Source organism: Aethalodelphis obliquidens, unplaced genomic scaffold (genome assembly GCF_003676395.1).
Source record: "Aethalodelphis obliquidens isolate GAN/ISIS:26980383/991018 unplaced genomic scaffold, ASM367639v1 scaffold2, whole genome shotgun sequence".
Taxonomy (NCBI): Eukaryota; Metazoa; Chordata; class Mammalia; order Artiodactyla; family Delphinidae; genus Aethalodelphis; species Aethalodelphis obliquidens.
In genome coordinates, this window is record NW_020837946.1 from 34505175 (window position 1) to 34577263 (window position 72089).

At 42.8% G+C, this 72089-nt stretch overlaps 2 long non-coding RNA genes across 3 annotated transcripts; one reads left to right on the plus strand and one right to left on the minus strand.

Annotated features, from left to right (window-relative positions):
• Positions 1 to 15997: 15997 nt before the first annotated feature.
• LOC113629820 (uncharacterized) lies at positions 15998 to 25646 on the minus strand. 2 transcript variants are annotated; one of them, XR_003436704.1, is made up of 3 exons: positions 25301 to 25642; positions 17411 to 17614; positions 15998 to 16492 (listed from the first exon to the last, which is right to left on the minus strand). It is a non-coding gene; the product is annotated as an uncharacterized LOC113629820 (long non-coding RNA). The 2 variants fall into 2 exon arrangements; XR_003436702.1 differs by having other exon boundaries at positions 15998 to 17614; positions 25301 to 25646.
• A 26463-nt stretch (positions 25647 to 52109) lies between these two features.
• Positions 52110 to 55817, plus strand: LOC113629824 (uncharacterized). The gene is made up of 3 exons (XR_003436707.1): positions 52110 to 52254; positions 52369 to 52441; positions 53412 to 55817. It is a non-coding gene; the product is annotated as an uncharacterized LOC113629824 (long non-coding RNA).
• The last annotated feature ends 16272 nt before the right edge of the window (positions 55818 to 72089 follow it).

The following is a 72089-nucleotide window of genomic DNA, read 5'->3' on the forward strand; positions in this document are numbered from 1 at the left end:
ACATGGCTTGCCCACAGCCCTAAGCCAGTTCTTCAACTTTGCTTTTAATAAAATGGGTATAGTAATTTGGTCTTCATCTGTTTAACTCCTCTATCTGTCGCTCAGTTGTCCTGAAACCAGGCAGCCTCTTCAAACCCCAGCACATCAGCTAATCATTTCAGTCTCACATTCCCAGCTTAGTTCACTAGGTCAAACCCATTATCTTCACAAACTTCTATATGGCTAATGTTATTCTTGACACCTTTTTGATTCAACTAAATTTACCCAAATAAAAGCTTCACTGTGGTCACATGGACTCCTGTGGTTTGGGTGTCACTCTAGCATGCGGAGCACCCAGATAGGTATGAGCCTTTTGGGATCCGACTCAGTAAAGGAGTCTCTGTATTTGGTTGTGGGCACCATAACTTTGACTCTAACAGCCAGGTTGAGAGCCTCCCAAAATAGACTTCTGTTTTCCGTTCTAGTCCCTCAGACTTGCTTCCACACTGCAACTGGAAGGATCCGTTGAAAACACAAATCTGAGTATGTCAATGTCAACTGCGTGCGCCTAAACCCCTCAGTGACCTGCACTGTATTTGGAAGAAAGCAAAGATGCTAACATGGTCCTGCCTGGCAGGCTCTCCAACCCACTGACATGCTCCCTGCACAGGCCTTCTCCCAGTCGCTGGCTCACACCCCTCATTTCCCACCGCAGAGCCTTCAAGCATGCTCTTCCCTGGCACCATCTGCTGCAGTTCTTGCCTAGGCAACATCCCCTTATCCTCAGGGCGTAGCATTGCTGTTGCTCTCTCAGAAAGCTGCCGGACTCCCAAGTCTCAAAGTCCCTTATATTATCTTCACTGACCATTTCATATTTCTTCTGAGCACTTAACAAAGCTTGCAATGACATTTGTGTGATTACTCGGTTAATGTCAAGTCTCTCCTAGGATCATAAACTCCATGCGGGCAGGGTCTGTCTTGTTCACCATGTGTTTCCAATGTCTAGCACAAAGCCTGGTTCACCTATGACTTTATAAAGACAAAATGGATGCTCTTTTAAAAAGAATGACTAGGGGCTTCCCTGGTGGCGCAGTGGTTGAGAGTCCGCCTGCCGATGCAGGGGACGCGGGTTCGTGCCCCGGTCCGGGAAGATCCCACATGCCGCGGAGCGGCTGGGCCCGTGAGCCATAGCCGCTGAGCCTGCGCGTCCGGAGCCTGTGCTCCGCAACGGGAGAGGCCACAAGAGTGAGAGGCCCACGTACCGGAAAAAAAAAAAAAAAAAAAAGAATGACTAAATTCATACTGTAATGAGCTTTATCCTGAAGATTTTAGAGTGGGTCTATCCTGTTCTTTCGTACTAAAGAACTGATAATGAGCCTATCCACTGTGGCTCAGACGATGGTCTATGTTCTTTCTGGACCCTCTTCTGGGTGATCTATGCTGTTCTTGTCCTGCTAGGAGTCCCACTACTTATTTCAGGGCTTTCAGTGCTCATCACAGACAGTTGCTAACTTTTACATAGGCACTTGCTCAAAGAAAAGTCTTTAAGTACAAAATCCCTTTCAGTGATTTCTACTGAAGTCTTGGCCTCTCTCCAATTTGCTTCACAACTTTCTAGACGGCTATTTAATTTTTTAATGAAAAGGACTGCATGATGCTGTGGCTTTGTTTAACTTGAGCGTCCTGTGTCTGTGTTCTCTTTGGTAGCTTCATTCTCTCTGCAGGACCGGCAATGCCGCCATGACTCTGCACTGGCGAAGGCACCTGCATTCTGGAATGACAATAAGAGTTCATTTTTACTGAGTGCTCACTATGGGCCAGGCACTGTTCTAAGTATTAGCTTATTTAATCCTCAGATCAATCTAATGAGGCAAGGACTGTTATAGTACCCGTTTACAGGTCCAAAACACCAAGGCATGAGAGTTTAAGAAACTTGCCCAAGGTCATACTCCAGAAGTAGTAAAGCCAGGACTCAAACCCAGGCAGCCTCGCTCCAGCATCCTGGCTGGTCACCACTAAGCACTTCTCTTTACAGAACGGTTTCCTTCAGCCCTTGCCTGGTACAGTTTTCAGTTTCTTTTTCCTACCAAGATGCTTTTCAAGAACCACTGAATCTACTGCAGAAAACAGCCAGGCTGGCTTAAACATGTTTGGCCTAAATTCTCTTTGCTCCAGAGCACAAGGATAAACGCCACCACTCTCGTCTCGTGGTCATGGGTCCTCAAGACGCCCGGCGGCGCTCTTTCTTTACAAGGATGCCCTGGAGGGAGAACTGAGGATGGCTGCTGCTGGCCTGGTCATTGCTGTCCCCTGGTCCCCGCGAGCGGGTCGTGGCGGGGCTGGCTGGCTTGTCTGGATCCTGGTCCTCCCCGCGCCGCGGCGTCAACGGCCCAACGGCCGCGATGCCCAGGGGCCTCGCGGGGCGGACCTTCGCGCGGCCCGTGCTCCGCGCGTGCGCGTCCGGACCTCCGCCCAGCCCCGCCCCGGCCTGGTGACCCCCGACCCGGTGGAGTCTCCCCGCCCGAGAAGCTCGGCCGCGCCCCGGACCTGGTGGGCGCACGACCACGCTCTCCATTGAGTCTTATCTGAGAAAGCAAAGCGTCCGTGTCCCGCGGGAAGTGTCGGTTGAGCAGGTAGCATTCATTCCTCGCTCGTCACCAGGCGCTTCGCATCTCGGCGGGACTCTCGCCAGGCCTTTGCGGTCTCGGATTTATGGCAAGACGGGTGTTTGGGCACCGGGAGAGGCTGGTCAGAGTGGCCAGTGGCTCCAGACCGGGTCTGGGTGAGCTGCACATCGCCGAACGCTTCCCAGGCCGCAAACGGTTTGAGCCTGTGCGCGTTTTCCCCCGAAGTCGCCCAACGTTCCGCGGCTTATTTCCTGTGACCGCCTCTCCCGCCTGGCTGGCCTCATCCATGCCACTGCCAAGTGACATTTGCCCATCAGCCCGCAGACCGGAGTCCATGGCTCCTCACCTGAGTTTTGATACCCTCAGCCCCCCTGGAGTTAGGGGCACATTAATCGAGGCTTGCTGGGGTTCATCCACTGCAGGGGTGTGATCTTGTGCTTTTCAGGCTAGCAGAGGAGAGGGTTTTTGTTTTAAGTAGGTGTGTAATGGGGGACTTTTCAGGGCCTTTCAGATCTTGCTGTCTAGTGGTCGCCCCCTTCCCCGTGGCAGGCGTTGGCTCTGCCTGAAGGTGTGTTCCCGCTCTGGCTGTGTGCCCAGACTCCAGCGCTCACCACTTCTTTCCAGGTGTTCAGTACTTCCTGGCTCTAATGACTAATTTGCACTGACTCATGAATCTGTCTGCGGCCCAGACCTCTTGCCAATCCTGAATTAACTGCCTGTTGGATAAACCCCTTGGCTGACAACCAGGCTATAAATCTAAAATCAAATTCTCCACCTTGCCTCTGAAAGCAGCTCCTCCTCCTGTGTTGTCTACTTCTGTTAAAGGCACTTCCTCCACTTACCTGAGTATAACCTCGGACTTACCTTGGACTCCTTCTCCCCTGCCCACCCTATCCTATCACCCCATCCTATCAGGTGGCAGAGGCTGATAATATCTATCGCTAGTACTTATTTAGCTGTTAATATGTGTCAGACTCTGTTAAAGACTTTTACAGCTCAGCTCATTTAATGCAGGGTCTCTACTAGGTAGGTACCGTTTTTTTCTCTAGTTGACAGGTGCAGAAGCTGAGGCACCGACAGGTCAAAAACTTGCCTAAGGTTAAAAAACAAAATAGACATTTCTCCAAAGAAGATATACAGATTGCCAGCAAACACATGAGAGAATGCTCAACATCACTAATCATTAGAGAAATGCACATCAAAACTACAGTGAGGTATCACCTCACACCAGTCAGAATGACCATCATCAAAAATCTACAAACAATAAATGCTGGAGAGGGTGTGGAGAAAAGGGAACCCTCTTGCACTGTTGGTGGGAATGTAAATGGATACAGCCACTATGGAGAACAGTATGGAGGTTCCTTAAAAAACTACAAATAGAACTACCATACGACCCAGCAATCCCACTATTGGCCATCTACCCTGAGAAAACCATAATTCAAAAAGAGTCATGTACCACAATGTTGTTCATTGCAGCTCTATTTACAATAGCCAGGACATGGAAGCAACCTAAATGTCCATCAACAGATGAATGGATAAATAAGATGTGGCAGATATATACAATGGAATATTACTCAGCCACGATAAGAAATGAAATTGAGTTATTTGTAGTGAGGTGGATGGACCTAGAGACTGTCATACAGAGTGAAGTAAGTCAGAAAGAGAAAAATAAATACTGTATGCTAACACATATATATGGAATCCAAAAAATAAAAATAAAAATGGTTCTGAAGAACCTCGGGGCAGGACAGGAATAAAGACGCAGATGTACAGAATGGACTTGAGGACACGGGGAGGGGGAAGGGGAAGCTGGGACAAAGTGAGAGAGTGGCATGGACACTTATACACTACCAAATGTAAAATAGATAGCTAGTGGGAAGCAGCCGCGTAGCACAGGGAGATAAGCTCGGTGCTTTGTGACCACCTAGAGGGGTGGGATAGGGAGGGTGGGAGGGAGAAGCAAGAGGGAGGAAACATGGGGATATATGTATATGTATAGCTGATTCACTTTGTTATAAAGCAGAAACGAACACACCATTGTAAAGCAATTATACTCCAACAAAGATGTTAAAAAAAAAAAAAACCACACAGCTAGTTTAAGTGGCAGAGCTGGGATTTGAACCTAGTCATCTGATTTTTTTTGGCTGCATTGGGTCTTTGCTGCTGCACGCAGGCTTCTCCTTGCAGTGGCTTCTCTTGTTGCGGAGCACAGTCTCTATGCACACGGGCTTCAGTAGTTGTGGCACGCGGGCTCAGTAGTTGTGGCTCATAGACTCTAGAGCGCAGGCTCAGGAGTTGTGGCCCACAGGCTTAGTTGCATGTGGGATCTTCCTGGACCAGGGCTCGAACTCGTGTCCCCTGCATTGGCAGGCAGATTCTTAACCACTGCGCCATCAGGGAAGTCCCAGTCACCTGATTTTATAAATTTATTTATTTATTTTTGGCTGTGTTGGGTCTTTGTTTCTGTGTGAGGGCTTTCTCTAGTTGTGGCGAGCGGGGGCCACTCTTCATCGCAGTGCGCGGGCCTCTCACTGTCGCGGCCTCTCTTGTTGCGGAGCACAGGCTCCAGACGCGCAGGCTCAGTAGTTGCAGTCACCTGATTTTAAAGCCACTATGTCGCAAACCTTTTCCAATAAGTTAGCGTTTTATGAATATCGCAGCTCAGCGATGGAGGCAGAAGAAATAAGACATGCCACCCACTCTAAGGCTTGCAGTCCAGCTGGGGATGAAGAGAGAACTGGAGGATCAGACAGCTCTCAGTGTGCAGTCCCCAGCACGGGGAGGTTGGTATGGCCAGTGCTGTTTCCATGGCTGCTTCTCCACTAGGCTGACTGCCTCGGGGCAGACATATCGTTACTGTGGTTCTCCCTGGGTGCCACACAATGCCTCACACAGAATGTGCTTGTGGAACTGACCCAAACTGCTAAATGGTGTTCAGACGACAGATGCTATAGCAGGGAAACTGGGGGCCAGTCAGTCTGGCTGGGGTCATTGGGAGGAGAGGAGACTTGAGGGATAGAATAAGGTTAGAGGTTGTTATAGACTGAATGTTTATGTCCAACCCCCTCCCCTGCCGATTTCTGTGTTGAGATCCTAACCCTCAAGCTGATGGTGTTTGGAGGTGGGGCCTTTGGGAGGTGATTAGGTCATGAGGGTGAAGCCCACATGGATGAATTAGTGCTCATATAAAAGAGACCCCTGAGAGCTTCTTTACCCTTCTACCATGTGAGGTTACAGCAAGAAGACAACCGTCTATGAATTAGGAAGCAGGATCTCACCAGATACCAAATCTGCTGGCATCTTGATCTTGGACTTCCCAGCCTCCAGAACTGTGAGAATAAATGTTTGCTGTTTAAGTCTATGGTAATTTGTTATCACAGCCTGAATTGACTGAGACAGAGGTCCTTTCCCTTTGATGTTTTTCCTTCCCCTCCCCTCCCTTTCCCTCTCCTTCCCTCCCGATCCCCTTCCTGTCCTTTGTTCTCCCCTCCTCTCTTTCTTTCTTGGTATGCACTTTTAATTCTAGATCTTGTAAAAGTTTATTTCTTAAGCAAAGAATTTATCCTCCTTCCCCAGCCCCCTACATCCACTAAATCTCTTCTAACTACCAGTGCCTGTAAGTCTTGTCTTTTTTTCCTCAGGTTAAGGTGCAGTAGGGATTGTCCAGAGCAGTGCTGTCCAATACAAATGTAATGTGACCCACAGATGGAAGCCACATATATATAATTAAAAACTTTCTAATAACCACATTAAGAAAAGTAAAACAGGTGAAATTCATTTTAATAATGTTTTCCTTAACCCAATATAGCCAAAATATTATCATTTCAACATCTAATCATAAAATTATTAATGAAGTATTTTCCATTCTTCTTTTTGGGTAAGATGTTTTCAAAATCCAGTGTGTATTTTGCACTCCTAGCACATCTGTCTGGACTAGCCTCATTTCAAAGCTCAATAGCCACTTGTGGTTTACGTCTATGGTATTGGGCAATGCAGGTCATGCTGCTCTAAGGAAATGATCATGTGCAGCACACCTGGGGTAAGCAGAGGAGGCTGATTGTGGCTGAAGACTGCTGCACAGCTCGAAGGATCAAAGCCTGCCTGTAACCCGTTCAGGGCCCAGATAGGAAGCACCATTTCTCAGTCCTTTAAAATGCATATGCCCTTTTGATAAATACAAAAATCTTATAGCTTCATATTTGAAAATGTAAAATGAGTAAGTTTTATTTTTGAAATGAAAGCATTCTATTTGTTGAACGTGTGAATTTACTTTTAAATTAACATATATCACCAGCCCCCATGCTCATTAGGCATCACTGAAGGAGCTGCAGAGAATTCACAGGAAGGAAGGACCTCACATCAGGTCTGCAAACCAATTTACACAGGCCATCCGAATCAGCTCTGGCATGGCTGGACTGCTGCTTGTTAAAGTTGGGGCCAGGCCCCTCACCCTGTGAGATGCAACCACAGCATCTGTTATGGTGAAGAACATAGAAAACCCCAGAAATATTCCTGACTCGTCTAGGCCCTAGGGGTGGAGGAGAAAAAATTAAAAGGGAGGGTAATAAATAACATACCCTGGAACACCCAGCCCATGAAGGGTAGGCACAGTGACCTAGCTGATTTAGATAAGCACCTTAAGGTCCCCCTTTCTTCCATCTCTGGAGCCTGTAGCTGGCAGTCTGCTGGGGAAGCACAGAGCGGGATCTCTCTTGTTCACTACTGTATCCTCCAGCCTGGCCCAGTGACTGGCCCACACAGGGGTGCAGTGAATGTTTGTAGAATAAATACACCACTGATTAAACATGTGTCAGTCCTGGCTGGCAGCCTCTGGCCTCTTCTAAATTGTTGCTTCCTGGGATTATTCTTTTTAAGATGAGGGTATTTTCAGCTGTCACTTGTGAGCAGTTCCAGGGCAGCCCCGAATTCTGTTGCAGAGCTTGGTTTCTGTTTGTGCAGGGAACTGTTTGGGCCCCGACGGAGCTCTGTTCTGGAGGAGAGTAGGCCCAGGCAGTAACTCAGAAGCTGTCCTCACACTCCAGGTGTGAGGGCTGGAGTGCACATGTCCGAGGGGACTGCGTGGGTGAGGGTGGCCAAGCTGGCCAAAGGTTCAGGTATTACCTACAGCACAAACTCTCAAAGGATGAGGAGTGTTTAGAAACATCTTGCTTTTTGGATGACACGCCTAGTCAGGCCCATGTCAGAAATTTGTTCTCTGTATGTATTCTGAATTAAGAAAATAATAGGTTTTTAAAAGCTTTTTCCAAAGTATAAACTTGGAGTACTATAATAATGAATCAATGCTTTTACAGAGTAAGTATGCCCCTTCTCGGAGAGTCCAGTGTATCCTCTTGGGGGGCAGTGCCTACCGTTGAGGGTCTCTGGGTTAGGTGTCCCCTGGCGTCTGTTCTAATTCTGATGGGGTATGTTTCTGGGTCCTTTCCAATTTCCAGTTGCCACTGACACCCCACCCTGTCCTCCCTTCCTTCTGCTAGGGGGTGTTCCTCTTTGGTATCTTTCTCTTATCCTTTAGTCTTCTGTCTACCCCCACTAAGGCCCTCCTGCTGCCTCAATCCCACCCCACTTCCCACACACAAGCCTGAACCCTGCTCCCTCACCACCAAGCTCCTTGTGTTGTTTTTTTTTTTTTAATTTTTTAAAAAAATTTTATTTTTTGGCCATGCCTCGAGACATGTAGGATCTTAGTTCCCCGACCAGGGATCGAACCCATGCCCCCTGCAGTGGAAGCACAGAGTCTTAACCACTGGACCACCAGGGAAGCGCTGCTCCTTGTGTTTTTACGTGTCTTTTTCTCAAGTTGAAATGTAAGCATCCCAGAACATGGGCCCTGTCCAAATGTGTCCGGGATACTCATTCATCCTGTCCTCTCTTGCAGGCCTTGTCTCTCATTCTGCTGGCTGCACAGGTTGACTCCTGCACAGGGGCTTTCAGGCAGTGGAAGCCCAGTTTGCTCCCCAGGCCCTGACCTGTGAGGGGCACATTGGAGGAAGGGAGCCTTTTCTAAGGTACCTGAAGATGCTCTATGGGCTAGAGCAACCTGCAGCGGTGACCAGAACCTACGTGACCCTGCTGTGATAGAGCTTAGATCCGGGTGGGGAGATCCAGTGGGGAAATAAGTAGACTCAGAAGTAAGCTTAGAACTGGGGCAGGGCAACAGATGAAAAATAAAAGGTGCTTAGAGACAGAACCGCTGTGGGCACCTAGATAAGGTGACAGGCAGAGCTGGCTTCCTGAAGAAGTGATACTTACAGTGACACCTAGGAGGCAAGAAGGTGCCAGTCGGGTGAGGGAGGGAGGGGAAATCCCAGGCAGAGAGGCAGTGTGATGGTTAAATTTATGTGTCAGTTTGGCTAGGCTATGGTGCCCAACTGTTTGGTCAAACACTAGATGTTGCTGTGAAGGTATTTTGTAGATACGATTAACATCTACAGTCAGTCGACTTGTAAAGGAGATTGCTTTGACGCTGGGTGAGCCTCAAAATCAGCTGAAGGCCTTAAGAGCAAAAAACTGAGGTTTCCTGAAAAAGGAATTCTTCTGTCTCAAAACTGTAACATAGAAATCCTGCCTAAGTTTTTCTAGCCTGCTGGCCTGCCCTACAGATTTTAGACTTTTCACAGCCCTCACAATTGCATGAGCCAGTCCCTTAAAATAAATCTTTTTGTGCACATATTTGTATGTATGTATATATGTATACTTTTGTAGGTATATATGTGTATCTATACATGTATGTGCGTATGCACGTTTACGTATATATGTATGTGGATGCATGCATGGAAGAATATATATATGCGCCATCATCACCCTGATTGATGCCGGCGGCATGTGCGAAGGCTTTGAGGAAGGGAAAAGCTGGGTGTGTTCAAGGAGCTGAAGAAGGCCACGTGGTCCTAGTGCAGTGATTGTGGCACAAGGATCCTTGGGAAGGGTTGGCAGGGCAGACCATGCAAGGCTTTGGCAATCACATTCAGAACTGTATAGTTTATTATCAGAACAAGGGAAGCCATCGAAGAGTTTTTACTGTGAATTGCATAACTTTTTCTCTACTCATGTATTCTTTAGCTAATCTGTTGCCTGACAGATCAGTTATACCTTAACTCACATTAATATGCCTAAGATATCCCTCAAGCAGTGAGTGACTAATGCTGGGAATTAGCAGGCAGGTGGGAGAGTTATTTTGGCCCAAGAAAACTTCAAGGGCCTTCATATGACATCAACATGTGGCTCACTGCTCCACCTATACTGGTTCATTCGGGTCCTGCAGCAGTGACCATGGAGCAGCTCTGTCCTCACCAGCAGTCTGGTCTTCCCTGCAGCTGGAGGTACACAGGTCTCCCCTACCTCCCTCTGGGTAAGCCAGAGTGCTCCAGGGAGGTGGGAGGGATCCTATGGTTGTGATTCTTACGCCTGTCTCCTCTGTGATGCCACCAGTGCCTTTCCACATATATTCCACTCTTGAATCCTGTCCACCACCCTGGGGAACGAGATCCCTGCACTCTGAGTGCCCTGCCCAGGGTCAGGTGGCTAGATGTGGTGGAGTCGGGGCTCAGCTGGAGTTCCTCAGGGTCCAGGCTCAGGGCTGTTGCCCCTCATGCCTCAGTTGTCTTTATTCGAAAATAGGCAGATGCCAGCCCCCTGGGCAGAGTGTCCAGGGCTGGGAGGGTTCATAGGGTGAAGAGATATGGGATGAAACAGGACCCTGGAGGGTGGCATTCATCATAGCCTGGAGTCTGCTGCTTAACCCACCGGATACCTAACTGTATCAGAGCTCTAGAGTCGCTTGGCCCCTAGGAGACTGCTCAGACTCCCCAGAGATTGCTTAGAATGCAGACTCATTACATTAGTTTATAAGAGAAACCATACTGTACAGACAGTGTTGGCCCAGTGCACTCTTCCTGCAGGCAAATGTACAGGGGAAGCCAAACTGTGATCAGAACACTTTTTGGTGGGCTTAACGTTGGGCAGAAATATTTGAATGATACTTCACTCTAGCCATAGAGAAACTTGATGAACAATACACCATCTCAGTCAAAACAGGGACCATATGGGTCACGTTTGTGGCCGAACCCCCATATAGCAGGCGCTTGATGTAAATATTTATTGAATGAATAAATATGATTAAACACCTGTCTAGGATGAATCGCTTATTAGTGTTAACAGTAACATAAGTAACGCTAGCAGCTCACACTTATTGTCAGTTGACCATGTGCAGGCACCTGCCAGGCACTTTGCATGGGTTGCATCCCTTAACCCTCACAACAATTCTATGGGTCAGACACTGCCATTGTCCCCATTTTAGATGAGGAAACTGGGACTCGGAACCGTTAGGTAACTAACTGCCCAAGGCCCCACAGCTAGTAAGTGGGGGAGCTGGGATTGGACTCAATTCAGTCACACTTCTGATGTGTACTACTGTGATTTAACCTCCCTCTCCCCTCAACAAGGCTGCGGCTACAGTTTTTCCTCTTTGAGACCAATTTGCTATAGTTGATGATGACTCGCCTCTTCTATAGACACACTCTTCTTTGACATGGGAATACTGTTTCGTCTGCAGGGTGGTCATGTTTGTTGATACGCCTGATTTTTCCCTCATCTCCAGGTTACATGGTGATTTCTCCAGTCTCATTTTCTGCCACTGTGCATTGAATGATATTACAGATACCCACTGTCTCTATTGTACAGAGCTTTCTTATTTCCTTAGAGGGCTTTCCCCTTTCTCCTGGTTGGCATATAGCAACTATATAATTTAGTTGTTTATACCTCTGAGTGCTGGACTAGGGGAGAAGCCCAACACCTAAGACAGGTAATGAAGCCCAGTCCATCTGCACCTATGAACGAAAAGTCCCAAGGGGTCAAGAACTCTCAGGGAGAAGATACAAATGCTCCCCAGGGCAAAGAGGCAAGGGCTTCATGACAGGTTGATCATCCCAGGTCTCCAGTGAGGTTCCCTACTCTCTGACATATGGCCCAGATGGGTATGCTATTGGGTGAGGAAGACAGGGAAACTGGGAGACAATGGTGTATGTAGTGTTGGGTTATATGTCGTTGTTGAACAAGCACACTAAAAACAGCAACAACAACAGCAAAAAACACAAAGAGAATTGTGATGCATCATTATGGCCTCTTCCATGTGTGGTTCTGAAACTGCACAAGGTGACACTCTCCCAATCTACCAGATACATTTATCCCAGGATTTCAAAAGTTCACCACCATTGGAAAGGAGATTCTTCTACCACTTATACCCTTATTTTTAGGGCCTGGAATAGGTTCCTAGTTGTCCTTCTTGTAAGCCCTCTGGAGGAGGTAAAATCTGAGAATCATGGGTCACCTTCCCAGTCCTGAAGAGTGTCTGTGTCAGTCCAAACTTGCCACATGTATGGATTTCCAAAGGATTTTGTCTAGTGTAGAACTCCTGATACTCATTTCACATAGAACAATGCATTTTCTGAAACAGATCATTTTGATGCTATGAAAATGTATTCTGGCAAAATATATCATGACCTTTTAATTTTTAAAAAAAAATTATTTATTTTATTTGTTTATTTTTGGCTGCGTTGGGTCTTCGTTGCTGCGCGTGGGCTTTCTCTAGTTGCAGCGAGTGGGGGCTACTCTCTGTTGTGGTGCATGGGTTTCTCATTGCAGTGGCTTCTCTTGTTGCGGAGCACTGGCTCTAGGTGCACGGGCTTCAGTAGTTGTGGCATGCGGGCTCAGTAGTTGTGGCTCACGGGCTTAGTTGCTCCGCGGCATGTGGGATCTTCCCGGACCAGGGCTTGAACCCATGTCCTCTGCATTGGCAGGCGGATTCCCAACCACTGCACTACCAGGGAAGCCCTTAATTTTTATTTTAATCAAATTTGTTTAAAAGAAGAAAAAATTTAAGTGACAACACAAGCCCTGAATTTTTGAGTAGTCCATCTTTTTAGGAAGCTACTAAAATGAAAAGATTACTTACTCTGAAACTTGCTCTGTAATGGAGTTAAGTTCATGATACTTGTTAGGGCTTAGTAGAAGGATATGTTGTTTATGAGATAAACTGTACTGGGATTACCCTTGACCTGGATATAGTATGTGGACACTTCAGAGCAGTTTTTCTCAAACTTTTTTTGACCATAATTCACTGTAATATATAAATTTTACATTTTTACCAGTACACTCAATGTGTGCTACGTGCACACATTCACACATACAGAGATTTAAGAAATAAATCCCGTCCCTCATGTATAAAACATTTTGATATTGCCTATATTAGTGTATTAGATTCTGCTTAATTTAAAAATTGTGGTTGTAACCTAGTACATTAACTTTATGATCTTCTATCAGGCAGTGAACTGCAGGTTGAAAAACTATTCAGGAGCCTACCTGAGAAATTTTACCCAAGGGACAGGAGAAGGGCCAAGGAAAGAACAATCTCTGTCTTTCTTTAGGAAGTACAGTGTAGTAAACTTTACACTTTCTGTGGGGAAATACAGGCGCTGATGGAGGGGGCCTGGGAGCCAGCCATAGATTTGATGCTATTAAAGAGAAACAGCAATTTAACCCACCAAATGTTTGTTAGGTGTATCTTATGTGTAGCCATTGTTCTGGGACTGAGGATACAGGTGAGAGAAATAGGCCTTGGCCTCAAGATGCTATAGATACTGACTAGTGGATAAGGCTGTCTAGGAAATGCCCATAGAATGAAACCAAAGAGGTCCAGGATGGAGTCCTGAGGAACATCAACATTGGTGGGAATGTGCAAAAACAGACAAACAAAAAGCAAACAGGGAAGGAAGAGCCTGAGAAGGAGCGGGAACATCACGAGGGTGCAGCATCATAGGAACCAAGGGAGGAGCGTATTTTAAGAAGGAAGGAGTGGGCGAAGCTAACCATGACGAATCTGCTAAGAGGTCAAGAAGGGCTAAAGTAGCACGGAGGTCTTTGGGGACTTTGGGAACAGCAGTTTGAGTAGCGTGGTGAGAGAGGAGGCCAGATTATACGGTTGAGAAGTGGGTAAGCTATAAGCTGTATAAACCAGGTTTGGTGAAATGCTATCAGAGGTGATGGCCTTTGAAGTGACAAGCTCAGAGAAACATCACCTTGGTTTTATTAACATTTTCCATTCCAACACCCCAACTCTATGTGTGGGCTGATGTATTGCCACATCACAAATAACAATCAGTTCTGTAGATTGAAAGGGTATTAAGCCCAACCTCTTTGAGCTACTATATCCAGGACCATAACTGAGATCAAGATAAGGATGTTCATCTTGCCATGTCAGTCTTTTAAATTTAGAAAAAGAGGAAAACTCAAATGGAAGACTAGATTCTCCAGGGACTGGAAGCCCCTAAGCTCCACACACATTAAAATGGGAGCCCAGGTTTTAATCCCCTTATGTGACATTTAGGTGATTGCATAAAACCCTCAGCTTTCTTTAATAGGGAAAAGGAACACCAAAAATTCCTGAGAGATGGGAACATAGTCGGCTTTAGACAGGAGTAGTAGAGCAGGGGTCCTGGAGAGTCAGATGAGTGACAATTCAGAGTATCCACCTAAGAAAGGGTTGATTACATTATTACAGAATGGATTAAGTTCCTGCACAATGACATCTTTGAGCTTGGCTGGAGATAGGGGATGTGTCCCTGTACATTGGAGGGGCTGGGGTCGTGTAGGAGGTCCCTTTGGGCATCATATGAGGGTTGGGATAGAATTGGAGGGAGAAGGGAGAAGGATACAGGACCAGCTTTCTGCTTCAGCATCCTGAGCTTGCCTAGCAGGGATGCCCTGGCTTTGTTCTCTTCAGGTGTAGATTTCACTTTCTGGAATGTTGGGGTAACCCTCTCACTGGTAAGGGTGGCCTCAGGAAGGAAGGCCCTTGGTAACAAAGTGTTGTGAGTAGGACTTAACTTGCTTCTTGCTTGAGGGGTAGGGAGCTTCTGGTGGTGATGTAGATATTTCCTCCCTCTCTAACAGTGTGAGCAAGTTTTACAGGATACAACCTCCCTCTTGTTTTAGGGGATAGAAGATGTTCCTTCTCTTTGCTGCTGGTCCAGAGGCTGAATAGGGTGAAAGGAACTCATCGAACATCATCTGCTCGTTCACCTGTTCTCTCAGAGAAGGTGAGCAGCTCCCACTGTTGGTTTGCTGTGTGGACATTCCAAAATCCTGAGACTTGTTTGAGATATAATCCAGACGGGCTGACTGTAAAATAAACCCTTGGAGTCTTATTTTGAGACTTTTACCAGTGCAGGTGAGCTACTGCATCACGTGGTCCAAGAGTGCGATGGGATTGTTCAGGCTCTGAGGTTCTCATGGGGAGCATTATGTAATTAACTGGGGGCAGAGATAAGCCAGCCCAAGAAAGCTGCAGTAAACACAGCTAAAGGTTCAGAAAGAGGGAATGCATGCTCTACCGGCTAACAGAAATCCCCATTCCCCCTTGCCTCCACTTCCCTCCAAAAGGAAGGAGTGTTGCCACCAAAATAGGCCAAGGGCTAAGGCTATTTTATTGGTTACTCCTTTCATTGTGGGGACATTTCAATGAGAAGGGCTTTCCTAGTGACAAGCTCAAATTGAGATGTTCTCTCACCACTGTCTTGTGTGCTTTTCTGTCCATAGGATGGAGGAGTGAGAAGGTTGGGGCTGCTTTCAAAGGGAGGCTGTAGAGGTGAGATGCAGGAGATGCTGGGCAGGGTCTCCTCTCCTGAGAGGAAACAGGTGCACTCTCTCTCCCTCTCTGGTTCCTCTTTGCCCCCATGACTTTTCCTCCTACTAGGCTAAGGAAAGAGAGCTTGGGACATTGCCAACAAGGGAGCTGTCCAAATTCTGGAAGGCCTGGGGTGGGGATTAAACTCTAGATTTTATGGAGAAACTCTTCTTACCTCCAGTTTATGCAAAGGAATTTTCATAAATTGGGCATACTGTCCCTTGCGTTTGCCAATGTAGCTCCCAACTTTCTACATCAGGGCTTTGGGCTGAAGATCCAAAGGAAAAATCAGCTTATTTGTACGTCAGTGTCTGGGACGTTTGAGGGCAGGGGTCAGAGAGTTTAGGGGCGTTTAGGATTCCCTGTCATTGCTATTTATAATTATTTGTCAACTACCCCACCGTGAGACGATTAAAAGCTTCTTTTAGAAGCATAAACAGAAAGGCTCTACAAATGTGTGGTGTGTGTGTGCAAAAGTTAAAACTTTTCTAGAGAAGAATTTTGTCCTTAAGTAAGAGACTACAGAAAAACCAACAATGCTCACTTAAAACCAATGTCCATATTGTTTATTAATTCAAGGACTCAGTAGTTTGTTCAACCGGGAAAACTTTTCAATGTGTGTATACGTGTGTGTGTGTATCATTGTTGGAACTGACTTTTAAATATGTATGAGAAGTTTTTTTGTTTTTGACTTTTTTCTTTCTGGAGATGTACTGATTAATTGAGAACTGAGGAGTTCATTTGTTTCTAGACAATTCAAAACCCTGTTTCAGGGAAGAGAGTGAAGTGTCTGTCTTCTAAAGCTGGACAGTGTGTAGGTCAAGGGTCAGGGAGAATAATGTAGGTCCCCAATTGTTCCCATACCGTCCCTTGCTCTTCACAGTGGTATGCTCTGCTTACATAATCTTTTCTAGTTGCAAAACAGTTCATTTCTCTTAAACTTAGAGTGGGCTGTTGAAATACCTGAGTTTTAGTAATTTTTAGGGGCTCATAAGGGACATTTGACAGCATCTGAGGAGAAAGGATTTCTGCTATGAGATTATAAGTGGAAACATTGAGGAGTCTTTGGCATCTGGGGAGCTAGTCCTTCTTCCTACATCAGTGTGAATCTGGAGACGAATCTGCCTTGGTTAGTGTTTTCCCAGATTAGGCACCATTAGCCTTTGCTATCCCAGTAATTCCTCACCTGTTAGATTGAACCACACGAAATTATCATTTTTATGTCAAAAATAGTCAAACACCAACAAATTAATATGGTTTAATCCAATACTAAACAAGGGCATCTACTGATAAAGTACTACACTCTTGTTTTGAAATGCTTTGCCCTATTCTTCTAGTAGATATATGGATTTATTTAATTTTTATATTTTGTAAAACCAATTTGGAAATTTTGGTACATATTTGTCTGAGACACTCGAGGAAGGATCCATTTGATAGTCTTGGGTCAAAGAGGTTGGGTAAAGCCAGGATCCACCTGGAAACCCTTTGGGTCTTATGGGAGGGCTGTTAGCCATAAGAAGTGAGCAAAGTAGATGCAAACTGCATTGGCAGGCCCTCTCCCTCTGCCTTGGGGGACTCTGGCTCCTCCTATCATCCACTGCTACATGAGGGACAAGGGGGATGAAACTGTGAGGGCCTGTGAAAGGAATCAGGTTTATCTTTTTATTTTATTTAAGCATTGGCTCAAATGCATCCCTCTGGGCTAAGCTTGAGAAGTGCCAAGTCCTCTGGTGTTGGCAGATGGTACAAGGACTACAAAACCTCCCAATACTCTGCAAAGGACCCCAATATGGCTTCTGTGTTTTATCAAAAAACCCCAAGGACTCTGGACACTGAAATGAATGTCTGGGTGCTAGAGACACCTTCTGAGAACTAGTTATAGCCGATAGGAGCTGTAGTCATGCCTTTACACTCTGGCATCATTCAATGTAGTTTTCCCTTCTGTGTTTTCTCTCTTGTGTTTTTCATTTCTATATCTCTCAGGGTTTTATTCTCAGTGAATTTCTCAATATGATTTTTTTCCCCTGAGAGATAGATAGATTGGTTCACTCATTCATAAAAAAAGTTTTTACAGGACAAATTAAAGGAAGGTTTAGATGCTTACGTCGGAGGAATAGATTGCTATTGGATTTCATGTTGGTGCCAGCAGAGACACAGGGAGCTCCTCTGGGATATCAGCACTCTTTTTTTTTTTTTAATCAGGTATTTTGTGCAGCTTTGGACCATGGGTGTCTACGATTCCTTTGGAAGAAACTTTCAGCTCCCCAGAGTATAAAGTCCAAGACCTTGAATAAACACTCCTTCAAATCTAAGGCACAGAAAGAAATGAATCTCACTTTTTTATACTGTGCTAAGAATTTCCAAGTGTCATCTAAAGACGTAGTTCCTTTAGTGACTGACTCCTCTGGAGTCCAGGAGTCTCCAGCTCTCAATATTCTACTTGCAGATGCAAGAAATGACTTTCTGATGTTCTTTTGCAGATTTTAGGGAAGTGCCTGTATTTGCTTATAAAAACAAATAATGCTAATCTTCAATGGTCCAATGAATCATTTGCATAATGGTGATTTTAGAAACAGATCCCCAATTCTCCTGTGGTCCAACCTTTAGAACAAGGTTCATTCATATCAAAGTCATTTGACCAATAGGAGGAACTCTCAGATCCTTTTTTAGTAACTAGGATGTCTTTCAAAGTCTGAGGATGGTGGCCAAGGTCTTGGATCTGTTCTCTCTCAGGGGAGAATGTCCCAGCCAATTTCTTTAGCAGTGGGTTCATATCCCAGCATCAGTCCCCCTCTTTCCCTCATTCCAAGGACTAAATTCTGACACAATTTGACTACATTTTTAATCTAGTAGTTATTTAAATAGAAGTGAGCCCTACAAAAATTTGGTTCAAGAAGAATTAATGATTGGAACTGTGAATTTTACGCTGAAATAAACTTTCAAACATTTTCTTTGTTCATATTTGTGATATGCTAAAACATTTGGGTTATATTAAAATGTTAAAGAGCACAATTGTTCAGCTCTTCACTGTGGAGTTAAGACCCCCAAGCTTTCACCCTTGGCCCATCTATTCTCTCTCCCTCTCCCTGCCATGATCTTGGATTCTGGTGTGGTTTCAACTACCACTTCTCTGTGGATCACTTCCAAATCTACATCTTCATCGCAGGCCCTGAACTTTGGACTTGGATCTCCAACCTTCCCCTTGACACTTCCACCTGGGTCTCTCATAGATACCTGGGAGTCAACAGAACTAAGCTGAGCTCATACTTTTGTCTTTTAAGTGTTCATCTCATTCTTAACTTGAAATTTCAGTCCCTGAGACCACCATGATTGGATCTCCATTATGGAAATTTGTGATCTATTCTTTCTTTTTCTTCCCATCTACTGCCTACCCCATCAACACCAGCCAATTTACCTCACATTTCTGAACATCTGTCTCCTCTTCCTCACTCTTCTACTGACCTAATTTATGCTTCTTCCATCTCTTGCCTGTCTGTGATGAGTTCCTGACTGATCTCCTTAGTGGTTACCTAGACAGTCAATCATCAGTCAGTGGTTCCTACTGTCAGTGGGTATCACACACTCCTGGAAAATTTGTTGAAAACACAGATACCTGGACCCTACTTGATTCAGTAGGTCTGTAGTATTGCCTACAACTATGCAGTCTATAAATGTTTGTTGAGTGAATAAGTAAATTCAAGGATTCTCCTTCTACACTTGTATGAGAAAATAAAAGAAGATAAGGAAATAATTTTAGTTAATAGGACAGTTTAGTGATGCCCAGGAAACAGAAGAAAGAGCGTTGCTTCTCTCAACCTGTATTCAAAGCAAGTAAAATATGTGATCAGTGTGTGGAACATTCATGTACCAACTCACTGGTGCCATAGAATAGGGTGTGTACGTATCTGTCCTATGTCAATTTTCATTTGTTTCAAAATAATTTTTTATTTTCCTTTCAATTTCTTCTTTGACCCAATGGTTGTTTAGAAGTGTGTTGCTTAGTTTTCACATATTTGTAGATCTTCTCACTTTCCTCTTGTTGATGTCTGGTTTCATACCACTATGGTCAGACAAGATAGTTGATACAATTTCTATCTTCTTAAATTTACCGAGATTTATATTGTAGCTATCATATGATCTGTCCTGGAGAATATACCATGTGCACTTGAGAAAAATGTGTATTAGGCTGTTGGAGGAATGCCCTATATTTCTATTAAGTTCTCTTGGTCTAAAGTGTGGTCCAATTCCAACATTTTTGTTGATTTTCTGTCTGGATGATCAGCAATAGTGCTGAGGGTGGAATATTGAAATCCCCTCCAATTATTTTATGTTGTCTATTTCTGCCCTAAGACATGTTATTAATTGCTTAATATATTGGGTTGGCCAAAAAGTTCATTTGGTATTTTCCGTAAGATGGATCCAGTAGCGCTTAGTTGTCTTTAACTTCATTCGAAACAATGTTGTTAAATTGTATTGTGACAGCTGTCATATCAGCATGCATTTTTAAAAAAACTTATCAAAACTGGTGAATTTTTGTGTAGCCATTTTAGTATCGAAGATAGAAGAAAAAAGCAACATTTTTCAGCATATTATGTTTTATTATTTCGAGAAAGGTAAAAATGCAACCGAAATGCAAAAAAAGATTTGTGCAGTGTATGGAGAAGGTGCTGTGACTGATCGAACATGTCAAAAGTGGCTTGCAAAGTTTTGTGCTGGAGGATTTCTTGCTGGACAATGCTCCACAGACAGGTAGACCAGTTGAAGTTGATAGCAATCAAATTGAGACATTAATTAAGAATAATCAATGTTATACCTCGTGGGAGATAGCCGACATACTCAAAATATCCAAATCAAGCATTGAAAATCATTTGCACCAGCTTGGTTATGTTCATCGCTTTGATGTTTGGGTCCCACATAAGTTAAGCAAAAAAAACCTTCTTGACTGTATTTCTGCATGGAATTCTCTACTTAAAAGTAAGAAAAATGTTCCATTTTTAAAACAAATTGTGACGGGTGATGAAAAGTAGGTACTGTACAGTAAGGTGGAATGGAAGAGATTTGGGGCAAGCCAAATGAACCACCACCACCAACACCAAGGGCCGGTTTTCATCCAAAGAAGGTGAGGTTATGTATATGGTGGGATTGGAAGGGAGTCTTCCATTATGAGCTCCTTCTGGAAAACCAAAAGATTAATTCCAACAAGTACTGCTCCCAGTTAGACCAACTGAAAGCAGCACTCGACGAAAAGCATCTGGAATTAATCCACAGAAAATACAAAATCTTCAATCAGGATAATGCAAGACTGCGTGTTTCTTTGATGACCAGGCAAAAACTGTTACGGCGTGGCTGGGAAGTTCCGATTCATCCGCTGTATTCACCAGACATTGCACCTTTGGATTTCCATTTATTTCGACCTTTACAAAATTCTCTTAATGGAAAAACATTTCAGTTCCCTGGAAGACTATAAAAGGCATCTGGAAGAGTTCTTTGCTCACAAAGATAAAAAGTTTGGGGAAGATGGAATTATGAAGTTGCCTGAAAAATGGCAGAAGGTAGTGGAACAAAACGGTGAATACATTGTTCAATAAAGTTCTTGGTGAAAATGAAAAATGTGTCTTTTATTTTTACTTACAAACCGAAGTCACTTTTTGGCCAACCCAATATTTCGGTACTTGGGTGTTGGGAGTGTATGTACTTAAAATTGTTATATCTTCTTAATGTATTGACCCCTTTTTCATTAAATAATGACCTCCTTTGTCTCTTGTTACCCTTTTTGGTTTGAAGTCTGTTTTGTCTGATATAAGTTGGCTATGCCTGCCTTCTTTTTGTTTCCATTTGCTTGAAATACCATCTTCCATCCTTTCATTTTGAGGATGAAATAAATCTCCTGCAGGCAGCATATAGTTAGGTCTTGTTTTCGGGTTTTTTTGTTTGTTTGTTTGTTTGTTTATTTTATTCATCCAGCCACTCTGTGCCTTTTGATTAGTGAGTTCAATCCATTTACATTTAGGGTGATTATTGACATGTAAGGATTTACTACTGCCATTTTATCTTTTGCCTTCTAATTATTTTGTCTCTCCATTGTTTCTTTTTCCTTCTGTTTCTGTTTACATTTTAAGTTGGTGGTTTTCCATGAGGATTTGCTCAGTCTCCCTGGTTTTAATATTTCATGTCACTATTGTAGATTTTTGCTTTGTGGTTATCATGAGGTTTACATAAAACATCTCATAAATAAAATAGTCCTTTTTCTTCTGATAACATTTTACTTTCAGTCTCCTATAAAGGCTTCATCTTTTTACTTTCCCCCTTTTATATTTTTGATGTAACAAATTATCTCTTTTTATGCTGTGATTTTATTACTAAGATGTAGTAGCTATAGTTATTTTTATTGATCTTTTCCTTTAACCTTTGTGCTATAGGTAAGAATATAATATATTATTCTAAAAAAAAGTTATAGTATTCTAATTCTGACTATTTATCACCTTAATCAGAGTTCTGTGTACTTTCCATTTTTTGTTTCAACTTAAATAGCTCCTTTTCAACATTTCTTACAAGGCAGGTCTAGTGGTGGTGAACTCCCTTAGCTTTTGCTTGTCTGGGACAGACTTTATTTCTCTTTCATATCTGAAGGATAACTTTGCCAGAGAGCTTTCGTGGCTGACAATTTTTATCTTTCACTATTTTGAATATTTCATTTCACTCTCTCTGGCCTATAGAATTTCTGCTGAGAAATCTGCTGATAGCTTAATGGGGATACATTTGTAAGTTACTGCTTTTTTCCCCCTGGCTGCCTTTAAAATTCTTTACCGTTGACTTTTGACAACTTTAATATAATGTCTCTTGGGGAAGGTCTTTTTGTGTTTCAAAAATAAGATGTTCTATAGTTATGTACATTTGTATATTCAGTTCCTTCCCCAGTTTGGGAAGCTCTCAGCTATTATTTCTTTAAATATGTTTTTTCCTCCCTTGTCTCTTTCTTCTCCTTCTGGGATGCCCATTATTCTTATGCTGGCTTTTCTAATGTAGTCAGATAGTTCTCGTAAGGTTTCTTCACTCTTTAAAAATCTTAGTTCTCTCTCCTCTCCCACTTGAATCATTTCTATATTTCTATCTTTGAGCTCACTAATTCTTTCTTCCATATGATCTGCTCTATTTCCAATGTATTGTAATGTATTCTTCACCTCATTTATTGAGTTCCAGAAATTCTGTTTGGTTCTTTTTCAGATTTTCAACCTCTTTGGCAAAGTAGTCCTTCTGTTCATTAATCTTATTCCTGAGGTCATTGTATCGTCTTCCTGAATTTTCTTGTAGCTCATTGAATTTATTCATAACTGCTATTTTAATTTCTTTATCAGTTAGATCCCAATATTCCATGTCTTTGCTAGAAAATTGTCATTTTATTTTTGTGATGCTATATTACCATGACTTTTCACAGTGTTTGGTGAAAAATGCTTCTGTCGCTTCATAGAAGTAGCAAATTTCTCATTTAGGCAAGGCTTTATTTTGATTCTAACCGTTCTACAGACTGGTAGTTAAGAGCATTCCTTTTGTTTTCCAGAAGGTGGTGCTATAGCACAAGTTTTTGGTTTCTCTTACCAGAGCTAATAAATTGCTGAGATTGGCCAGTGTATTTAAAAAAAAAAAAGAAAAAAAAAAGAAAAAGGTGTTGGCAGAGCCAGTGAGCCAGTTAGCACTTGGGGCTTTGAGTGTACCGCTGCCTGATAGGGAGGTCCTCCAGTAGAGGAGTCCCAGAGGTCCTTGGGCAGTGCTCTTGCCTCCTGAGGCAGACAGCGGGAGACATTTTCCTTCAGTTCTCTTTGCCTGCTTCCCTTTCCTTTTCCTCTCCCCAGTCACTCTGGCCTCTCCTGAGAGACAGCAACAGAGCAACTGATCCCTACAGCTCAGCACATGGCTGGGCAGGCCCCGCTCCCTTCCCCCCACTGCCTTCACCCTCCACCTCCTCTCGTAGAAAAGTCGTGCTGGCTTGAAGCCTTCTCTGCCGCCACCAGCTCTGTCTCCAATTCCCTCTCTTTGCCAGTTCCTCTAGGGTCCAATCCACCTTCTTTCAGATGCACAGAAGGATGGATCTCACGGGTGTCCTGTTTATGCCTTTCAGGGTGCTTTTTTTTTTTTTTTTGCTTATGGATGTCCGATTAGTTGTAAATCAACGGGGAGAGAAAAAAGGAACGACTCATGACACCGTGCTGCTGTCACTCATTATAAAATTTTTGATATGTAATCTGATAGAATTTTTAAGGTTTATAAGTACCTATACTAGTCCATCTCCCTATAAAATTAAAGTTGCAAATTTTCACCAGTCTTAATATTATAGTCATTAAAAATAATAGTTATGAAGGTGAGGTAATAATGTGGCAAATAGGTATGATAAAAACATATCAAATGGGAAAAAAAAGGCAGGATATGAAATTATGTACATATAAGACCTGAAACCATAAAACTCCCAGACGAAAACATAGGGGAAAAGCTTCCTAACATTGGTCTTAGCAATGATTTTTTTGGAATTGATACCAAAAGCACAGGTAACAAAAGCAAAAGTAAACAAGTGGGACTACATCAAACTAAAAAGTTTCTGCATAACAAAAGAAACAATCAACAAAATGAAAAGGCAACCTACGGAATGGGAGAAAATATTTGCAAATCATATATATGATAAGGGGTTAATACCCAAAATATATAAAGAACTCATACAATTCAATAGCAAAAATCCAAATAACTCAATTGAAAAATGGGCAAAGGACCTAAATAGACATTTTTCCAGAAAAGACATATAAATGGCCAACAGCTATATGAAAAGATGCTCAATATCACTGATCACTGGGGAAATGCAAATCAAAAGCACAATGAGATATCACTTCACACCTGTTAGAGTGGCTACTATCAAAAAGTCAAAAGACAACAAGTATAGGTGAGATGTGGAGAAAAGGGAACGCTTGTGCACTGTTGGTGGGAATGTATTGGTGCAGCCACTGCGGAAAACCAGAAAATTAAAAATGGAGCTACCGTATGGCCCAACAGTTCCACTCCTGGGTATTTATCCAAAGGAATTGAAATCACTATCTTGAAGAAATATCTGCACTCCCATGTTCATTGCAGCATTATTTACAGTAGCCAAGATATGGAAACAACACAAGTATCCATTGACTGATGAGTGGATAAAGAAAATGTGGTCTATACATACACTGAAACACTGCTCAGCCTTAAAAAAGAAAGAAATCGGGACATTTGCAACAACGTAGGTGAACCTGGAGCATATTATGCTAAGTGAGATAAGCCAGACACAGAAAGACAAATATTGCATGATCTCACTTATATGTGGAACCTAAAAAAGCCAAACTCATAACAACTTGTACTCTAAAGAGAGTAGAATGGTGGTTACCAGGGATTAGGGTGTGGGGAATTGGGGAGATGTTGTTAAGGGTATAAACTTGCAATTAATATATAAGTTCTGGAGATATAATGCACAGTATAATGATTATATCAACAATTCTGAATTGTAAACTTCAAAGCTGCCAAGAGAGTAGATCTTAGTGGTTCTCACCACAAAAAAAGAAATACAATAATATAATAGAGGTGTTAGCTAATGCTAATCATATTGCAATATATAAATGTATCAAACCAAAACATTGTATACCTTAAACTTACACAATCAACTATACCTCAGTTAAAAAAAAATTGTTAACATGTCTTACACAAAGTAAACACTCAGTAAATGGTGCTTATTCACTAATCCTGGGGCTAAAGACCACCTATTACACATATTTTCATTTAAAAGTTATGTCTAGTTTCAAGTTTTCTTTGTTTTTTTAAGTCTCAAGTTTTCCAAGTTCAAGGACCATATTTTTCATCATCAGGATATTTTACTAATTCTTTTCATATGAACTTATGTTTGATTCATAGTCACCAACTTTTTCATATCCTCCCATTTAGAAAAATAAGTATGTTTCTTTGAGGAATGGAATTTAAACATATTTACCTTAAAGTCATTTCAGTTCACTCTACTCATCCCTTGGTAACAAATTCTTCCATCCGTTGTATTTCATGGCATTAGTTATAGTTATAAGTTTATAACATATATTATAACATATATAAATGTTAGTATTGTATATATGAACAGTGCAGATTATAATATTTTCTGAGTATGACAACTCCTTTTTACCATTCTTCTTGTAGACAGGTTGTTTTTGACATATACATTGAAAAAGTTGTGCAGTATTTTTCAGAATGCCTGTCAGGAAATGCCCATGTTCACACATTAATCAGAAGAGGAGTTTGAGAAGCCTTGCGAGCTTGGGGAAAAGAAAAAAACAGCCAAATACTGGCAGTGGGCAGGGAACCTCGGCCAGGTTTGGCATTTCCTGGTTTGGCTGCCAGTGAGGTGATGTGTGAGCCTGGCTTTGTATGATTGCATTGAAGAACCGGATCATCAACCTCCCTTCTGATTCTGTGCATGTTGGGGAAACTTCTGGTTCTGATTTGGCTTCCTGTGTAGACCCACCGCCAGGGAGGAGACTGTGATGGTCACAGAGAATCTGAGTAGTCTGTTCCTTTTACAGTTGTTATGATTCTTTTTCCGCAACTATAAAAGAGCAAAAAAAGCAGGGAGGGTTTTCTGGTGATGTTTTGGCTTCACATCTAAGTTTACTTTCAGAGAGAAAGCAAAACAGGTCAGAGGCCAACAGTGAGTGAATTTAAGAAATACACAGAATGTTATGAGATCATTAGAGGACTATAAAAAGCAAAGGTCAGCAAGCAATCTCCTACTCATGGTATCTTGGGACTCCTTGTAGAGGTCTTAAGTTTAGAGAAATATAGCAAGTTAGTGCCTTAAAAAGAGTAACAAAAATGATCACACTGTAGGAAAAGTGATCTTAGAAACAAAGAACAAAAATTCATGACCAGCTTTGGCCAGTGGGAAAATCCCTTCAACACGTTCTGTGTTCTTTTGACCTGTTCTCATCATTCTTCAAGCACTCCCTTGCTTTCTGGCACAATTAGATTTTCAGAGGGCTGACTCCATGCTCTTTCCAGATTTGTCCATGTTTCTATGACTGCAGTATAAGAGTAGGCAGGTCATCTCACTTGGCCTTGACATATCTAGGAACAAGGCTCCTGCCCCGCCCTGAGCCTGCACCCCACTCTGGGTGGATCCCAACCTACTTGCAGATGTGGGTTGTGAGATTATGGCCATCACCAGGAAATCATACCACCCTCCCAATAAGCCCGAAAGATGTGCCCATATATGCTTATCTGGTAAGAGCAGGGTTAATTTTTGTTGCTTCCAGTGGGATCTCCTTGTTGCCTGCTTGGACAAACTCCTTTGTCTGATGTGGTACATTATTCAATTTTATTTGTATGGGGCTGTTTTGGTCATCTATGGTTTGACTCACAGCTACTATAATCAAGCCTCCATTTGACAAGAGACCCTCAGGAGGCAGAATGTAAGGCAATATTTCTGGAGGGCAAGATATACTAGGAAGCAACAAATGTTGCATCCTATTAATTATTGAGACTGAAAGGCATAAGTGCTAAATCCATGCCAGACAGCACTAAAAAACTTTGCAAAAATCCCTCTATCCTAAGCTGTTGACATTATGCACGGGACCATCAACAGCTAGCTTGTAAACCTGTGGTTGTTTTAGGTGTAACGAGACATTACATATAGGAAATTATGGGACTTATCTCAAAAATTTCCACCATCCCAGGATGATAATACATTCCTCACCCTAATGAAAGAAGCATTCCTTTCAATGAAAGTAAAATAAAATAAATAATAATAAACAATATTAAAAATGTGAACAATGAAGCATGACTTTTCAAAGCTTCTTTTCTCTTCTAATAGAAAATAATTTTAGGACAGTATTAAATACCCCTTACCTAAAATATCCAAGTGGTAGAAAGACTAATGCTTTTGAGTAAAGGCTTCGTTAACCTGCAAAAAAGAAATGTTTTCAAAGGAAAAATATAAAACTGGACAAAAGGAGCAAAGCATGGGAAAATGCCCATTTTCTTACAGTCATACTTCTTATTATTGGGAATAGTAATTTGCTGAGTGAACAGCAAGCATGGTGAGGAGACAAAGTCACTGTTTTGGTGACTCTGTTTGAAGAACAGTTGTAAAAGTGATGAAGGTAAAAGTCTGTGGTGGAAGTTTAAATGCAGGGACCCCAAGGAAGATCTTCCTGTCCCCATTCCTGGGCCTAGGGTGGAGCTACAGCTATGGGCTATGGTTAGAATATGCATAGTATATTTTTCAGTTCAAAGGAACAAAGTGAAAAAGAGGTAACTTTGGTAGATCACTTATGTTGCTGCCAGTGTGTCCCATCCATCACTGCTTCCTGAGGGTTTCCCGTGAAACATCAAAGTGACTTTCAAACAGCACTAATTAAGCACTCATGTGGCTTTGCAGAACCTCTGCTCCCTCAATTTTAAAATCTGGGTCATGTTGTCATATGAACATTTTATTCCTGGCAGAAGAGCAAGGACTGCCACCCAGGGGATACCTATCCAGTTTTCCCATGAAAGTTTAAAATGTACATGTGGCAAGTAGCACATATTTGTAAATTAGTCAAAGATGTTTTTCAAAACATGATCAAACTTAACAGCCTCTCACGCAGGAACTTCCTATAAATGTATTGCTTTTTCTCTGTAAATTCCCAGAAGTGAACGGGATGGTGTAAGCTCTACTCTCTTTTGCTAATAACCAGACACACACTAAGTTGCGTTTAAACAAGAACAGCATTTAACAGCTCGGAACTGCTTCCCCGGATGTGAAAACATATCCATATGAACCAGATACTTCTGTTCTGTAAAATCTGTGTTGCTGATCTGTATCTGTCGCCTAAGCTCTTGCTACTTAAAGTGTTGTCCAACAGCATAGGCATTACCTGGGAGCTTGAGAGAAATGCAGCCTCTAAGGCGCCACCCAAGACCTGTTGAATCAGAATCTGCATTTTAACAAGATGCCCAGGTGATCCGTCTGCTCCCGAAGATGGGACAGCACTGGGCAGGGGAGGAGAAGGAAGCCCTGAGGGATGCAGTAGAACATGAGACAAGCGCTTCTACCACACAGCCCACCGGAGCTCTGCAGGCTTCAGCCACACCTGGAGCTCACCTGCCCCTTCCGGGTGTCATTAGGATTCTGGCTACTAATGGGCTCACGGTGTTGCGTGAGGGTCTGGCAGGACTGCTGCAGGTGGAAAGAGCAGAGTGACAGAGAATTAAATGGTCAGGACTTCTAAATGCAGCAGAGGTTCTCATGTGGCACCGACCATTGTATTCTCTGTCCTTCCTCAAATAGCTTGCATGTGGTTTGACTCCACATCTAGGTGACGGCCAGGCCCTGGTGTTCCTTGTAGAAACGGTGGGGCTTAGAGGGTCACCCCGGAGGTAAAGGAGGAGGCTGGAGGGAAGCCAGACAATGTGAGCCCCATTCGCCCAGTTCTACCGAAACAGCTCTGTTGTTATTTGCTTCATCTGTTAAGGTTCCATTTAAGATTTGCTGAATACTTAGCAAGTCTACGGATACCACTGCCCAGAGCAGTGAGCACCAGAACTATTTCCCAGATCAGGTAAGAGCAAGGCCACGTGGTGTGAAGAGACGTGGGTTTTGGAGTCAGACATCCCTGGTCTTGAATAGCTCTGCTTCTCCTCAGCAGACGCACACTCTCCATGCCTCAGGGAGCTCATCTGTGAGCTGGAGATACTAACAGTAGGTGACCACACACCTAGTCTGCCCAGGACAGTCCCTTGGTTACACTTCTTATCTTTACATTAATATTGACGACTTCCTTTGCTCTCCAGGGTATCTTGGTTTGGATGATATGGTCACCCTAATACCTACTTTGAAGGGTTGTTTTAGGTACTAAATAAGGTTAGGTAACTACAGTGCTTGATGTCATCTAAGTGACACTTATTAAAGAAGACATTCTTGTAACCCGAATGGTTACAGAGTTACCAGTATTGAGTAGGTTACTCTTGGCCTTGGTACTCAAGTTCGGCAGACCAAACCAGGGAGATCTCTGCCCACACCCTTTCAAAGTGGAACGTTGCACTTGTTCTTTTTTAGCTACCGTGACCTTTGGCTCTCCGAACCCCTGAGAGGGCTGTCTGGGGTGGTCATCCTTCTCAAGAAGGAGGTATTTTGTGTAGGGGCTTGTTATAACTGTGCTCTGCTTGAACATAGAGAGTGAAATGGCAAGGGTACAGGAGTGGTACCAATTTACATTTCAAGCCTTTCAAAGAGATAACCTCCTGGCTCAAGATCTACTTATCTCCACCTGAGAGTTCCTCTTGAGCCCCCTTCTTCTGTAGTTTCCCATGGCCAGGCTGGGAATGAATGGATCATATTACATTCTATACTTCAAATAATGCTTCAGGAAGAAAGGCAATGTGTCCTGCCTTTGTGAAGTTAGGGTCTTGGGGTGGTGTTCTTAAAATGCATTAAGGAAAAATAGAACTTACGCTGCTAAACAATAATCCTGTGTCCACTATTTCAGGCGGTACAGAGAAACACTATGACATGGTGTTTTACCCTCTTCTGTCCGGTGCTCATGAGGAAGGAAGGCATCATGAGAAATTTTCTGGACTAGAGCAGAGGGCTCCTCTGGAGAAAGGGTTTGAGATTAAGAGGAGGTTTGGTGTCAGTAAACTCATCACCCACACAGCTTTTCCATTGACATCTGCACTAGTGGAGACCAAGGTTGGGCACAGTCATGGTATTTATCTCGCCAAGATGTATACAAGACATCAGTATCTTTAATTCATGGCTGGCTACCTGCACAGGAAAGCAGGTGGACAGAATGTGGTCTGGGACACTAATTTAAACCTATAGAAAAGTCTTTTATCTCTTTTGAAAAGTGATGAGGAGATTCATCATCTATGGTTTAGTGGATACATAACAACCAAATATCTGTAAGAGTTTGAAAACTTTTAAATAGGAAGTGCTTCACTATCCCCCAAACCTGTCAAGTGTCAGAGGTCAAAACAAATCCCACAATGCCACATGGCATGGGCTTAAAAAAGTCTTTATTGAGGAAAGGGGGTTCTTGCAAAGAGAAAGCACAGATTCCCCATCTTTTCATGACCCATGGAGAGGCCCACTGTACATGCAGCATGGGTCCACATTCTAGAGGAAGGGCCCTGACTCTACTATGAGTCCCCCTTTGATAGGATGAGCGTGAGAAAGTGGGCTCATTGATGAGGCAATGAACAGGTTGTCTGGTACCAGGAAGTCTGAATTTGGGGTGCTAATTATGTACAAGAGTTGTCTGGGAATGCTGGTAGCCCAGCATTGGCTTAGGAGCCCTTGAGCAAGTACAGATTCTCTACAGGAGGGAAGGAGCCAGTGGTCCTTGGGGAGCTGAGTTTTGGTGAAACCCCTCTCAGTAGAGAGGGGAGGTGAAGCCCCCTTCCCAAATCCCAGCTGCCTCATTGACAGGTAATCCAGAATGAGCGCCTAGGGACACCTGTGGGCAATTGTGGTCATTGCATTAGAAAGGCCACAGGTGATATAATAGTGTCTGGGAATATTTTATAAAGTCTAACCTTGGCTGATGGCGAAACTGAAACAACCTCACACGTATCATTTTGGTGTTAATACCTTGTCCCGATCCAACTACATCATGAACTACCATTACAGCCCCATCTGTGTAGACATGAATCAAACAGCAGCCTGGAAATAAAATTAGAAATCTGTTCTTCCTGCCATCTGTACACGAATCTTTGACAGTGAGGCAGTCACAAATGAAGTACCAAAAGTCCCTAAAATAAAGACAGTTTCATTCAAGTACGTACAGGATCAATGGGTTCATCCAAAGGTGTGTGCGACCTGTGAATAGCAAAGGTGCCGCTCCATGAAAACTGTGAAGTAAAGAAAAGCCTACATGTGCACTTTATTGTTAGAATTTAGTCCTGAGCTTTCTCTCGGTCCTCTTGCCATTTTCAGCTGCACTAATAGTTACAGTTCGAATGCCTGCTGGGCACTGTTCTCCTATCTCCCTCTTTCCTATTGTGAGGTTGAATTCAATGGGGAATGCTCTCACCCTGCTTCTTCTGCCCTGCGAAGCAATAACAAATTGACCCAAATTGTTAACACCCAGCGGAATTTAGAGCTCCTTGTCCTTTGTTGGCTTACTGGCTCCTTTTGCCCGCAGTTGTCATTTAGGGATCGCCACTCTGTCCTAGTGAGTGTGTGTTCCTGTTCCTCTGAGCCTATTACTGTCAACTGCTTCTGGGGAGTAAAAAGCATGCAGAGAAAAGTAAGGAATAGAATACAGCAAAGTATAAAGAAAAAAAATCATCCATTGTCTCATTGCTCACACCCTGTTATCATAAGAAAAATTCAATAGCGCTAATATAAGTCCTCAGTCCCTTATCTGCAATTATGAATTGCAAAGAGCCCTGAAAACCAACGTGGTGGAGAAACCTGACTTGATCTTATCCAATGATGAGATTCATAGTCTTTTAAAAAATCTCAGTGTGAATAATCATACACTTCACTGAGGAAATACAAGCTTGGATAGGGTATGTTGCCCCAGACTCTGCTGAAGATTTTACATAGTATCTGGTAGACAGATCATATGATCTTTTAAATCAGGAAAATTAGGATCCCAAAATACGTCTGGCCTAAAGGGCTTCATAGAAGGGATTCTGAACACGTACATGTACCCAGTTAGAAAAATCAAACCATACAGGAAGGTACAAGATGAAGAATGAAGTCTCCCCTGCCCCCTTATCAGCCCTGTCTCTTTTCCTAAAGGTAACCACTGTCATCATTTCCTTGAAATTCCTTCTAGAATTTATTTTTATGAATACGCCATAATTTTGTGAGATGATTTTTACAAAAGGTATAATGTTATAAACATCATTCTTGGGTATTTTCCCATAGCAGCATATAAAGCTCTACCTCATTTATTTTACTATCTGCCTAGCAGTCCATCATATAGATGCAGCGTAATTTATTTAAGAAGTCCCAAATAAGGAACACTTTTTTGGGGGGGGGTGCCCTCTTGTATATATATCTCCTGAATCAGTGAGTCCGACCCCAGGTAAAGAAAAGAATGGAAAGAACAGCTCTGCTGGATGGTGCCGCATTCCCAACCTTTTGTGGAGCTGGGACAAACCATTGTTTTCTGGATCTCAGGACAGCACCTCCTCCTCCAAGGTGTTATAGCATATATTTGTTATTTAAATTAGAATACATGTATTGTGAGAATTAAAAAATATGTGTATCACAAAATCATGGGGGGTGGGTCATGAAGATTCCATCTATAAATGGAGTGGGCTGTGGGTTTCTATTTGAGGGCTCATTAGGAGGCAAAGGTAAAAGGTGGGACCTCCCTCAAGGAGATGAGCAGGTAGAGAAAAGACGAGTTCTGAAGCTTCTAGAATAGTCAGAAACATCGGGGGAACACAGGAAAAAGCCCAATAGGCCAGTGATGCCTTCATACCTATTGCCAAGGGATTAGACAGTGAGTCAAAGGGGCCGTGGGAGGGACTCAGTGCGGTTCTGGAACACGAGACAAAGCTGCAGAGGCAGTTGGGCTTGGATGAGGGTCAAGAATGAGGCCCAGGCCCCGGGCAGGAGAGGAGCTGCTGAGAAGTGCCCATGTAAGTGTTTCCCTTGGTATAAGCAGAGGAGGGATGTGCCTGGGACAGGCTCAAACCTCTGCCCTCCCTCCTTCCAGATGCCAAGGGCGTGACACCTACAAGCCTTGGGGTGAGGGCGGTGGGAGGGAAGAGAGGAAACGATGAGTGAGCTCTGTGGAAGTCGTTTGGGGGAAACCTGAGACATCCATCAAAAGGACACGCAGTCACTAGAGTACGGCTGAAGATGGGGTGGCCGAGCGTCAGTGTCGGGGAGCTCTGATGTGCGACCGTCGATGCCAGAAGGCGATCAGGGGAGGGAGGAAGTCCAACGCCCAGGGAGCCCCAGCTTAGAGACTGCAGGGAGGGAGCAGGGTGAGACGGGAGCCCTGGGGATTCTATCCTGGCTGACCAGTCGCCGCCGTGTTTTGTTTGGCTTTTGGCGGCGTCCACAGGTACAGCCCTTCCTCCCTTGGCTGCTTCCCGTCTCCTGACAGCAGCCCACGCTCACACCTCAGCTCTTTCCTTCTTCAGACTAAACGTTCTGAGTTTCTTCCATTATTTTAATGTTGTAGCTCTCAATCACTGTTCTGGTTGACTTACTTGATACTCTCTGGTGGGCTCTATTGAAGAACCCTGAACTACTTATCTATCTGTTGAATGAATGATCCCTCCAAGGGAAGCAGCCGTATATGACCCTCTACCTGCCTGACCCCTGACTCCTTCATGGCGTGCTGTCACACACTGCATTTCAGCACATATTATTGAGCATCTTGTATGTGTATTTTATGTGCTAGATACTAGGAGAATAGAAATGCAGAGGCAGGAAACTTCCCCCCACAAGAAGCCAGTGCTCTGGCAGGCAGACCAGCTTGTGACAAGCCACTTGATTCAGAATGAGATGTTCAAGGTACTGGGAAAGAGAGCACCTGGCATGTGGGAAGTGCTCACCAATTATGGTGCTGAATGAACTGTGCAGGGAATCTAGGCTCACACAGGGAGATTTCCTAGAGAAGGTGATGTCTGAGCAGGGATTTACTTCTAATGCACAGTGGAGTGGGAAATCACCCATGCTTGTAAATTAGTCTTGATAAAGCTCAGAGTAAGAACCAAAGAGCCTCTCCCGCAGGCTGAAATCTCCTGCGGTATAGTGCTTGGGCTTTGTGATGGTTGTTTTAGATTCTTAGTGGTATTTTCTGCTTCTTTAGAGACTCAAGGCTATATTCCACAGTGTTGATGGTGCCAGAAGAATATCCTTCAGTGAACAGGAGCATTTGTGTAACCAGGTTATAAATGCATGGGGATGAATCAGCTTGGCCCAGTGTCACCCCAAATCCTAATCTGTCTGTATTCCCAAGGTCCCCCCAAACAAGGAGACCTGCAAATGCTATGGCTTCTCTTCATACGTTCATCCTGCTTTTAGCCTTTCCCTCATTCCCTGCATTAATGTTCCCTTTTCTTTTATGTGCAGTGACTCAACTGTCACAGAGTGCAGTAGTGGGGCTTGATAAAAAGGTGCAGAAATGACATTGTCAGCGGAGCCTGTGGGTGAACACAGGGTTCTGTAGATATTTGAAACTGCAAGCTAGTCAATCACTGAATTTTTATTGCATGTAATGACTTTCCACACCTTATATTTACCAAGTAGTAGGTGGCATCCTCCATTTATTATTATGTCATGCCTACCTTTAGAATAAAATGGATTGGAATAAAATGGAGAGGAAAATAGAATCTCAACTTTAAATGATTTGAGACTGTGAGTTCATGTTTATGGAGTATTCCAGAAACCATTGTCATCTTCTCGACTATGTGAGTTAGGAGACAAAGAGTAGAATAACACCCAGGAAAGAGTAGGAAGCTATAAATTTCTTGCTTCTTCTTAATAAATGAGGCAGCGGGGAAGCTATCTTTATGTTTAAGAAGTTCCTTTTCTGTTGATCTTTCTTAGGAGTCACAATGGACCACTTTTTGTGGTTTTTGTATATAACTCTCAGTTTTTAAGATTGGTTATCAAAAGCAGTTCATTGGATTTCCTCTGAGTAGTTGGAGATCTTTTTCAGTGCTTTCTTTTTTTTTAAAAATTGAAGTATAGTTGATTTACAGTGTTTCAGGTATACAGCAAGGTGATTCAGGTATACGTGTATATTCTTTTTTGGATTCTTTTCCATTATGGTTTATCACAGGATATTGAATACAGTTCCCTGTGCTATACAGTAGGACCTTGTTGTTTATCTATTTTAAGGATAGTAGCATGTATCTTTTAACCCCAAATCCCTAATTATTCCCTCCCCCCACATTTCCCCTTTGGTAACCGTAAGTTTGTTTTCTGTGTCTGAGTCTATTTCTGTTTTGTAAATTTACAAGTTCCTTTGTATAATATCTTTAGATTCCACATATAAGTGATATCGAATGATATTTGTCTTTCTCTGTCTGACTTACTTCACTTAGTATGATACCCTCCAAGTCCATCCATGTTGCTGGGAATGGCATTATTTCATTCTTTTTTGTGGCTGAATAGTATTTCATTGTATGTGTGTATATATATATATATATATACCACATCCTCTTTATCCGTTCCTCTGTTGATGGACATTTGGGTTCCATGTCTTGGCTGTTGTAAACAGTGCTGTTATGAACATTAGGGTGCATGTATCTTTTCGATTAGAGTTTTCATCTTTTCCGGATATATGTCCAGGATTGGGATTGTTGGATCATTTGGTAGCTCTATTTTTAGTTTTTTAAGGAACCTCCATACTGTTTTCCATAGTGGCTGTACCAATTTACATCCCACCAACAGTGTAGGAGGGTTCCCTTTTCTCCATACCCTCTAGTTTGAGATATTTTTTGATTCCTTTATTATTAACTTTGACAAGATTCTTTATATAATTAATGGCGTTAATGATTCACTGTTCTGCAAAGTTTTGTTTCAAGCCTTAATTTCTCATATTCTCCATCCAAATACCAATCCATGTTCAAACCTTGCCATTTATTTCTTCTCTCATAACATTTCTAGGATTCTGTTCTCCTCTTTCAACAGCCATCCTTTTGTCTGAGCCTTAATTCTCTCACATCCAAACTACTGCAGCTGTTCAAATTCCAGAGTCTTCTCTAACCATTTCTATTTTAAATCCACCCCATAAAAGTGGAAGAAGCCACCTCCCAAGAAAACATCACTTTGCTTGCGACACCCATAACAGAAACCTAGTGGTTTTTCTTCAGTATACTGAACCCCGCCCTTTTCCTTTTTCACTGAGTCACTTAATACCACCTCCTTTATGAAGCTCTTAAGATCACAGTCTGCCTAATTTTGGTTCGACTACTAAAAATTGAACATATGCCTATAATGCCTTTTAAAAATGATCCTGAGTCAGGCGGGCAAGGCAGCACATGTGCCACGAAGATAACCTTGGGTCTGAGGCTGGTGATGGTCCCACTGAGGCAGGTGAGGAGGGGTGATGGTAACTCTGCAGCTGCAGGTGGGAGCAAGTTAAAGAAAGGTGTCTCTCTTTCTCTGTATGGCTGTGTGTCTGCTTAGTACAGGATCTGTGTTTGACTCAGACATCAATCAGGAAATAATTTCTGCTGCCTCACTGGGCAGAATACAGCCCACCAGCACAGAATGCTGGGCCCCACTAGGAACAGACAGGTAGGAAGTAGAGCAGGTGAGCCCCTGGACGAGAGGCCAGGGGAAGAGCAGGAGGCATTCTTTGCAGTGAGTGGTGGTGGGAGCAGCCTGTGTGGAAACATGATGATAAGAAGACTAGGTGTCTAGGAACTGAGAATAATTCGTGTAGTGCAAGAAGGGTCCGGAATCAGACATCCACAGAGCTGTGTGGGGTAAGAAAGATACTAGAAACATAAACATATTGTAAAATTGAAGCAGAGAAAGACCAAGGACAGTCTTTAGCTCTGTCTGAAGACTCACCAATTCTTGGATGAGGGATGAACTGAAAATATCAAAGCACCACTGCATGTAATTTCTATCATCTTATTCTCTATATTTACATCTAAGTTACATAAAATTTTCCATGATTTCTAAAGATGCAGGGCTGCATAATTAATTCTTGATATACTTCTGGGGAAGAAAAGAGCCCCTCCATGGACTGTTATCAATAGATATTTGGATTGGGTGGCATCTCGAGAATCTTGTGCTCAGAGTTTGCAAGACTGATAAGTAGCTCCTCATAAAGCAATGCATGAAGGAAAACAAACAAAAAAGCCTGACTGACAAAATCCCACCCCCAGGGATTTTGATCTAACTGGTCTGAAGGGGAGATAATATCAGCATCCAAAAATCTCTCCAGGTGATAGTAATTGCACCAGGGATTAAGACCACTGCTCAAAAGAATGGTCTTTGCTGGGTCATTTCTGCCTGGGGGTGGCGGGAGTCCCAGGAGCCCCCAGACACCATGGCTGGGGTAAGAGGAATAGAGGCGACGATAAACAACATGAGTCCCAGCTTGTGGCCCGTATCCCAAGGGATAATCATGGCAGGTAGGTTGGCAGGAGATGGTATGTCACACTCTTAGGTGTACAAGGACACTGGGGGAGAACAAATTACTATTTATAATATATTTCTGAAAACTCTTCTGAATCCCCTGAAGAAGTCTTTGTAAAGTCTGAGGTTAAGCCCAAAAAGCTTACTAGTGAAATATCAACAACTGAAGGATTATATACATCCATTAATAGTTATGAGGATGTTTTACATGATAAAAAATTACATAAATGGCAATGGGGAAAATTCTCTAAAATTGAATATATAAACAGAAACAAATGAATTTAGCTGTATGTAAAACTGATGCTATTACCACAAAACATTAATCCAAGTAGATGTTGAACTCGATTTTCAGGGTATACACTTCTCACTAGGATCGATTGTTAGAATAAAAAGAAAGCTTCAACTTTACTTAGCAAGTTTGTGGTTTGTAGTGCTGAGCGTAGTGATTCTGAAACTATTTTGTGTGGCTGTTTACAGGACTGAGCAAATGAATAAATACATGTATATTTTTGGGAACCAGAGTTCTCAGTGTGGGTGAAGGGGGATACAAATATGGAATGGGGGAAAGTGAGGAAGAACCCTGTAGCTTTGGATTGAAATTAGAAGTATTAAAAGAAATATGAACTCATTTCTTTTAAAAATATGTATTTCCTAGCTGAAAATAGGAAAGAGCAAAGACACCCCAGTAGCAATGAACACACCTAACACCAGATCTGGTTTCTCAATACCATTTCCCACTAAAAGTAACCAGGGCTCCTTGGAGAAAGGTCAATTCCAGATTTGGGGCAATCTTGTTGAATTAGAAAGTAAGAATGTGCTCAAAAGCTGATGGATTTATGTCAAAAGGCTACAGGAGGCAGCTTGAAGGGGCTCCTACTGGCAAATGTGGAACAATCTGAGTGTCAAAAATCATATGGTTGGAGAGGATTTTGACACATTAATTTTTTTAAAGTCCGTATTGATACAAAAAATTTAAATTTCTTTACAGAAGAATGTCAAGTAATAAATGTAAAATGTATAATAAAGTTAGAAGAAATCACCAGGCAAGAATCATCAGTGATATTAAAACCAATGGATGGGGCTTCGCTGGTGGCACAGTGGTTAAGAATCCGCCTGGTAATGCAGGGGACGTGGGTTTGAGCCCTGGTCCGGGAAGATCCCACATGCCACGGAGCAGCTAAGCCTGTGTGCCACAACTACTGAGCCCATGCACCACAACTACTGAAGCCTGTGCTCCTAGAGCCCATGCTCCACAACAAGAGAAGCCACCGCAATGAGAAGCCTGTGCACCGCAACGAAGATTAGGCCCCGCTTGCTGCAACTAGAGAAAGCAATGAAGACCCAATGCAGCCAAAAATAAATAAATAAAATAAATTTAAAAATAAATAAATAAAACCAATAGGTGAAAGATTTGGGAGGAACAGAATATTCATTCAGTCTCAAACTATCACTCCACGGATAGCATATTCACTACAAAGGGGAAAAGATACCTTTGCATAGGATAAACCTGGCAGTACCACTTTAACCAAATGACCAAACTTAATATCACTGATCATGGGGCACATTAAGGTCTTGTGCCTCCAGATGTGTGGTGCTCAAAAGACATTCCTGATGTTCCTGCCAAAAATGTTTACCCTGAATCCAATCAGGAGGGGAAAACCATCAAATCCAAACAAAGGGATATTCTGCTGAACGGTCCTCCTGGCTCTTCAAAAATATCGATGCCATGAAAAAAATATCTGAGACAGTTTTAGAATAAAAGAGATAAAAGAGACATGCAGTGTATGATCCTAGATTCAATCCTGGACCAGAAAAAAACAAACCAAAAATTCCCAGGACACTATTGAGTCAATTGGAGAAATTTGAATATGACTCATATATGAGAGAAATAGTATTATGTAACGTTAAATTTCCCAAGAATGATTGTGTTGTGATTATGAAGGAAGATACTGTAGGAATACGTGTGTGTGTGTATTTAACATTTTATTTCCTTCTGATGTTTTGCTATTTAAATTTTTTATTTTGAAGAATTTCAAGTATTCAGAAGAATGAACACTGATAGAGGAGGGTGGGGTAGGGGAGAGAGAGAGAGAGAAGGGCACAAATATGGCAAAATACTAATAATTGGTGAATCTAGGGGAAGAGTATATAGATTTTCATTTTTCCAAATGACTGAAAATGTTCAAAAAAATTTAAATAGTAAAACATAAGAGAAACATGTTAAATAGTTTTCAGAGAACATTTAAGAGGTAGTTGGGAGGATTTTCTGCAGGAAGTGAGGGTGAGAGATTGTGAATGCCACTTAGTTTTCTGCCTTCTGTGCATAAGTAAATGATAAGGTCATTATTTCAGGTCAAAAACAGAATAAGAAATTGGTTTAAGGAGGAGGATGGTTAGTTGAGTTTTGATCTTGTTGATTTTGAGGTGTCCATGGCCCAACCAAATGAAATATCTTAGAGAAGTCAGATCTTCATGGGAAAGGTCAGGGCTAAAGTGGATAATTACCAGCATTGAGAGGGTAGAGAAACGATGAGAGACAGTGAGAGCACCAATGAGACCTTAAAGAAAGTGAAGAGCGATGAGCTACGGGATCCAGGGGAACTCTAACATTTAAAGCAGTTCTTAATCTAGGCATCAAGGAGTCTGGGAGACCCCACAGCATTTGCCAATATCCACTTCTCTTCCTTCCTAAGTGTGTAGCTAGCTACTTTTCTCAGTTTCTCCTGCCTCTAGATGAAATCATGTGACTGAGCTCCAGCCAATGGAATGGGGGCAGGTACCTTCCCCTGCTTTTAGGTGATATCATGTGACCAAGCTCTGGCCAATGGAATGGGGGCAGGATCATATGCATCTTTCACTCTCCCTGACTTCCCATCTGTGCAGTTGGAAGCTGAAGACTCCAAGGTGGCTGAGCCACATAATGTTGGAGGGCGGATCCCTGAATCATGCTTGGAGAAGAGCCACCTAGGAGAACATTCACATTGATTTGCCCAATCAGGAAATCAACCTCGGTTGTGCTAATCCATTAAGCTTTGGGGTTGTTTATTGAAGCTGGTAGGCTTACTTATACAGGAAATAGTTTATCGGGGAGAAAGGTCCTTTTTCTTTGGGAGAAAGGTCTATACCTTTTTACTCTAAGGGGTCTGGATTTCCAGAAGAATAATAGGACTAGGCAGAGATGGAGGAGCCAGAGAGAAATTAAAGAAGGAACAAAGAGGCACAAAGAGAAACTCGAGAGGTTAATGTCAGAGAAGCCAGGAGAGTAGAGTTGCAAGGACCAAACGGTCTGCAGTGTAGAAGGCAGCAGAGATGACCAGAAAGAGCTGAAGAGTGTCTCACATTGGAGGACTAGTAGGCCACTGGTGGCCTTGGCAGAAGCAGTAAGTTGAGGCATAAACAGGAAGGAAGGAAGTACACAGGGTACGAAATTGCTATAAAAACTTGTCTCTGAAGGGAAGGATAAAGAAACAATAGCTAGAGGAGGAAGCAGAATCAAGAGAGGGTTACTTTTAAGGATGGGATGGACTTGAGTTTCTCAGAATGAGGCAGTAAAGAGATGGAAGTTAAAGGTATGGAACACAGAAGGGATAATTGTGGAGAGTGTGTGGAACAAGGGAGCTGGTGTCAACACTGACCCCGGAAAGGAGGGAGGAGCCCTCACCATCTGAGACTGCATGCATGGTGGAGGTGGGGAGGGGAAATGGGGATTGGGGCAGTTCATACTTGATGGCCTCAATTATTGTTATTCCTTTTTTATGAAGTAGGAGGCAGCTATTATCTGGGAAGAAGGGGAGGAGGACTTTTGGAGGAGACTAGAGGAGACTGGTACAAATCGGGGCTGGGCTTTTCCTCTTTCTTGATGTTTAATATTTGCCTAAGCATTAGCTTTTATACCTGGGTTCCACAGCTATAAATCAAGAAAATGACAACACCTCATTTAGAAATGCATCATGACCCCAAAATCGTGACTAGAAATGTACCAGCCTGTGTTAGTGCTGCATCCTGGCTTGACAGGTATATGTCCACTGCTTTATCCTCTGCCTTTGGTGCCACATAATAATGTTCCTGTCCTAAGTGTGTTTCCCCTGCTAAACACAGCAAGCAGATGAGGGTCTTATATTTATTTTTATTAAAAACTTAAAAAAATTTTTTTTTTAAATTTTTTGGCGTTGCCTTGCGGCACGTGAGGTCTTAGTTCCCCAACAGGGATCGAACCCGGGCCCTCGCAGTGAGAGCGCAGAGTCCTAACCACTGGACTGCCAGGAAATTCCCACAGGGTCTTATTTTTAGAGCTACTTAATTTAAACATATTCAAAACACAATACAGCACGTTTTACTAAGTGTTACTATTATTTTCTTCTAGATCATGGGAGTAACGTTTGGTTTCCTATCTTGATTACAAAGAATCATTTTAATTTGGCAAAGTTTTCACAGGCAGCTATTATTATACACAGGAGAATTGAGCGATTATGTGCAATTTAAAATCTCTCACGTTTGGCTCCATTTCCCTATCTGCTTTCATTGGCGTATTCTCAAGAACTAGAAACTAATTATTACTGACTTGAGCAAAAAGTCAGTGATCAGATAAGAATAAATAATGAGATGTTCTCACCCAAGGGTGAATCTACTTCTGCAATGAAACTGCCCAGGGGGCAGGGGTGGCTTTACCCAGCACATAGAGACTAGCACTTCAGCAGTCACACCCAGCCAGTCCTTTGTCTTGCATCTATCTACTAGAAAGATTAAATCCAAACCACAACCAGCACCCACTGAAAGAGGCCTCTTTAGGTGTGGAGAAAAGGGAACCCTCTTACACTGTTGGTGGGAATGTAAACTGATACAGCCACTGTGGAGAACAGTATGGAGGTTCCTCAGAAAACTAAAAATAGAACTACCATATGACCCAGCGATCCCACTCCTGGGCCTATATCCAGACAAAACTGTAATTCAAAAACACACATGCACCCCTATGTTCATGGCAGCACTATTCACAATAGCCCAGACATGGAAGCAACATAAATGTCCATCGACAGATTAATGGATAAAGAAGATGTGGTGCATATATACAATGGAATACTACTCAGCCATAAAAAAACAAAATAATGCCATCTGCAGCAACATGGATGCAACTAGAGATTATCGTACTAAGTGAAGTAGGTCAGAGAAAGACAAATACCATACGATATCACGTATATGTGAAATCTAAAATATGACACAAACGAACCTATCTATGAAATAGAATCAGGCACATAGAAAATAGACTGGTGGTTGCCAAGGGGGAGGGTGGTGGGAGAAGGTTGGACTGGGAGTTTGGGTTTAGCAGATGCAAACTGGTATATACAGAATGGGTAAACAACAAGGTCCTATTGTATAGCACAGGGAACTGTAGTCAATATCCTGTGATAAATCATAATGGAAAAGAATGTATATATATATATATATATATGAGTCACTTTCTGTACAAATTAGCACAACATTGTAGTTCAACTATACTTCAATAAAAAGTTTAAAAAATATATTAAAAAATTTAAAAAGGAGAAAGAGTCCTCTTTAAAACCCACAGGGACCTCAGCTGTGAAGAATAAATGGTTGTATGTGAGGGGGAGAGGGGAGGGAAGGAGTGGAGGATAAAATTTTTTTTTTTTCTAAATTTCACTGAAGTGGGAGGTAAAAACTTCAGAAATCTATAATTAATCGTAGGTAGTAGAATATAAAGTTTGTTTGCCTTCAAGAAGCTGGAGATGGTGCAGAAAAGTACCAGGGCAATTGGAAAGAAGCACTTAATGATCAACCCATCAACATAAATTTTAAACTGACCTGGTACCAAAAAATATTTATATATGGGCAGCTTTTGAATTCATACCCCTGAATATCTAGGATGGGTATCCTGGAATTATTAGGTTCATCCAATTTCAGTTCTCTCTGTGATAGAAGTCTGGGAATTTAATAGTAACTCCAATGAGAAGTGTTGCTAAAGATTCTGTTTTCAGGCCTCTGTTTCTATCTCCTCCCTCCAGCTTCTGCCATGAGTTTGGTGGCTATAATTTTCCTTAATAAATCATAGGACCAATTCCTTCTCTCTCCACCCCTTTACTTCAGATTCTGGTCTTAGAGTATTTGTCTTTTTATTTGGAAATCTCTGAAGAACTAGGTGTGATATATGTTTTAAAAATTGATTTTCAGATATTATTCTCTCCTTTGGTGATGTCATTCACTCACACGGCTTCTCCCAAACCTACATCTCCAGCCTCAGCATTTCTCAAAGCACCAGAATTTCCTTCTAACTGGCTGTGGACAGTACCCTCAAATGGCTTGCTGGCCCCTTGAACCCTCGTCTTCTGCCAATGTCTAATTTCAAGGTTTTCTTTGATTCTTTTTACTCTTCACACCTAGTTAGCGACTCGTACCTGTATTCTCCTCTCTACTCCAAGGTGCCAGCCGTCATCTCTCACTTGGCATACTATAATGACCTTTGACCTTGTTTCCAGTGGACACTTACATCCAAACTGCACTGCCAGGTTCACTGAAGGGAAATTTTGATCCTATCACCTTCCTATTCAAACCCTCAAATGACTTCCATAGTCTATGGAACCAGTACTATTTTTTGGCCAAGGATTCAATGTCCTTCATAAAACCTCCCACTCTTCTCTGAGTCTGATGTTCTGGTTGGTCCATCTCTTTACTAACTTCCATGAGAAGAATTAAGATGAGTCAGTTGCACCCAAGTTCTACAGAAGCAGCATCATCGATTAAAATCGCATAAGTATTTTAAAACTTTCATGATGAAAAGGAACTTAAGAATTGACCTTCAATTACTTGATCAAAGGTTGAAATGCCTCCTCCACATTTCTTTGTTCTCATTTTTTGTCAGGCCTGATGAATGACCTGTGTTGTATTGCATCCCGTGGGTGGTAACAAACAAAAGGTATTACCGATATAGTGTAATTCAAGATTCCTGATTTTGGTCGCCTCCACATTCTCACACTGAAAACCAAACGCAGTGTTAACCGTCACTCCAGGAATTTCCTAGGACAGCACAGATTTCAGACACAATGTCCTAGTGCCTCAAACCATCTTGACCTGGAACAGCTCAGAAAATATGACCATCATATAATGGAATCCCGTCATGTGCATACTTAACTTACCTATGAACTTCAGCCTTCACTGAAACTGGGACTCCTCTAACACCTTTAATCCTCACAACCACAAACATTCTGGAGGCTTAATTTAGATTAGTCTAATCCCTGCAGGCGAGCAGATGGTCTTTAGAATTCTCCCTCCACTCCTAGCCAGGAATTTGATGGGAATGTTAGAGGAGAATGATTTCAATACTCAGACACCTGCATAGAAACTTAACCCTTGTTCCGTATTTTAAGTCACGTTTTTCTCAGACTTTAGTTTGCATAAACATTACCGAATAGGATCATATGTATAAAACCTTGTGTTCTGGACTTTATGGACAATTCAAGGGATTTTTCAAGGTTACTTTTAAAATTTATTTTTCAAAATTAAACAACACAGAATCAAACAGAATCAAAATGTATTTGATGGACACTCTTGCCTGCATCATAAGTAACATGTCAGAAGGGAATGAAAATGTATAGCAGCAAGGTCCCTGTCAGCCAGGGACAACATGCCCTGGGATGATGCGTGGGGTTTCTTGTAGGGTAGAGCATGGGGTTTGAACGCCAGCTCAGCTCTGCCACCTCTAGCTCTATGACCTCAGGCAATTCACTAGAACTCTCTAAGCCTCAGTGTCTTCATCTTAAAATGCCAACCTAAGAGGGTTCTTCGCTGTCTCAAATTCATTCTGAAATAAGGCTTAGTACAAATAAATAATCTAAGGTTCTAAGGTTGTGAGGAGGGTTACATGTGGTCCTGTGTATAAAGGCCTTTGGAAAATAGCACCAGGGAGTAGCAGTTGCCACTACGAAAGCACCGTGAGAATCTGAGACACTCTGGTCATACCACCTGGTCCTATGCAGATGGCCTTTCTACTTCACGGCCATTATCATGGGTCATCCTGAGTTTTTATCAGGTGGACCGCACCAGGCAATGCCAGGGCCTTGGAGGCATCAGTGGGACTGGGGAGGAAACAGAACCACAAAGGAGCCAAGTGTTACATGGGATGTCGTGGCCCTCTTATGTGTGAACAGCATCTCAAGAACCCCAGTGTAATTCACAGGAGCACCACCAGGCAAGTCTATAATGGCAGTGTGTTAAAACCGTGCTAAGGCTATGGAAGTGGAAAATATTGGTTTCATTGGATGCTGAGGATGACAAAAAAGGGCGTCCGCAGGGGAGCATTTTGTTATTCTCACCTTCCACTGAAGGCATATCCTTGAGGTTTCCTAAACCAATGCTCAGCTGGTGGCACTTCTGGGAACTCAGGCTCCTTTGAAGATGGACATTCAGTAAAACAGTAGAGAGGATTGTAGCTCTTTGGGATCTCATGGGCTGAGGAAGTAATTGTCATCCTTTACATTCTCGGGTAGCAATGGCCAGCTCTTCATATACCAGCTCCTTATCTTGGCAGGGATGCACTCTTTACCTGCTCCCAAACCCAGTTTTCTATCTTCTTTAAAAATTTTCTTTGACCAAGCTAAATGCTGGGATTGCTTTGTTGTGAAATACTTTGATGTACTGAGTTGGGTAGATTGTTAATAGGTAATTATGCCTTTATAATACCTGCTAGATATTTCTGGCTTTCTAACTCTGCCCTTGTTTACTTACATGATTTTAGCGTGTGGTGCTGGTTGCACACCCAAGAAGCGTTCTCCTGCTAAGACAGGCGTGTCCTCACAAAATGCAGCCTCTCCTGCGGCATCTTTAATACCTGACTGGTGCACGATGGAGCATCTTCCTGGGTCTTGGAGGGGCTGCTGAGGATCTACACTCTATGTTTACAAAAACAAAGCCAATCACAAAGCAAATCAACCAAGCAGGAGTGTCGATGAGACGGAGACATCCACTAAGAAATGGGTAGATCTTTCCCTAGTCTACGTGAGAAAGAACTTTCCAGACTAGTCTGTTCAACTTAAACTGGAATTTTCTTCTTCCTCGTTGTCTTACCAGTGTGAAGCTAAGAGGGTAGGTGCGATGAAGATGAGTTGGGGTGGGGACTGGACCACGAGAGAAGATGGACTTGGGACAGCTAATATGTGGGAAAGTCTGCTTTTCTGAGAAAGCATACATGTTTCATAAAACAGATCTTAGTGAAAGTCCACTTGAGGTAAACATTTCTAATACTGGCAAGTGGAAGGCCATGGGCTCTGGTCAGCGTCATCTGACAGCTTTGGGAGCCAGCCTATGTGACATCTCCCTCCAGGCAGGCAGTGCTGATCAAACGAGGGTCACATGGGAAACTGGGAGACAGGAGTTCTAGTCCCGGTTCTGCTGTCTTAATTTTGGGAAGGAGTTTTTGTTCATTTGCTTGTTTGCTTTAAGCCCTTTGGGCTTCAGTTTCTAAACCAGCAAAAGTGCAAGATTAGATCCATGCTTCTCAACTAAAAAACATTTGAACTTATAAACCGAGAGCGGAGAATTTTCTGTTGACGTGGGACTCTGAATTTGGAGGTGGACTGAGGATAAAGTTCCATTCAGGCAAATGGGGCAACATGTAAAAGAAGATCTTTAAGGAGTGTCAGTTCTTACCTTCTGTAATTCCATGTAACCAGAGGAATTCCATGTAACACAGGGAATACTCCTATCCCCTGCAGACGTCTTCCAGAGATCCTGGGGATGAACACCGGGCAGATCTCCAAATAACAGGCTCTTTTGTGCCATCTGGTAAACTATGTGGGCCAACAACCAACCCAGCCACAGCAGATCAGTCAGTGCCAGTGCGAGAACCAGCTTTCTGATCTGGGAAACACGTTTGACCACTGCTCTGCCCTCTCTCTCCTGTTCATCCCGGGTCTATAGCAGTGGGTTGGTCTGGGGTCCTGAGGACCATGTGAATGTGACTGTCTCTCATACATGCATACAACAATAAGTCTTTCTGCTTCCAGCCACAGGGGTCAGCCACAAAATCCTTTCCCTCTGTATTTCTCTCACGCTTCCTGCTGCCTTTTGTTGTATTTTTGTCCTTCAGATCTGTCTTTAGTGTTCATTTTTGTGAGATTTTATTAGCATAAAAACATAACAGAGCTATAGGGAGGGTGGGAGGGAGACGCAGGAGGGAGGGGATGGGGGATATATGTATACATATAGCTGATTCACTTTGTTATACAGCAGCAACTAACACAACATTGTAAAGCAATTATACTCCAAAAAAATGTTAAAAAAAGTCAATATAATTTTTAAAAAAACGTATAACTTCACGGATAATTAAAGAAATGCTAATCAAAATAATAAGATACCCTTTTTTCTAAACTGTCAAATATTAGAAATATATATGTTAGAAATATATATACTGTATATATACAATATATATAAAATATATATATACCCAGTGTTGGTAAGGGTGTGATGAAATAAATGTAATCATACTCAGTTGCTGAAAGTATAAGTGGAAATAATCTTCCTAAAGGCTACAAGTATTAAGGACCTAAAAAGTAGACAGAAACTTCACTTCTAGGAACTAATTGGAATTGGACATAAGTGGGAATGAAATGCAAAGATTTATGTACTAGAACATTCACTATAATGTTATTGTTCTCAACAATGAGGGATTGGTTACATAAATTATAGCACATCCATCTGAATAAAAAAACATAGCCATTAAAATTGTTTTTGAAAAATAGTGACATGGAAAAATGTTCATGATACACTATAAAGTGAAAAAAGAAACATGTCTGATTATATATAAAACATAATCATCACTTGGTAAAAATATGTGTTTTATTTATTCACATATTTATATACATCCTAAAAACTCTTAAGACTAGAGGAAATCTATTAAAATCATAATGATGTGTTAAGAAAAACTATCCAAGGCTTGGAAAAAAGAATGACTGTATGTCCTTTCCATGTCATATCAAAACAGTCTAGCAGAGCCGCTCAGTGATTATCTGATTCTCTAGGGGAACACTCCTTTGTTGTCACCTCTTATCTGAAGGGACTGTATTCCAAGACCCCCAGCGGCTGCCTGAAACTGCAAATAGTACTGAACTCTATACATATTGTTCTTTTCCTCTACATACATACCTCTGATAAAGTTCATAAATAAGGCACAGTAAGAGAATATCCAGATTGCCAACATCACTACTCTCGCTCTTTGGGACCATTATGAAGTAAAATAAGGGTTACTTGAACACAGGCACTAGGATACTGTGGGTAACCGAGATGGCTACTAAGTGAATAACGGGAAGGAAACGCTGAACTACGGGGTGATTCATGTCCCTGCCGGGATGGAGTGGGACGCCGAGAGATTTCATCATGCTCCTTAGGATGGCGCACAATTTAAAACTTATGAATGGTTTATTTCTGGAATTTTCCATTTAATATTTTTGGAGTGCGATTGACCAGGGGTAACTGAAACCACAGAAAAGTGAAACTGCAGATAAGCAGGATGACTGTCTTTACTATTGATTTAGAGCCTGGACTCTGTGAAGTTACATGACAACATGTGGATTTTTTCCCTCAGTAGCTAATCAAGTTATATCTGCTCTTAAAGATTACGGTTTTAGGGCTTCCCTGGTGGCGCAGTGGTTGGGAGTCCGCCTGCCAATGCAGGGGACGCGGGTTCGTGCCCCGGTTCGGGAAGATCCCACATGCCGCGGAGTGGCTGGGCCCGTGAGCCATGGCCGCTGAGCCTGCGCGTCCGGAGCCTGTGCTCCGCAACGGGAGAGGCCACAACAGTGACAGGCCCGCGAACCAAAAAAAAAAAAAAAAAAAAAAAGATTACGGTTTTATTCTCTGCAAGATAGGAACCATCTTTTTATCTAAACTAGCAGCCTTCCTTCCTTGTTCTCTCAGTGCATGTACACTCAGTCTCTCAAATTCACTTTCATTTAGTTTTATCATCTAGCTGGTTCCCTCAGTGATGAGTTAAATAAATCTTTCATGTGTGCTTAGTTTAGATTTGTATGAGAATCAAGTTTTTAATATTTTTGAAATACTTTGACTGTGGCTGTATATTGGAGGTAGGTTTATAAGAGATTTCAGTGTTCTTCCTTACATCCTTCCATATTTGTCAAACATCCATGAAAGGACATGTTTCACTTTTATAAAGAAAGCACAAAATGTATGTGTATACGTGTATACGTACATTCTAAGTTGATTTTTCAGTCCATACTTGACCTGGTCCTATACCCAGTGAAGGGCTTACTTCCCCGATGATTTCCAAACGTGGCTTTGCAACTGACAGGGCAGACTCTGACTCCAGGGGACAAGAAAAGGCGTTATTATGCTCCCAGAAAACTAATCTGTGTTGCTGGATAAGTACAGGTAGATTGATAAAATCCATTTCCACTGTCAGCTGAGCTGGACGGGGAACAAACTTCTTTAGTGGGAGCTGAGGACAAGTGCCTGAGTAAGGACACGCCCCCTCCCGCCCCCTTCATCAATGGAAACGAGTCAGAGTCCTGAATGAGGGACAGGAAGCACAGGAAGGTCTGAAATGTGAGACCCAGGGGAAGACAGAGAGGACCACAGGAGGAAAGGGGGCCAAGCATGAGAAAGAGCGGGAGGCAGCAGACTGGAGGGGGAGCCTGCGGAGACCCCAGTGCCCCCTTGTAGACTGGGAAGGGAGCTGGTTCAGGCTAGTCTGTTGCACCCACACTCTGAATTTATCTTTCATCTTCCCCTCCCGACTTCACCTCGTTTCCAACCCCATAGCCATGCAGCTGACATGACTGTGGTCGCTGGTATTTGCTTAGAAATGCACATGAGAATTTCTGGCAGTTTCTTACTTTTGTTGCTCTCCTTTGCCTAATTCATTGACTATTGGAAACAATTCTTAGTGAAAAATCCAGATTCGAGTGCTTTAAATGCTGTCTTCCTGCAGAGACAGCTGCCTCACTCAATAATAACCTAGGAACAGAGGTGCTGTCATCCACTGGGCTCTGTGGTACGTATTCTGGCCTGGAGACACCACCTAGACAGCGACCACCTGATTTCTCATTGTCACTAAGGCCAGGACTGATAACACATCTGTTTTCTTGGTTCTGTCACGTCAGAAACCATATCAGAGAAAAAGCCACATCCCTAAAACTAGAACATAAATTACACCGAGGCAGGCGAGAAGGTCTTTGCTGCCCCCTGTTGGTGGGATCCTACTAACCCCTAACATTTTATTTCAAACATTTAAGCAATATGCTACTTGGTTTCCGTATTTTTACTCTTTGAGAGTTCTGGTCCTGGTTTTGCCACCTATTCGCTGTGAGACCTTGTTGAAATAATTAAATTTATTTGGACCTCAACCCTCCTCACCTATACCACAAGCTTATTAGTCTCTTTCAATGATAGGATTTGTGGTGCTAAGGATCCTAGGTTTTTAGAACTTTTACAGAAGATGGATAAGAAACTAGTGCAATGACCTAAAGCCCTCTAATGATGCAGATCAACATCTAATCTGTTATTACTGTTTGCACCTAGGCATGTGTAAAATATTTGCTGCAAACTCTATTTTTATTATGTTGAATCCAATTCAAGATAAAAATAACTGAAACAGATGAAAGTGGACATCATAAACTTCATAATCTTATACCTTTCTAACGACAGAAATGAAAACAGAAACTAGGACTTGATCTGGTTTAAGGCTTGCATGTGTTTCTCCAGAAAGAAAATGATCGTTTAAAGGAATTTACTGCGTTCCTTCTTGTTGGGGAGTGGGGGAAGAAGCATTAATTTTAGGCACCATATACTACTGAAACAACCTTATACTTTATTAATCCAGTAGTATTCTTATTATAAAAAGGCATTCTAAAGTTAAAATGAAATTGAAAATAGCCACACATAGTATCGTGACTCTCCCATGATATGGAGAGTCATGATATGGGATATATCCAGATGTATCTAGGGACCCTGCCCTGGAGAAAAAGCTTTCCACCTGTGCTAACAGAGCAAGACTCCTCCAGCTTACGGGAAGCACTCTGCCGAGGCTACAAGGGGGCAATTTATTGGGCAGAAGGGTCTGAGTCAGTGAGTAAATGTGACAGTGGCAGACAGATGGTATACTGTGGGAGAGAGCATGTGGGAGAGTTTGAAGAGCTGAAATATCTTGAGAGGGTCAGTGGTAAACACAGGTATGTTACTCACAAGAACAGTGACATCAACAAATAAAATCCAAATGACAGCGATAACATCAATCAATGAAAGACAGCCATAGAGGCATGTGATTATTTTCAATCCAAATCCTGAACTGTAGACGTGCAACTAAATATTACTCCCCTGGAAGCAGTCTCCTTGGGAGAGACCACACGCTTATCTCAAGAGTGCTGTCCTCCTCAAGACATTTGGGGAGCCCTCTGGGAGGGATGTTCTTTCAAAGCCTGTGGCCTCTGTGGCAATAAATGTTTATCCTTTGAAGGGGGTTTGCTTCATGGTAGGAGGTAAAAGACATTCAAAAGCCAGCGTGATGGATAAGGCAGAGGGTCAGATTGGCTAAAACATTTTTTGGTCCAAAGTCAAGTAAAGGGCTTTCCTGGTGGTGCAGTGGTGAAGAGTCTGCCAGACAATGCAGGGGACACAGGTTTGAGCCCTGCTCCAGGAAGATCCCACATGCCGTGGAGCAATTAAGCCCGTGCACCACAACTACTGAAGCCCGCGTGCCTACAGCCTGTGCTCCACAACGAGAGAAGCCACCGCAATGAGAAGCCTGCGCACTGCGGCGAGGAGTGGGCCCCGCTCACTGCAGCTGGAGAGGGCCCGTGCGCAGCGGCGAAGACCCAACGCAGCCAAAGGTAAATAAATAAATTTTAAAAAACGAGAAAAAGTTATTTAAAAAAAAAAAGTAAAAAGAGACCTATTTTTCTCGTGTAGTTTGTAAACCAAAATGTGTTCTGTTTTGTCTTCAGTTTCACCACAGAGGGGCACTTCCCCAGGCCGGTCCTGTGGGAACTTCCGTTTCCAATTAATTTACCTGACAAGGTCAGTATAAATCTAGGTATTTTATAGTCAATAGGCTCTTGACACCATGAAAGATGTCTTGTGATCCTCATGAATCCTCTTCTGGGGATTCCACTATAGTTAAAATTGTTCCCGGTGAAGCACTATTGAACCCTTCCCATGGCTGCAGTACAGATGCAGGCAGCCCAGAGCTGACAAGGAACGAGGGCGTCAGGTGTGAGTGAGGGCAGAGTAACGATGGCCCGTGGGCAACACACAGTCACAACCTTCCTTCTGGGGAAGCTGCCCCCCAGGGAAGGCCATGGATGAGGATTCCATCTTTGAAGAATTCACTTTGAACACTGGACTGCAGATAGACTGAGATTACCATCAGTGGTTAAAGGCCCTCACAGAGAGAGACAGCCGTTCTAACTCAAGCAGCTAGAATGTGAACAGAACAGGATCCCGAGGAAGCCAACAGAAACACAAAGCCCCAGCATTCAAAGAGGGGTGTTTAGACTGGGCTGCAGGCACAACCCAACAATTCTTTCATACAGAGACACTGAGGGCTAACAAGGATAACTCTGTGGTATGTTAGTTATATGTAGATTATAGTTTATAGTTAATAATTTATAGCTATATATGACATATTATAGTTGCTATAATATAGAATTACCCTAAAAGGTTGAATAAATTGTGTCATTCTCATTCACATTGATTACCAGTTCAGTTGCTCTCAACGAATCCATTAGTTGTCTTTTTAAATCTCCTTTGGGGGCTGTTAACATAGGCTTTCTGGATGGGATAGACCCTCAACAGACAATGGCAGACAGGGCCTGGGTGGGGGGACCAGGAAGGCAGCACCCACCTCCCTTAGAACCTGGTCATTCAAGTGGCTTATGCCACGAAGATCTGAAATTAAGTAGTCCGTCTGATTTGGCCTTGTGGAAGCACAGATGGATGTAGCAGGAAACGGCAGCAATACTGAGTGACACAACCTTTCCTCACTAAGGTACCCACACCCGGAGGTGGGCCAAGAGAACACAGAGCCATGATCTGCTGTGAAGCCCAGGTTCTCAAGTGACTCACCGCTGTGTTTTCGCCTCTGGGAGCTGTGTGGCGGCCTCTCCCAGGCTGTCCTGCCCAAAAGCGAGATATCGTCATTCAGATTCTGTAAGCCTGGAAAAGAAGGCGAGTAGGGAAAGAAGGCTCCAGTGGACATATGGTGACAACTTTTTCGTTCGTAAATGTCCCATTTTTCTGATTATTAAAGTAACATATACTCATTTTGGACCATCTTGTAAATACAGAAAGTAAGAAAAAGAGAGTCAAAATAGCTTAGAACCCCTGAAAAAATATGGACGGAAACCATTAGAACCCTTTCTTGCTCCACAAAGTCGGCGCTCCCTCCCGGGTGATGGGTCCATCTCCAGCCTCTCCCCTCGTGGTCCAGCAGCAGCACGTTTTCCATCTCCAGCCCCTGGCATGCGCTGCGCTCATCCTCTTTACCTGGTTATCCCCACTTACCCTTTGATCTCAGCTAGGAGAAGCCTTCTCTAACTCCCCTATAAAATCGGTCCTCCTGTTATCTCTTCCCCTAACACCATGCACCTCTCCTTTGGAGCACTTGTCCAGTTGAAATTTTAGTTTGTGTGATTATTTGTTTGACATCTATCTTCATGCTTAAACTGTAGGTTTTGTGAGGGTGGCGTCCATGCCTTTTTTTTTTAAAGACCATTGTATCCCAGTGCCTAGCACAATGCTTGCTTGCTTCCTCGTCTAACTTGACCAAACCCTCCCCATCTTTAAGGTTAAGCCTGAATTCCACACCCTTTCCCTGTGCCTTCAGTAATTCTCTCTTTCTCTCATTTCCTACTAATTTGTATCCAGTTCTACATGACTGGCACGGAATCGTTCTCTAAATGGGTCACATTCCTAGGTGACGCTTTCAGCAAGTGCTAACCTGACTTCCTGCTTCCCTCTCTTCCTCCACCCATTAACAAATATTCCTGTGCACCTACTGTGTGCCTGGCACTGTTCTAGGGCCGAGAGCAGACAAGTTCTTCTCTAACAGGAAGCCAGCATTTTAGCAGGGGAAGACAGCCATCACCAGATCAATGAATAAATAAGGACAGTAATTTCAGATATGATTGAGTGCTGTGAAGAACCAAAGCCAGGTAGTAGGGTAGGTGTGAGAACAGGGGCTTGTAAACACTTCCTGGTGATTCCAGCAATGGTGGTTATAAAGCGTCACCATGCAGGAGTGAGGTTTAGGGGGAAAAATCTCAACTAACGAATCTCTACCTTGTAAATTACTCTCCTCCACCTTTCCATTCCATCCCATATTATAGTCGTGATTTTTAAAAAGGAAAATATTTTTTTCACTTCATAATTGCTTGTTTATAAGAATTTTCTGGCATCACAGGCACTGCACAAATTCTGTTTCATACAATAATTCACTCAGCAGAGGGAGCTCATGCTTTAATTTTGGGAAGTTGGACAGAAAGCAAGATTCTTTAAAAAGAACCTGAAATAAATGCTGCAACTCTCATTTTAAATAAGGTTTTCTTTGAGTACTTCTTGGAGCTAAGACCATTTGACTAATACATAAATAGATGTGACTGATGAATTCATTTTGGGGAAGAATTTTCTTTAATAAGGTTCTGTTTTACATATCAAATAGGCTAATTTAGAACAGGTATCCCAGCTCAGGAGTCTAAGGATTCATCTAGAAAGAAGACAGCTGTCCACTTGTCCACCTTTCTGTTAAATTGCACTCTGAACTCAGAACATGAACTTATTTGACTCATTCTAACATGACTGTGATTTGACACTGAATGTGTGCATGTTGAGGTCCCTGCCTTTGAAATTATAAAACAGATATTTATTTAGACTTCAAAGAATGTTTACTACAACATGAGCCAAGGTCAAAGGCAGAGTGAAGATTGAGAGAATGAGTTAATCTCTTAAAGAGCCAGAACCATGAAGTTGACTCAGCAGTTCTGAAACCACAGGTGAAATCAGCAGCAGTAACAGCTGGGGTTTTGTGTGTGTAAACTACAATTTTCAGTTTCCCAGAGGACTACCATAATGACAGAAAAGGTGTATTAGGTAGACTTTCTCTTACTGTACATATCTGATTAGTAATTCTGCATTCTAATTCTCATTTCTACAAGATAGAAAGCAACATTTAAAAACACACTGTCTTATTAGCAAAGTCAAACATTTATTAATAGAAAATTGAGGAAAAAAACATTAAGAAGAGCATAAAAAACACAAGATATTTATTTTAGATTAGCACTTGCAACTTTATATCTAGCTTTAAAATTAATGTATGCAGTGTGGGGTTATTTTGCTCTGTTTTTAAAATTGACGTATAGTTGATTTACAATGTTGTATTAATTTCTGCTGTATAGCAAAGGGATTCAGTTGTACATATATATATATATATATATATATATACATTCTTTTTTATATATTCTTTTCCATTATGGTTTATCATAGGATACTGAATATAGTTCTCTGTGCTATACAGTAGGACCTAGTTGTTTATCCATTCCATATATAATAGCTTACGTCTGCTAACCCCAACTCCCCACTCCATCCCTCCCCCAACCCCCTCCCCCTCGGCAACCACAAGTCTGTTCTCTATGTCGGTGAGTCTATTTCTGTTTCATATGTATGCAGTGTTTAAAATGGTTATTTATTTTTGTCTTTTCCTCACTTAAAAATCCCCAAATTCTCCTTCATTAAAATTTAAAAATCGCCTTAACTGGGCTAATCCAAAAACAGTACAATTTTGAAAGCATCCCTTAGATTGTAGAGGAAGATTCCACTGATGAAAAAGAAAATATTGGGAATTCCTTGGCGGTCCAGTGGTTAGGACTCCATGCTTTCACGGCCTAGGGCCTGGGTTCAATCTAAGATCCTGCAAGCCGAGTGGTACAGCCAAATAGTATCACACTTATCGCTCTTTTTCTACGTCTATCTTTCCCACAATACGATGAGTTCCTAGAGAAGAAATCATGTCTTTTTCATTATTTAGCAGCATATAGCCCAGTGCCTGGCACATGGTAAGTGCTTAATAACTATACAATTAGTAAACAAATGAGTGTTTTGGGATTGCATTGGGTCTTTGTTGCTGCGTGTGGGCTTTAGTTGCGGCGAGCGGGGGCCACTCTTCATTGTGGTGCGCGGGCTTCTCACTGCGGTGGCTTCTCTCGTTGCGGAGCATGGGCTCGAGGCGCAGGGTTCAGTAGTTGTGGCTCGCGGGCTCTAGAGCGCAGGCTCAGTAGTTGTGGTGCACGGGCTTAGTTGCTCCGCGGCATGTGGGATGTTCCCAGACCAGGGTTCGAACCCGTGTCCCCTGCGTTGGCAGGCGGCTTCTTAACCACTGCACCACCAGGGAAGTCCCCCAAATGAGTGTTTTAAAATGATTTTATTTTACCTGTACTTTTCACAGAGTAATATTGGTCTATGGGATTGAGTACAAAAAAATAAAAAGAAAGAATTGAGTTCTAAATAGTTAAAAAAAAAAAAGCCTCTCCTTGTTGGATACCTTTGGGACAGGCTGCTTGGAGAAGGGAAAGCTGAAGGAGTGAGGGCCTGGTGACTATTTTGACCTGTGAAAACACCACGGGCTGTTTAACAGGGAATGTGGTCGCTGTTGCCCTCTGCTGCTGGAGGGGAGAAACTCACTAAGCCTGCTTGAACAATGGAGGTAGCTAGGGCAGCTAGAGGAGTTTCTGGGTGAATCAGCAAATATTTGTTGAGCCACAGCTCTGTGTAGAAAACTGAGTCTGAAGAGAAAATGTACAAGAATGGGCATCAACAGAAAATCTACAGACAACAAATGCTGAAGAGGGTGTGGAGAAAAGGGAACCCTCTTGCACTGTTGGTGGGAATGTAAATTGATACAGCCACTATGGAGAACAGTATGGAGGTTCCTTAAAAAACTAAAACTAGAACTACCATACGACCCAGCAATCCCACTACTGGGCATATACCCTGAGAAAACCATAATTCAAAAAGAGTCATGTACCACAATGTTCATTGCAGCTCTATTTACAATAGCCAGGACATGGAAGCAACCTAAGTGTCCATCGACAGATGAACCGATAAAGAAGATGTGACACATATATACAATGGAATATTACTCAGCCATAAAAAGAAATGAAATTGGGTCATTTGTAGAGACATGGATGGATCTAGAGACTGTCATACAGAGTGAAGTAAGTCAGAAGGAGAAAAACAAATATTGTATATTAACGCATATATGTGGAACCTAGAAAAATGGTACAGGTGAACCGGTTTGCAGGGCAGAAATAGAGACACAGATGTAGAGAACACACATATGGACACCAAGGGGGGAAAGCGGTGGGGGTGGGGGTGGGGGTGGGATGAATTGGGAGATTGCGATTGACATGTATTCCCTGATATGTATAAAATAGATAACTAATAAGAACCTGCTATATAAAAAAATAAATAAAATTAAAAATTTTAAAAAGTTTAAAAAAAAAAAGAGAGACAATGTACAATCTTTACCAGGATTTTCTGAATTTTCGAAAGATCAGATGTGGTTGAGCATCACACTGGAAAGTATGATTTCTTCCAGCCTCATGATCCTGTGATTTGGTTAGTGGCGAGTAGCCTTAGCTTTCTTTAGCAGAACCATCTGTAACATAAGGGTCTCGTTATAATAAATGAGAACACACCTTTTGTCTTAGTCACTATAAATAATTCCAGCATCCTTGCAAGAGAGATAATAATTGGATGGAACATTTCCTTAAACTTTGTATCAGGCCCTTACAGGTAGGAGAATTATCATTAGTGGGAAAGAAGCCAGCTAGATTTCATGTTGCAAATAACACTGTGACCTAGAAGCAATTATCATAGGCCTAATAAGCAAAGTGAAATAAAACTGTGACAGATGAGGCTTGTTTTCGACCACATTCTAGAGTTGGACTGAGGTGGAATTGCTCTTTAGAAGCCAGAGATTTTAATTATATAACAAGCTGGCTATTAGTTGGGCAAAAGAGTGAGTTTGAATCGCCAGGTATGTATTTTGATTTGTGAGCAGATGCTGTGACACATCTTCTTCCATTAATTTTGATTTTCAATCAAAGTAGGAACTGTGGTGTCATTGCTGTCACCATCACAAGTGTTCCCCACAAGGGGAGCTTTAGGGTCCTTCATTTTCAGTCCCAGAGGTCATTTATGGTTCCTAGGGTGATCCAGGGGGTCCTCTCCCCATAGAAAGCCAGACATTTCTTTTTGGGCTCTTTTGCCAATCTCAGCAACAGATAAATTCAGACTTAATGCTGGTGTCAATGACAAACACACGGCCTTCATTAGAGCTTATAAACTGAACAAGATTTAATGGAACCCACCATGGATAACAAAACAAAGACAGATACTCATAGAACAGTAGCCTAATCACTTCACAATTAAATTCACTGCTTTGCATATTTATTTCTCCATCTCTTCTAGTTTAAAAAAAAAAAAACTAAGTGGATTTTAATTAAATCTTATCTTATAAACAAACAAGAATCTTATGTGCCAGGGATGAGATCTCTAATGTCAACTTCTCAACCGAAGAAATAATTGCTGGCTAAGTTACAAATGATAACAGAACATCAACAGAGAATTAACTGTGTGTGTGCTGGGAATGTGTGCTATTTATCATCAGGCAGGCTTGCAAAGTGCCAGAACACTGAGTCCATCAGGAAATGGGAGACCCAGGTTCTAAGCCCTGACTGACCACTAGGGAGCCAGGTGAATTTAGGAAAATCTCAGTGAGTCTCTAGGCTTGATTTTATCTGCAAATTAGGGATTTGACTAGAAGCTACTTTGGTTCTCAGAGGCCATACTTCTGTGAGGTAAGGCTGGCTGTGTGTTGAAACATGGTAAAAGAACAGAATGTCAGACTTTTTAAAGCCAGTAAGGACCTTCCTTTCACCGACCATCATTGTTTCCCAAGCAAGATTGAGGGGTTTTACAGCTACAGCGGAAAGTTGGACTTTTCTCAGTTAGCAGAAGTAAAGAGCAGAATTTTGTTAAAGTTTTCCTCCCATTTCGTTTCTCTAAAGCCAACGGCACTGCAAGTGAGAGTTGACAATAAGATGGAAAGAACAAGTAAATATTTATGAGGGTAATTTGCAAAGAGTAGATCATGCTTAATTGGGTGACCTTTTCTTTTCCTTTTTCTTCTTTTTAATGGACTTCTGTGCTTCCTGTTTTGACCTGGTACAGGGACCATATAATAAGTCATCTTTTCTAAGTCTGAAATAGTTCCTATTCCACTCAGCCTAACTAAATTTGCCACTATTTTATGATGTTCAGCAAAGAATATGGTGTTCAAGGAAAAGCCCTGGACTTCTGCTTGCTCCTGCACATGAGTGAATCTGAGAACCACTGGTCTAGTTTTATAGACGGGAATAACAATGAGGCTCAAAGAGGGGATGTGACCTAGTCAAGGAGACACCGATGGTTAATGTGAGCAGAACCATGAGCCCAAGGGCACCAGGCTCCCTGCCTGGAGTTCTCTAAAGTTGAAATGGTTCCATACATCTGGAAAAAACATGGTTTAAACAACTTTCGCTAGTTAAAAAAAATAAGGAAACCATTTCTCAAGGGAATTGAATTAATTTATTTGAAATTAAATTTGATGATACCTTTATAAAAATATTTTATGCAAAACTGTTTTGCTCTTTGTGGGAGCCATCAAAAGGGCAGATCTTTGGGTGGAGTTCTGTGTTTCCATAAATCATTTCACACTGAATAATTTCAACACTGAACAAAAATCATGGTGGAAGTTGCTTAACTGACTAAAGTGATGGAAATTGAACAGTAAAGGCAGATTGGCTAAAAGAGAATTTCTTTTCATAAGAATTCTGTAAATCTTGTCTTAAGTTATGTGTTTTGTCGGAAAGAATGACAGAGAGATGGAAGTTTCTGGGAACTGATTAAAAGCTCCAATTAATGAAACAATCTGTACGCTTGTCTCACCAGGTTGGGCCAGTGGTTCTCAGAGGATAGTCCATGGATTCCTTTCAGGGGTTCCAAGGTCAAAACTATTTTATAGTAATATTTACCCTCTTCCTTCTCATTCTCTCACGAGTTACACTGGAGCTTTCCAAAGGTTGCATCATGTGTGGTACAGCAACAGGCTGAATGTAGAAGCAGATATGCAAATCCAGCTGTCTTTTAAGCCAGTATTAAAGAGCTTTGCAAAAATTGTAAAACAATGCCACTCTTCTCACTGATTTCTCTTTGGAAAGATAGAGTTATTCTTCATGAACCATATGTTATTCATGCTAATGTGCAATGTGTTCACCCATGTTATTTTCTTTTTTTAAAAATTTTTATTGGAGTACAGTTGCTTTACAATTTGTGTTAGTTTCTACTGTACAGCAAAGTGAATAAGCTATATGTATACATATATCCCCTCTTTTTTTGGATTTCCTTCCCATTTAGGTCACCACAGAGCATTGAGTAGAGTTCCCTGTGCTATACAGTAGGTTCTCATTAGTTATCTATCTTATACATAGTATCAATAGTGTATCTGTGTTGGACTTCCCTGGTGGCACAGTGGTTAAGAATCCACATGCCAATGCAGGGGACATGGGTTTGAGCCCTGGTCCGGGAAGATCCCACATGCCTGTGCGCCACAACTACTGAGCCGGCACTCTACAGCCCAAGAGCCACAACTACTGAGCCTGCATGCCTAGAGCCCGTGCTCCTCACCAACAGAAGCCACCGCAATAAGAAGCCCGTGCACCACAACAAAGAGTAGCCCTTGCTCGCTGCAACTAGAGAAAGCCCGCGCGCAGCAACAAAGACCCAACACAGCCAAAAATAAATAAATAAATAAATTTATTTAAAAAAAAAATAAAAGGGCTTCCCTGGTGACGGGGTGGTTGAGAGTCTGCCTGCCGATGCAGGGGACACAGGTTCGTGCCCCGGTCTGGGAAGATCCCACATGCCGCGGAGCGGCTGGGCCCGTGAGCCACGGCCGCTGAGCCTGCGCGTCCGGAGCCTGTGCTCCGCAACGGGAGAGGCCACAGCAGTGAGAGGCTCGTGTACCGCAAAAAACAAACAAAAAACAACAAGACAAAAAATTCCCAGTTTTAATTTCACATACTTCAAATGTTAATAGATATAACCCACATAAACAAAGGCTCTTTAGGGCCCTCAGTCATTTTTTAAGGGCATAGGCAGTCTTGAGACCAAAAAATTGAGATGCCCTGCAGGGCAGTGGTGACACAGCAGTGAATGCCACATTCTCCTCACAGGGGGCTTGTGCTCACAACCTAGTGAGTACATAGGTGATGTCAATCTGGCAGAAGATACCCTACAGGATAAGCACAGAGCTCTAGGGAGCACAGGGGGATTCCTCCCCAGACTTGAGAAGACTGTTAGTGAAAGGTTTCTGAAAGAAATAGAGAAGGCGTTCCTCAGTCTGTGCTTTCGACCCACCCCTTCCATCTCTGAAGTTTTCAGCTTCTCCCTTTTACTTGTATTCTTCCCATCAATCTTCAAGCTTCTTCCACTAATAAATAATACAAAACTCAAACTCTTCAATCCCAATTCTCCACCAAACCCTATTGATTTTGCCTCTTAACCCTCTCTCCCGTCTGCCCTCTCTCTCCACCTCCACCACCAGCACCCTAATCCTAGACACCATTGTCCCTCTCCTGGGCTGTGTGATACCCACCTGTCACCCTGCATTCACTTGTGACCCCTTCCAATATTTACCCCATACAACAGCCAGAGTAATCTTTCCAAACGGTAAATATCCTTTATTGAAATCCTTTCATGACTCTCCATTACCTGCGCAAAATATTTATATTCTTTAGATCTGCACTAAAGGCCCATCAGGATCTGCCCTTCTCTGCCCTTTCCAGTCCCACACTTTGGGGTAGGGGTGGGGGTTACAGTGAGCCCTCCAACAGGCGATGCCCTCATCATTTGGGATTGTTGGTTTTTCCTGAAAGCTCTGAGTTCCGCAAAGCCACTAGCCAATACACGTGATTTTTACTTTACCTAGAATTCCCTCTCCGTGTCCCATTCATTTCCCCTTCCTACTTCTTGATAACTTCTATTGATAATTCAAGTCTCAGCTCAAGCTTGGCGCTTTGGCAAAGTCTCTCTGGATGTCCACCCTCTCCCACCTCTTGCTCTCTGCTCCGCTCCCAGCACCGGTTCCTAGGTCTCCATACAGCCCTCTTGGCCTTCTATCATTAATTGTTATGGGCACATCTGTCTGACCCTTCCATCCGACTGAGCTCCTGAGAGACAGGCAGTGTATCATTTCTGTATCCCAAGGGCCTAGCAAAGTGCCGACGTATGGGATGCTCCCTATAGAAGTTTGTGCAACAATTACAAATGAGTCCAAGAGATGCCTGGAGGAACAGGTTTTTAAAAAGAAAAGAAAATGCTTTAAACCTGTGCCAGGCTGTCAGGTAAGTGATACAGGGAGCTGGTAACTGCCCTCCCCTGCTTACGGTTTGTACCCTGGGTTTTCTCTGGATTTTAATAAAGATGCCTGTGTGCCAAAACAGACTCTGACTGTCCTGCTTTGGACGCAGAAGGAGATGAGTTCTACTAGGTGAAAGGTCATGGACAAGGTGGGTCCACCCAGGGGCAGGGCAGGGAGGGGAATGCCTTCCACAGTTTCCTGAAGGTGACGGTAGTGCAAAGGTACCCATGGGACAATTTGATATTAAGTCTGTGAACATTTTGAGTAAGTAAAATTTCCTATGATAGGTAGTAAATCCTTGTTCACTTTGGCTTTATTTTTAGTGGGGCAAAAACCAAAGAAACAAGTTCTAAGGAAGAGAGTGTTTTTCTTTGAAGATGTTTTACATTTTCCTTTTGACATTCACGTTAAGATATCTGAGTTAAAGATGCTGGAAAGTGTCACCTGGGAATGAGCTGATGGACTGTTTATTCCCTTAGAGTTGACATAAAAAGAGAAATAAATCAGGAGAAAAGAACATACCATTAGTTCAGGTGGAACTATAAGTTCCTGGGTTGAGTCCAAGGGCTGCAGGTCTTCTTTTTTACACAATTTGGTACAAACTTTAAGAAGAAAAATTAGTGTTTTAATCTTTTGATTAAAAAAAAAAAAGTCAAAGTTTGATAAGCACCACGGTCATTAACAGCCAAGTACTGAGCCTCTCCTGTTTGAAAGGCCCTGGACTGGGCTCGGGATACGTGGCAGTGAGGGACAGAGCAGTCCCTCAGTTTTACTCTGACGAGAGGAGCATCTGTCAAGCAGTTGTCCTGTGCCAAGCACAGGGCCTGGCTGGAGCAAGATGAACTACAGTTAGGGCCAACAGAAGCCACGCATCAGAAGAGGGGTCCAGAGGCAGGCGCCCCGGAGGTCAGGGAACAGTGGTTGCAGAGGCTTCCTGGAAGAGGGGCGAGGGGGGAATGGAGCCAGCACAGACCCAGATTGGGAGGCTGTCCACAAGGTGTTAGGAAGAAACCAAGTCGGTGGCTTTGACCACAGGGAAGTGATTAGAAGGAGGCGGTGTGAGGGGTCAGAGCAGACAGACTGTGGAGCGTCTTCAAAGGCGGGCTTCAGTTTTGAGACAGCATTTGGGGCCAGTGGGAGCCACTCAGCATCTCTGAACTGATAGTTCTGGAAGGTTTCTTGAGCTACAGTATGCAGTGGTTCCTGATTCCAGACCTGCAGACTGGTTGCGTTTGTCACCTGGGGAGTTTTGTAAAAATTCTGAGGTATTCCCAGGCTACTCCGCACGAGGTTCCAATCCAGTAAAACTGAGGGAAATCCTAGGCCATCACATTTTTAAAAAGCTTCGAAAGGAATTCTGGGAAATGTGAGGACCCTGCTGTGAGTTGCGTTGTGTGGGAGGTGTGGGAAGGAAGGTAACCAGGTGCAGAAGTTGTGTAATGATCTCAGTGTAAATGAAGATGGTCTGGATTAGGGCAGCGTGTGTGCGGAGGAAAAGCGACAGATGAGCTTGAGGGCTAGTGCATGTTAAAATCATCAGGCCTTGGTTCTGGGTGAGAAAAAGCACACAATGATGGTACCATTTACCATAAACATGGAAGGCAGGAGAGGGGCTGGTTCAGCAGAGTAAGAGTGGAGGTTATAGTGAGCTCAGGATTAGGTATGGGAGGGAAGGGTCCAGAGAGACCAGCGGTAGGAGAGGATTCAGGAAGCATTTATGGAGATGTTACCTGGAGTCTCAGGAAGGAAGAGACGTTAGAAAAATGTATGACAATAACTCAGCTAGAAAGGGGACAAGGAAGGGATGCCAGGGTGGGGAAAAAAAGAAAAAGGAAAGGGGACAAGGAGGGTGAGTGCATAAGGATAGAGGGGATGAGAACTGGCTGCACCTATGGGAAAGGCTGTCTCATAAATGAGGCACGGATTTGCCCAACATTATCCCATATGTGGACATTACAGGAAATTGGGTCTCAGACAAAATTAGAAATGGCTTTCTAAACCAGAGTTGGCCTGGGGAACCACTGAATCCAGTTCTGTCTGTTGGCTGTTACAGTTCCAGGGAAGTCCACCCGTTCTAACAGGGACTAAACATGGTTAGTTGACACTTTGCAGGGAGGTGATGTAAGGAAAATTGTAGCTGAAGAGTGAGGAATGGTGAGATTAAGCACTTTATTCGATTTTCTGTAACATTATTTTTTGTGTATATGAACTACCATCCTGGAGTCCACTCTTGTTTATATTTCTGTTGATGTCAGAAGTATCAAATGTGGCTTAAGGAGTCCATTCCCAACACCGTCCTTAGTCTCAGATTGTCGGGACTCCGCTCTGGGTCCCAACTCTGGCCCCTTCTTGCCACACCCATCCCCAAGGGGCAAGGGTCCTTGGGACCAAAGGGACATTCCACTCTCAGCCAGTACCCCACCTTCCAGCCACAAGCCACGGACACACACAACCTCCGAATTCCCTGCTGCCAAGGCCCCAAACCCACTTCCAGGGCCCATGTTGGCCCCTGCTCTGGTCCCTCCTCCCAGAGAGGGCAGGGGTACAACCAGGGGCTCACCCCCAGGCCTGTGTGGTGGCCAAGGGCAGCTCTTTGAGGCATGGAAGGAGCTTGGAGACGTGAGCTGAGCGCCCAGTCTGTGATGACACCAATGCAGGACTTTAATCCATTCTTTAATCTTTCCTTTAGACATATTTCCTTGCACATCCCCCTTTGGCATCATCATAATGCTTTCTCACTTTTCCACATTCTTCTTAACAATTTAGGGATCCAAACATCTCTGGATATTTAACTTCTACAGTTTATACATTTGTAGGAAAAAGGTTATGTTTTTAAAATGAATAATTCTATATAGTCTTTCTTAGCGACTTATCCTAGGTTTTTTAGGGAGAGGGATGTGGAGGCAGTAGGCATGAGAGGGTCTGAAACAGAAGCTCTATGGATGGTACGTATACTTAGTGGCTATTGATTCCACACAGCATGAAAGATGGAAACAGCTTCTCCTCTCTTCCCCATAGACCATTAGTACTAATCAAGGATGGAATCACATTCAGAGAGAACACACGCAGTTATTTCAGAAAAACGTTTCACTTTGGCTATGACTCCACAAAACGTGCTGCTGAAATGACAGTGTGAGAAATAGATTCTTTTCTGTTTCTCCCTATCACAAAGCTAGATGTAAGGAAGATGGCATAATCTGTTTTCACTTAGAACATGCTAGTTTATAAACTTCACCTTCAAAAAAGCCATTAAGCCGCTCCCTGACTGTATTTCTGAGAAGAATATCTAGTTACCCTCATTGAGAAGGGCAAAACGGCAGACCTCTGAGTCTCTGATGCACAGTATTGTGCTTTCCTTGAAAACCAATTCCACGTAATGGGTGTGATGCTTTGCTGTTTCCTCCAGAAGTCCTGGCTCGGCAGCTCTCAGATGTTTTATACTCACAGGACTGAAACTTTTCCCACTCTCCACGATGGGTCTGTAGCCAGTACAGCGGCATAATTGCCTGGGTAGAAAGAAATATACAATGATTCGACCCAGAGTTCACTCCTCTGCCCTTGGAATGTCTCCCTCATTCATAACTAAGACTCCTCTCCCCTCCAAAAAGGATGGTCTACAAAATCCCAGTAATTTTTCTAGATTGAACTAGTGTCATCAGAAGACATTTAGGACACATTTCTGGACTGCACTCTGTGGAAGGGGGCAGAGCAGGAAACCAGTGAAGAGAAAGGGCAAAGGACTGAGGAAACGTCTTCAAGGGTACAAGTCACGTGCCAGAGATGTGCCCATCTCGTGAGCAGAGGCTCTGCCTGTTTTTGTTCCAGACCCTCTTTCTTCTGTTGTCGTTCTTATTTCTTTTGTTCTTGTTTTTAAAATTATAATATTTATTTTTTATTTACATACAGTAAAATTCACTCTTTTTAGTGTCCAGGTCTGCAAGTTTAGACAAACTCAAACAATTGTATGTCCACTACCACGAACAAGCTATGAAACAGTTCTGTCTCCCTCACAAACTCCCCATGCCCTTTTGGAATCAACCCTCCAGCAACTCCCTGTCCCCAGAAACCACTGATCTGTTTTCTGATTCCAGACCCTCTTTTCAAGGATGTTGGTATAGTGAACAGCTTTGGAAGATAAAGCAGTGTCTCCCATGGAGGAATTAGCAGACATTCTTACTGTCCAGTATACTAAAGATAACGTCACCTTCTGGCAGGCTTACCATCCATTATCAAAGATTTGAGTTCCCTAATCTCAGGGTTCCTCTCCTGCAATGCAACCCTTTGCACATCCAGGTGTCCACTGGCCCTACTCATATTGCCTTCGGAATTGAGGCTCAGGAAGCGGGCATAAATTCTAATAATCTAGCTCTGCTGTTGCTGTGAAGAATAAAGTCCTTTGTCTCTGATCCAGGAGTCTTGTGTCTTCTGCTAGCATCCATCAAACTGTGTCAGGCTAACTTGTTTGTTTGTAAGCAGGGTAAAATCTCAGACCCTTTACAGTTCTTGGAGGTCACTAGGTAGTATTAAGATATCTTTTAACATTGGAAGGACTGACCCAGACACAGAGGGAGTATCTCTTACAAAGCGTGTTTGCGGGAATGGCTCCTAGATCTGATCAGGATGTCGCTGTATTGTAATTAGCTCTGTGTCTCTTTAGGCCAGTGATTCTCACCTTTATGGGAAGTGGTCATAGACTCTTTGAGAATCTGATGATAGTTCTGTTCTGTGAATGTTTCCTCAAAATCACATGTGGATACACACACATTTTGCACATTCATGGACCCCTTTAAAGACTTTAATTGGCCCTGGATCAGAACCTCTGGTCTGGATTGATTCTCACTAGGTGTAAAGACCATATAGGCATACTGCTCATAACACAGTAGGCGCTGATGCTTGTAGAAAGGAACATGAATACATTTGAGCAATAATTAAGTAAATTAGAATACTAAAAATGTATATAGATGATACCCCACAATATGAAACCAAAGAAGACACTGGTTATAGTGGGGGGAAAAGTGATAATAATAAAAGAGGTCCTGGTAATTCTCCAGAGAAAATAACAAGGAAAATGACCTCAGGAAAATAAACATATTCAGATGAGTGGTTAAGAACATGGATGCTGCAGTCAGATTACCTGAGTTCCAATCCTGACCCTTCCACTTGCTAGTGACGTGATCTCAGGCAGTAACTTACCCACTCTGTACCTCAGTTTCATCATCTGCACAGCCAGCATATAGTACCTACCATAGAATAGCGCCCGGTACATAGAAAGTTCTCAATAAAAGTTAGCTGTTACGGTGGCATCTAGATATTAAAGCACAGACTATGGGTGATAAAGAAAGAAGACTTGCAATTTTGGTGCAATGATGCTACTGTTGTCTAATGGACACCACCAAAACCTAGAGGGATGAGATCCACGTGGTACCTGGCAATGTTAAAAACAAGAAAACTATATGATCATAAAATATAAACTTGAGTGGAAATCCAGGAACTTCAGAGGAAGAAAGGGAGTAGAGACCATTTGGGTGAGAATGCAAATAGAAACAAACAGAAATGTACCTATGACTTTCTCGTACCTCACACTACGGGCCACAGTGCTTGCTAAAAGTACTGTCCAGATTCCCAGCTTTTATTTTCCTAACTTAGTGTTTTGTTTTGGTTTTTTTTTTGCGGTACGCGAGCCTCTCACTGTTGTGGCCTCTCCCGTTGCAGAGCACAGGCTCCGGACGCGCAGGCTCAGCGGCCATGGCTCCAGGGCCCAGCCTCTCTGCGGCATGTGGGGTCTTCCCGGACCGGGGCACGAACCTGTGTCCCCTGCATCGGCAGGTGGACTCTCAACCACTGCGCCACCAGGGAAGCCCCCTAACTTAGTGTTTTTATACCTGACCCTCTGATCCTTGGCTTTCCGTGGCTTTTTTGTTTTAAACATCTTTATTGGAGTATAATTGCTTTACCTTTGATATCTGCCTCTAGCCCCTTAGTTTTGGGGCTGAGACTTCTACTTCTGGCTTATTGCATCCAGCTTCCTTGATCTGAGCATATAGTTTCAGCATCCGCTGCGGCCCCAACAGGGGTTGTCTTCGTGCCTCCAAACCCATCCTACCGCTTGAACCAGAAGCTTGCTCCCAGCTGGGTTTGGACAACACAAGCCTCTTGGCCCAACGAAAGGTACGGATGGGGCCTCCCTAAAGCAAATCACAAAACTTAAACAGAGGGAGAATATAGCTGGGAAGGGATCCTTCAATTACCCAGGTTTGAGAAGCTCTACCTCTTTTAAAGAAGAAGCCCTAAAAAATGCCTGCATGGCTCAAAAAGTGAGAGGAATAAATGAGGGGAATGGCTGTCGAGCCAACCACAAAGGCTGTGATAGGAGAGTGACAGAATGTTTGGGGAGAACGTCTTTGGGTTCATAACAAGAGAAAGACAAGAGTGCTGGGTGTTGTTATTCAGGGCTATAGGCTTCTCAGAAGTCCGTTTCAGAAAGAAAGAGCAGTGATGGCTCTTCTCCCATTCACCAGCAACTATAAAAAGGAAATATAGCATAAAATGCCCAGGAAGCTCTCAGAAATGAAATTTGGAGGATGTAACTGTAAATGAAGAAGAAAAAAGCACTGTGGGTGCGGGGGGCACTGTAACCAGATTGTTCTCTGCTAGGCAAAGACAAAGAAAGGACGTGAACAAATTATGGAAGTAATGGGGCAAACTGACGCCAAAGGCAGAAGTGTGAATCAGAGCAGTGCCAAGTTGGCTAAGTGCCAGACAGAGAGAACTTTTGTGGGAAATGCTATCGAACATAAGATGTATCAATCAAAGAACAAATATACTGCTCAATGAAGCTAGAGTAATCTTAACAAGTGTCAGAGAGAAGGCACAACTATTTTATTCCTAGTTTTGCTTCCGTATTTCTCACCAGAGGAATACTTGGTAAACCAAAAGCATCAGATAAGCACATTTAAAAAGATGTGATGCCCACCACGTGTGGAGATTTTAAGACAGCACTTAGCTTCTTTAGATCTGTTCAAGTGGTCAGATTGATCAAGGTGAACTTTGTCCCATGACCTTGAATTTATAGATGAGATTGTGAAACCATGGTCAGTAGTGTTTTGGGACATCACAGGAAACCAGAGCAGAGCTGGAGCCCGGGAGACAGGCAACCATTGATCCTGGTCCTCGAAAAATGCACGCTGATGAGGTTGACTTTGTTCTCGGGCAACTTTCTGCATCTATTCTGGAATGGGTTATTGATGAGGGGGCCTCGAGAAGTGGTCCCTAAGAGGAGAGTGAATATTGAAGAAAACTAGCCTCTTTCCCTTTTGAGAGAAGATTTCTTTCTTTTTTTTTTTTTTTTTAATATATTTATTTATTTATTTTTGGCTGCATTGGGTGTTCGTTGCTGTGCACGGGCTTTCTCTAGTTGCAGCGAGCAGGGGCTACTCTTCGGTGCGGTGCGCGAGCTTCTCATTGCTGTGGCTTCTCTTGTTGCGGAGCACGGGCTCTAGGTGCCGGGCTTCAGTAGTTGTGGCTCGTGGGCTCAGTAGTTGTGGCACGTGGGCTCAGTAGTTGTGGCTCACGGGCTCTAGAGCTCAGGCTCAGTAGTTGTGGCGCACGGGCTTAGTTGCTCCGCCGCAGGTGGGATCTTCCCGGACCAGGGCTCGAACCTGTGTTCCCTGCACTGTCAGGAGGATTCTTAACCACTGCACCACCAGGGAAGTCCCTTGAGAGAAGATTTCTACACTGAGAAGCTGGTCAGTGCTGTAGACACAGTGCGCGGGGGTTTTATGAGGCATTTGATGCTGGCTGTGCTCCCTCTGTGGAGGCGATGAAGAAATGTAAATGCATGATACCCCAGAAGGGTTTGTACTTGAGTGAACAAGTCCAATGTCAACAGTGTTGATTAATTTTCTCATAGTTCTCCGCCTGGCTTATTCTATTCAGTATTTTAATCAATGACATACAGACAGAAGGTAATGTTTATCTGATTTGCAAATAATAGTATCAAAGTTAGAAAACAACGTGACAGGCATATATGCAATTTAATAAGAATTTAAAAGTTTCCAAAATGGCAAAAGGGGAAACACTGCTTTAAAAGTCTTAAGGCTTTTTTCAATTGAGTACAAGTTGATGAGTCATAGGGAGTTTCTTCTGATCCCTAAGAGTCTATAACTTCATAAGCGTTAATAATACTTAAATAACAACTGTAGCAGCTACAGCCACAACAAAACGTAAAGCAAACAAAAGTTCATTGCTTCTTTTGGCTGACTCTAAGTACATAATTAAAAGATTTTTAAAGGCCTAATATTTCCAAACACCATTCCAATGACATTGCAACTGCATCAGAATCACCCGTGCAAAGACTGTTTCCATAAACATGTGCTTCCCAAACATACATTATGTTAAAGTGAGCAGAAACGATTGATATGATGCCAAGAATGTAACAGTCATGTGGAAAACTCACTTTACTTCTTGACTGGCTGCCTCAGTTTCCCCTCCTGCTAAATAGGGATGGATAATATTTGCCAACACAGCTTGAGAGAAGTGGGTCACAGAGATCAACGAGTCAATCTTTGCCAAGTCCTTTGGCCTGATTCCTTGGAGGGAAATTCTTGAGTGTCCTGCTCATCTTGTCAAGGATGGTACTCGTTCTACAGTGTAGAGGTTTGGGACTCACCACCCAAGCTTCCCATTGACTGACTGCTGTGTGGCGGGGCTCTGGGTGGTTCGTTAGGAGAGTGAAGATGCTCGTCACCATGCCTGGGGTGCAGAACTCGCAATGGGTACCGTGGCCTTTAGCAATCCTTTTCTAAAAGCAGAGAACACAGAGCACCCAGCCTGAAAGCTGAGGGGTAGGAAGCTCTCAGAAATGAGGCAGAGGCTCCGACTGGTGCAACTGAAGGTCGGCACAGGCCCGGCAGGTATAGGCTGGAAGTGCTGTGATTATTAACATGTAAGATGCCAAGGGATGCTTTCTGGGGAGAGAGTCCATTGATGTCGCTGGGGAGGAAGTCCTCGAAGTTAACCCGGGACATGACTTCAAGGGCACAGTTTGGATTCAGCCAAGACCACAGACATTGAGATTATCTGCTTTTATTTTGTTCTCCCTCTCATTCTGCTACCAATTGGGGAAAAAAATTGAATTCGAGGGATTTGTTGTAAAGTCTTCTGTCCATAGAGAGAGCTCCAGCTTTTCTTCTTATTTCCACTGAAGGGTTA